This window comes from Erpetoichthys calabaricus, chromosome 1 (genome assembly GCF_900747795.2).
Source record: "Erpetoichthys calabaricus chromosome 1, fErpCal1.3, whole genome shotgun sequence".
Classification (NCBI taxonomy): domain Eukaryota; kingdom Metazoa; phylum Chordata; class Cladistia; order Polypteriformes; family Polypteridae; genus Erpetoichthys; species Erpetoichthys calabaricus.
This window is the reverse complement of record NC_041394.2, coordinates 1275653-1347392: the sequence shown is the minus strand read 5'-3', so window position 1 is coordinate 1347392 and position 71740 is coordinate 1275653. Positions and strand designations below refer to the sequence as shown.

Here is a 71740-nt window from a genome sequence, read left to right as displayed (position 1 = left end):
TGGCATTTCCTTTCATCCTACACTTACCTGTGTGGCAGGCAGCCGGGTCCCACAGTCTACAGCGTCCTATATCACACCCAGATCTTTGTAGACACGGAGCACACGTGAAGTGCATGTTTTCCAAATAACGATATTCTATATTATTGACCCTCTACAACACCAGGCACCTCACACACACATCAACACACTTGAGCTCAGAGAATCTTCTTTGCGACTTGAGCTCCATCGGGTGTAGGGGGGGAGGGGGGGGGTTTAGGGGTGGAATGGGACAGCAGGCTGCTTGTGCCGATTGACACATTTACAACACAAAAGACGCTGCTGGAGAGGTGTGAAGGGATTTAAGGAGGGCCGGGATTACGAGTTTTTTCGTAGGCTTTAGTAATTCTAGTGTTAAGGGATGAATTCTTTAAAACAGGGGTGCCCAACTCCAATCCTGCTGGGCCGCAGTGGCTGCAGTTTTTCATTCTAATCCTTTTCTTAATTAGTGACCTGTTTTTGCTGCTAATTAACTTCTTTTGAATTCATTTTAATTGACTTGCTCTTGAAGACTCAGACCCCTCAATTGTTTTGTTTTCCTTAATTAGCAGCCAAACAATAATAAGATACAAAATGAGCCAAAACAGGACCAGCAAACTGTGACCATCACACAGTATCTGAAAATAAAGAAAGGTGAAGGTCTCAGGAATGCTGATCTGCTCTTAGAAAAGAGAAAATCCACAATGTCTGCTATTGCACAATTAGAGCAGCAACAAGCCATGGAATTAAAGAACGGGTTTAATTAAAGACAAGACTCGGCCCCTCATTAAGGAACTGGTTGGAGTGAAATTGGTTGGAGTTTGAGGCCCTGACTTAATTGCTCTTCTGTTGGCTCACTCACTTCACACTTCACTTTTGTTTGGGTGCCATTTAAGGAAAGAAATGAAGCAATTCAGGGGAACATTTATCAAAAACCAAGTCAAGTAAAATTAATTCAAAAGAAGTCAATTAGCAGCAAAAACAGATCACTAATTAGGAGAAGGGTTAGAATGAAAACCTGCAGCCACAGCGGCCCTCCAGGACTGTGGTTGGGCACCCCTGCTTTAAAACTTCCTTTATAAGCCCTCCGTAGCTCTAAATCTGACATATCGTTTAAGACATCTGGTCTGTTCAGGGCAAAACTAATTTTTTCCAATAATGCTCAGAGAGAATGTCACTTTTTAATGACCATATCACAACTCCAGAGGGTGACAGGTTTTACATGCACTTTGTTAATTGGGCCTATAAACAGCTTGGAAGGTTCTAGAAAATGACGCCAAGCCTTTAGGTAATTCGACAATTAGCCTCAATGGAGTCAGCGTGTCAGAACGAGTCGCAGGGGACATCAGACTACACGACTGGGGGTCCCAGTTTTGGACTCGCTAAGAATTTATAAATAAAGTCCTAGCCTGAAAATCACTGTTAAAGTCGTGTAATGTGACAGGCCCTTAAGGCGGCGGTTTCTAAAAACAGCATCTAACTAAAGAATGAGATCAACTGGAGAGGAAATGGCTGACTGGGGGCCTAAAATATAACTGGGATTTCTAACATTCCTACTGTACAACGGGTCAGGATTTTGCTTTGCTTGCCACGTAAACAAACTCAGGCTGGCATCGTTCTGTCTGTTTGTTCCTCTGCACTGCTGGCAGATGTATTGAACATACGAGGGACAAAGCCTGGCACTGTGAGTGCCCCCTTGAGGACAGCCATGTAACCGGAGTACAAGAAGATGCCCAAAGAAATGCGGAAATTGAAAAAGGAGTTAAAAACAAAATACCAACGGTACTGACATGAATGAAACAAATGAGATACCAAATATGGCAGTGGTAGAGTCGGCAGGGGTGCCAACATGTGTTAACGTATGTTGAGATGTTTATTGCATTTTTCATATTTTTGTATGTTATTTCTGTCAGCTTTACTTATTACTGGTTATTTATGTTCTGCGCCTCTAATTTTCCTCGTTTTCTCAGTTCTTTGTGTGTGCAGCCGACTGCAGGGCAACATCTAACAGTAGATAACGGCGACTCCTGCAGCCCATCTAAGGACAGCGAGCCACCATAACAAGCCATGTGAAGATGAGGACCCGCTGGCACTGGGCACCAGAGTGGCACTTTAGTATTTTTCAGCATAGGCATCACGTGCACTGCACTTCCAACAAAACTCTCATAGAAGCGTGCATTGCAAAGTGTCTCCATTTTGTATCTGTGGAGTCCTGGATGATGGAGGACCTGCAGGGCAAACTGCAGTTTGTGAGGCTCAAGGGCTGCGTGGGCAGCACTGGACCACCACGAGGCACGGACCCCTCTGCTTGTCTCTGTCCTCCGACTAAAAAGAGAACAGCAGGTCATGTCAACTGCAGAAATTCTCTGATGATTCTACACTTGACAAGGGGGATGAGCCAAGGGGAAAACTTTGAGAATCGTCGGAAACCCAAAGAACTGCCCACTGACCTTCATCACATAAACAGCCCCTACAGTATGGTCCACTCCTGTAAGTACTCAAGGGGATCTACACTATGTTACTTTCTTGAAATAAAATTATGAAATATAATAAAAGTACTGGGGGGGTGAACATCAAATGGTCTGGTAACACAGAGGGACTTGGGAAGAAAGGGGAAAGCAGATTCTTCTTCCTTAGGAAGCTTTAATGTGGGAAGTGACGTCCATCACAATTCCTACAACACCAGCAACAAGCTAATCAGAAAGGCAGGCTCAGTTATGGGGTGCACACTGGACCCACTGGAGGAGCAAATTAAAACAAAGCTGAGCCTCATGCTGCATGTCCTCTCCATGACACAACACCACCACCACAGAGGACTTTCAGCCAACAAAAGGGTTGTGGGATTAGGGGGGCGTGTTTGGTATGGGGGCTTCATACCAACGGCAATATGCCTGTAGGGCACCTCAGTGCGACAGGCTCTGGAACTACCAAGTCAGAAGTTTTCATCCATCCATCCATTTTCCAACCCTCTGAATCCGAACACAGGGTCACGGGGGTCTGCAGGAGCCAATCCCAGCCAACACAGGGCACAAGATCAGGAACCAATCCTGGGCAGGGTGCCAACCTCAGAAGTTTTCTTTCTTTTTAAAGTTTCTTTCTTTTTAGTCATTCTGGTGAGTGTTCAGACTATAACGTGTGTGTTTATTTATCTATTTATTTATTTATTTATTTATTTATTTAATGAGCCTGTGTAAAACGCCAAATCTTCCCCCGGGGACAAAAAAAAGTTTCGTCTTATCCGTCTACAAAACTGTGAGCACGTGACCCTTACACGGCACAACTTTAAGTCAAAGCGTAGTGCCCACTTGTTAACCTGGGCACGAGGCGACACTGACAAACGCGCTGCAGAGTGCCAGCAGGGGCACGGGGTGGTTTTTAATGTCGCCGCCGCTGCAGCTGCTGATTCACCCGGAGTGTCGTCGTCGCGAGCGGCGTCGACATAAAAAGCCGTCCCATGCCTGTGCTAGCACTCCACAACGCGTACTGCAACTGAGACAAACGTTCTGGAGACGCGCTGCCTGGGCTCACTTCTCACAAGCCGCCCCCCAGGTTGCAGGCAGCAGCGGTGGGCTCGAGGCTTACAGACGTGAATCGGCGGTCCCGATCGCCGGTCCGTGACGTTTAACAACCCAAACGTAAACATTAGTCGCGCCGCCCTACGACTACAACCCTCGGGTCCGAACTTAGCTCGTCGAGCATTAGCCAAAGCGGTGGACTATTAATAATAAATGAGAGTCTAGGAAAAGCGTACCTCCGCGTCTCTCCTGCGCGCCTCTTCCGGGTTACGGACACCGCCGAGGGACAAACCTGCCAGAAGGACGCGCGACTTCGCGCTTTTGTCAGGGAGCGCGCATGGCAGTCGCGCTGCAGGCTTTCAGCCTGAGTCCTGAAAGGACGGAGCACAAAAGTTTGCATAAAGGAGTCTGCTGAGCATATAAGAAGACACGATGACTACTGGCATTTGTGCCATCACCCCGTATCATAACAAGAAAGAAAGAAAGAAAGAAAGAAAGAAAGAAAGAAAGAAAGAAAGAAAGAAAGAAAGAAAGAAAGAAAGAAAGAAAGAAAGAAAGAAAGACGGGAGGAGACTAGTCAGTCACATCAAACTCGTCTGATTAGCTAAAAGCTGAGTTGTACTAAAATTTCATTTTGGTATTTTTAAAGTTTATTAAGGTTTCCAAGGGATACAAAAAGTAATAAACTTGACTTCAGGTAAATATGTGGTTAAAAATAGTGGCCGTTGTGAAAACAGGAGCTTTTACGTGGACAGACCCATTGTTTGTATTCATATAAGCAAAATTCTAGCAAAAGGACTGGCAGTCAACTGCCTATTAAACTGTGTAAAGCATAATCTGCACAGTTATCTAATGGTAATAAGAGAAATAAACAGGACATTTGTAATTTCATGTTTTTACACATGAACTGTCATTTAAAATTATTAGTAATCTGCAAGCTACCAAACTGCAGTCTGGTATAATACTATCCATTATAACAGTTAGCCAATGTAATTATCAGTGTTTGAGCACTGCCATTCTAACAGAGCAGCGTTTCTCAACCTTTAAGTATTTGCGACCCAAGTTTTTATAACAGTTTTCATCGCGCCCCCCTAGCATTTTTTTGAAAGGAGCCCATTAATACCAATTTGTTTTTTTTAGTTAATGATATATCATAGATGCATATTTTATTATACCTACTTAACTTTTATTGACATTTAGGCCTATATAACTCTATATTTATTTTTCTAGTATCAGAATGCAGTTTAAGTTAATTTGTTTTGGTTTCAATAGATGTATTTTTCATATTTTTGATTCTTGTTTTCTTTTTTTCATATCTTCGCGCACCCCTTTTTGTTACTTCATGCCCCCTGCCCCACAGATTGAGAACCACTGTAGTAGAGGGTGCATCACAAGCACTGGTAGCAATAAAATGCATTGCATTTATTACTCCAACACATGGCCCATCACAAACATTAACTCTTCTTTTACAAACCCCATACCAAATGGCATATAACCAAGACATACACATTGCATGATGAACTTCAAACCGCAATGCTTAGATCTTCATTAATTACTTGCACTTCAACTTGTCTCAGAGTAGTAGTACAGCTACATTAGTTCCATTATATTATCTCTTTTCTATCCATCCACCCATCTTCCTAACTTGCATGTCCAGGGCAGGTTGTTGGGGAAGCTGGAGCCAGTCCTACAAGTAATAGGGCACAAGGCAGGAACAACACCTGGCCCATCATGGAGCAAATGCACATACACACACAAATACATTGGGGTCACCAATTCTACTAACCTGCATATCTTTAGACTGACAGAAGAAAGCCCCATGGACATGCGGAGAGCATACAAACTCCACACCAGATGTGACCCCCCCCCCCCCATCTCCTTATTGTGAGGCAGCACTGCACCACCGTGCCACCCTACTGTCTCTCTTTTGATTTCACGTTCTGTGGTATTTCCTGACATCCCTTCCTTTTCCATTGCATTAGCATTGCCGAGACCTGTTACCTGTTACCCCAGACAGTCTTAGGGTCCTTTAGTTGGCGCCTGGGTAAGCGGGATGTCCTCTCAACTGATATGCTGCTGTAGGTGCTGCTGGATTCCACAATTCACTCAGGATACACTTCCATCTTTGGTGATCAGTGTTGATGTTTCAGGCCGCAAACCCCAGACAGTAACAGACACCTCTGTATAAAATGTTGAGTTTCTTGGCAGTTTGTTACATGGAGTAGCCTTCATTCTAAAAAAATAAATAGTTTAAAAAAAGGGTTAGTCGGACATGTTTCTTGAGAAAGCAGTTTCATTTGGGTGATTTCTGAACCTCAAATTGAACTTCAGGAATGCCAGGACCTTGCAATGCAAGTGAAGAGAATGGCAGGTTTCTCTAATAACCAATGAACATGTAAAGAGGACTCATTAAGGACAAGCTAAGGTTTCCTCACACAGTCCAAAGACATGCAGGTTAGGTGGATTGGCGATTCTAAATTGTCTCTAGTGTGTGCTTGGTGTGTGTGTGCCCTGTGGTGGGCTGGCACCCTGCCTGGGATTTCTTCCTGCCTTGCACCCTGTGTTGGCTGGGATTGGCTCAAGCAGACCCCATGACCTTGTGTTAGGATATAGCGGGTTGGACAATGACTGACTGACAATATATGTCCACAAAGGGAGACAATGAGTCATGTATCTTAAAATTGTTTTTAGACAGACTAGGGGGCTTCACTCCCTGCTTGTCAACCTCTCAACGCCAGTGCTACACGGCTGCTTCTCTGAAACCCCTCTTAAACGGTGATACAATTGGAAACAAATCAAATGTAATACATAGGAGGGGGGGGGGGGTTGTAAGGGGGAGTGGATTAATAAGGTGGGATTCAGAGGGATTTTATTATTTGGATGTTCTACTTTTTAAGCTTGCATATGGTGGGTTCAAGTCCAAGTGTCTGTTAATGGCATTTTCATTTGACAGCCGTTACTCAGCCAGCTCTCTGCCACTTAATACTAAATAAGAGCAGCCCCAGGCCCCGTGCCTAAGGAGGCCCCACTTTTGAGGTCCGCGTGTCACCTTCAAGCAGATTTGTCAAGTTACATTCTCCAGTTTATCTATATATTTGAGATGCTTCTAAGAGGAACCCTTTTAAAATCCTTCTTCAAGGTCAAATTCTGTACATGTACATCCACCATCATCACCCAAAATAGGTCACCATTATAATCCTTCCTAAAACAGGACTAGTCCATATATATAACTAATGCATATATACAAATGTATACTATACATACTATATAAACGGCATGCATGGAATAGCGTCCCTGCTGGGAAAGGTTTCTGTCCATTACCTAGTCAGACGACCAGGGGGAAACAAAAAGCAGGAAAGATGCTAGATGGCAGCATTCCTGGGTTATGGAAACCCACATGGCATGCTGGGAATTGTAGTCCCAGGGCTGCTGGGGAGCTGCTGTTCACTATCTATCTATCTATCTATCTATCTATCTATCTATCTATCTATCTATCTATCTATCTATCTATCTATCTATCTATCTATCTATCTATCTATCTATCTATCTATGAGTTATATAGTGCCTTTCACATATCTATCTATCTATCTATCTATCTATCTATCTATCTATCTATCTATCTATCTATCTATCTATCTATCTATCTATCTATCTATCTATCTATCTATCTATCTATCTATTATATAGTGCCTTTCATATCTTTTACCAAGTAACAAGAGCGTAGTAACTTGATTTTCTATCACTGCTCTTCAGATTTACAAGCAGATAAACAAACTTAGCACACTTAAACAGACTGGGAGAGATTTTTATAGTCACTCTAGAAAAGAATAAAAATATATTCCTAATAAAAAAATATTGCAAAATACTTCAGAAAAGGTCTGACAGCAATGCATCCTCTTCTGCACAGAAAGTGCACATTGAGAGTAGAGTAATATTATTCTTTGGAATGCATTGATTAGTTAAAATGGGAAAAATGTAGTTTATGAGTCTGAAGTGGACTTGTTTAGCCTTATGTGGTATAACAATTGTACTGTGTATGGCACCGACCCTCGAGATTTTCCAAATTCTGTACCCTACTAGCAGTGCTACCCATCTAAGACAGGTTGAAATCTAACTCATTAACATTGACTTCATCATTAAGGTTTGCAGTGCACCATCTGTAGGAATGTATTTTGTAATCCATGTACTAATAAAATGCTTTGCATTTGTCATCCCAACAGATGGCACATCACAAACATTCCTATTAATAAAATGCATTACTACAAATGTTTGTGTGCGCCATCTGTTGGAATGACAAACGCAATACATCCATCCATCCATTATCCAACCTGCTATATCCTAACTACTGGAGCCAATCCCAGCCAACACAGGGCGCAAGGCAGGAAACAAACCTCAGACAGGGTGCCAGCCCACTGCAGGGCACCCACACCCACACACCAAGCACAATTTAGAATGGCCAATGCACCTAACCTGCATGTCCTTGGAGTGACTGTGGGAGGAAACCCATACAGACACAGGGAGAACATGCAAACTCCACGCAGGGAGGACCTGGGAAGTGAACCCGGGTCTCCTAACTGCGAGGCAACAGCGCTACCACTGCACCACCATGCCGCCCGAATGCAATACCTTTTATTATTAAATATACTTGTGATGCCCTGTAGGACAGACTGGCATTATCCATCCTGCCTCCTGGCTTAGCAAACTGCTGCCAAACTCTCTTACCAGCAGTTAAAAGTCTCAGTTTGTCTGGCTGGGCCTCCCTTTGGAACACAGTATCTGCAACCGTATGAGTGAAACAGAGATCCTACACTCCATTACCTGAATTCATTTGCTTTCCTGGGGTGGATGTCTAATTGATTATTAATCATCAAAAATCCTACAGAATTATCTGTTGGAGTGACAAGTGCAATGCACATGTTTCTGTTAGATAGATAGATAGATAGATAGATAGATAGATAGATAGATAGATAGATAGATAGATAGATAGATAGATAGATAGATACTTTATTAATCCCAAGGGGAAATTCACATACTCCAGCAGCAGCATACTGATATAAAAAAACAATATTAAAGAGTAATAAAAATGTAGGTAAAAACAGACAATAACTTTGGATAATGTTAACGTTAAACCCCCACCAAGAGTTTAGGATTCTTAAAAGCAGTGTTAATGTTTGTGATGCACCATTTGTTGGAATGACACATGCAACACATTTTATTACTAAATATGTTTGTGATGCCCTGTGGGACACACTAGGCATTATTCATTTTACCAAGCTGGAACTCGACACCAGGCTTAGCAAACTGCTGCCAGACATTCTTACCAGCAGTAAAAAGTCTCAGTTTACCTGACTGGGCATCCCTTTGAAATGCAGCATCTGCAGCCTTATCTGATCAGATGAGTGAAACAGAGATCCTACACCCTATTACCTGAATTAATTTGTCTTCCTGGGGAGAATTTCTAATTCATTATTAATTATCAAAAAATTCTAAAGCACCACCTGTTGGAATGACAAATGCAATGCAGATGTTTTTGTTATATACCACTTGGCATGGGATTCTTAAGCAGTGCTAATGTTTCTTATGCGCCATCTGTTGGAGTGGCAAATGCAATGCATTTTATTACTACAAATGCTTGTGATGTACAATTTGTTGGTATAACAAATGCAATACTTTCTACTCCTACAAATGTTTGTGATGCACCATATGTTAGAATGGAAAATGCAAAGCATATGTCTCTGTTATATCCCATTTGGCATGGGATTCTTAAAAACAGTGTCAATGTTTGTGATGCACCATTTGCTAAAATGACACATGCATGCATTTCATTACTAAATATGTTTGTAGGACAGACTGGCATGATCTATTTTACCAAAGCTGGATCCCACCTCCTGGCTTAGCAAACTGCTGTCATGCACTCTTACTAGCAGCACAAAGTCTCAGTTTGCCTGACTGGGCCTCCATTTGGAATGCAGTATCTGTAGTCTTATCTAATCAGATGAGTGCAACAGAAATCCTACACCCTATTACCTGAATTAATTTGTTTCCCAGGGGTGGGTGTCTAATTGATTATTAAACATCAAAATCCTACAGCATCACCTGTTGGAATAACAAATGCATTGCACATGTCTCTGTTATGTGCCTCTTGGTATGGAATTCTTAAAAGCAGTGTTAATGTTTTGTGATGCACCATCTGTTGGAATGCATTTTGTAATCCATGTACTAATAAAATGGTTTGTATTTGTCATTCCAACAGATGGCACATCACAAAATTTCTATTAATAAAATGTATTACTACAAACGTTTGTTTGCACCATCTGTTGGAATAACAAATACAATACATCCATCCATCCATTATCCACCCCACTATATCCTAACTACAGTGTCACGGGGGTCTGCTGGAGCCAATCCCAGCCAACACAGGGCACAAGGCAGGAAACAAACACAGGGCAGGGCGCCAGCCCACCGCAGGACACACATACACACCAAGCACACACTAGGGACAATTTAGAATCGCCAATCCACCTAACCTGCATGTCTTTGGACTGTGGGATGAAACCCACACAGACACGGGGAGAACATGCAAACTCCATGCAGGGAGGACTTGGGAAGCGAACCCAGATGGGTCTCCTTACTGTGAGGCAGCAGCGGTACCACTGTGCCACCGTGCCGCCCGAATGCAATACATTTTATCACTAAATATACTTGTGATGCCCTGTAGGACAGACTGGCATTATCCCTTTTGCCGGGCTGGATCCCACCTCCTGGCTTAGCAAACTTCTGCCAAACACTCTTACCAGCAGCAAAAAGTCTCAGTTTGTCTGGCTGGGCCTCCCTTTGGAACACAATATCTGCAACTGTATGAGTGAAACAGAGATCCTACACTCCATTACCTGAATTCATTTGCTTTCCAGGGGTGGGTGTCTAATTTATTATTAAACATCAAAAATCCTACAGCATCACCTGTTGGAATAACAAATGCATTGCACATGTCTCTGTTATGTGCCTCTTGGTATGGAATTCTTAAAAGCAGTGTTAATGTTTTGTGATGCACCATCTGTTGGAATGACAAATGCAATGCATTTCATTACTACAAATGTTTGGGATGCCTTGTAGAACAGACTGGCATTATCTATTTTACCAAAGCTGGATCCCACCTCCTGGCTTAGCAAACTGCTGTCAGGCACTCTTACTAGCAGCACAAAGTCTCAGTTTGCTTGACTGGGCCTCCATTTGGAATGCAGTATCTGTAGCCTTATCTAATCAGATGAGTGCAATAGAGATCCTACACCCTATTACCTGAATTAATTTGCTTTCCAGGGGTGGGTGTCTAATTGATTATTAAACATCAAAATCCTACAGCATCACCTGTTGGAATAACAAATGCATTGCACATGTCTCTGTTATGTGCCTCTTGGTATGGAATTCTTAAAAGCAGTGTTAATGTTTTGTGATGCACCATCTGTTGGAATGACAAATCCAATGCATTTTATTACCACAAATATTTACGATGCACCATTTGTTGGAACGACAGGGACACACCACCCAGATAGTCACACAGATATGTATCCTTTTTTAAGGCTGATTGGGGAATTCCATCTCATAGGAGCATTAGAGATGAAGTTATACGATATATGAATGTCAGTCCTGATTTGGATGTTGTTACTTTAATAGTCTGAAAATCAAAACATAATTTAATAAAAGGCTCAAATCTTTTTTTCAGCCTGACAATATAAGCAATGTGGTTTTATAAGTAATAAAATGACTTGGAAATGCATACATAACATTAACATATCCTTGTGCTTAACTACAGTATCATGATGGTGTAGAAATTCTTGGTTAAGAGTGTAAAACACAGTCCTTATTAAAATGGTCAGACGCAGAGTGAATGTCTTTAACTTGCCATTCTTGAATGAAAATGGATGTGTTCCCAGTTACAGTGTGGTGGTTATCCCAGATGAGGGCTGCCTGAGGCGAGACGTTGTGTTTTATGTCAGTATCCAAAGGTCAAGGGCTTCTTTGTGAAGAGGAGACAACACGATGGGTAATTTTCTGCACTTAAAAATCACAAGATAATAAGATGCCCGTGTCACCCCACTTCTTACAAAAAGAATTTTGGAATCCAAAACCACAGGACGCTCTCGTTAGAGACGCATTTCTTGATGCAGTTAATTGGATAAACAACATTATGTAACGGACAGCCGGGATTCTTACCTGGCTGGGACGCCTCCATAGCAGAAGTTGCAGGGGGAAGGAGCTTGCTTTTGGGGCTGGCTTGCTACAGGGCCACGAGTTTGGAGCATGGACGCTCAACCCTGCTGGGGCCTGTGGCCTTGCTACGGGGTGCATGAAGAATGGCTGAGCCTTCCTCTGCAGGGCTGCCATGTCACCCAGGAGTGTGGCTGGAGCACCTGGAGCACTCTATAAAGGGGGCCACCTCACTCCGTTCAGGGAGCCTGAGTCGGGAGGTGGAGGACAAAACTCTCCTTGATGGTGAAAAGGAGACAGAAGAGAGAGAAAGGAGGACAGCGATGTGTGTGTTAGGGATCTGTGACACAAAAGCGTCTCCCCACGGAAATAAACGTGTGCTGTGCTGAACTTGGGCTCTGCGTCTGGGGGGCCCTGCTGTTCACAATTAATACGTTTGGAAATTAAGAATGTTTAATCCCCCTCCTAAATGTGGTTTAATTCCTTTTTTTTTTTTGTATTTGGGCCTGTTTTTCTAAATCAACATTAATGGGGCTCAACTGAGGAATTTGCTAAATTTTGGGGCTGACAAAGAGAGACGGAGCTGGAGGAACAAGCGTGGCAATCTGCTCTGCTTCAGCGAGTAAACCATAAACATTTACGTCTCTTTGTGCTTAGCAATTAATATGTAAGCTTTCAGGGCAACTCGGGCCTTAGCCAATAAAAGGTGTCACTGTGCTTGACTTTTCATTACATCCATAATGGCTAACACAGTACAACACCCTACAGTAGTACTATTTAGCAAATATTTGCTATGTCCTGCATTTGATGTAAGAAATAAATAAATACGCCCTCACCTGCAGATTTACACACTCCAATGCCTAAATAACTGACAGAGTCTTTAACAGTAAATCCATAAATGTCAGCCTTTGTTATGTTGAAGATTGTTCAAATATGAACCTCATAACAGTATTTGGCACCTGATTTTCATTCTTAAGAAAAAAGATAGGCGTCCTCAACTAACTGACTTATAAGTGAACACCAGCTGTACTTCCCATCTAGACGGACTGAAGTCTAAGTAAGCGTGTAGTAATAAAACGCACTGCATTTGTCATTCCAACATATGGTGCATCACAAACATTTGTAGCAGTAACTGGATTCCTAGAAATGTATTTACTGCTCCATGTGTTTGTGATGCGACATCTGTTGGAATGACAGAGACAACTGGCTGGACACACAGACATTTGCCCTCCTATTAAGGTGAATATAATCTTCAAAGTGTAATTCCTTCAATGTCTATAAGACGGTCAGTGTCAGATTTGGAGATTTAATTAATCTGCTGAAAATAGAAGTTAAAGGGAAGATATTGGGCAGCCTTATCAAATACAAAATCTAGCGGAGATACCATGAGACAAAGCCCCACTGCTGTTAATTCCTTTTCCACAGAGTGCTGATATTTTTTTATAAAGTTTTCCTAAAGCCAAAATAAGACAACGCCTTACACAATAAAGGGAGCCCAGCCGTTTGAACAGTTTTGTAAAAATCTAACAACAAAATCAAATTTCCTTCATTAACAGACTGTTGATGATCTAACAAATCTAAAACGAGGTGAATATTATTTGACTTGGGCCTCATTTAACGGTAGTCGCGAAAGGCCCGTTTCGAGGTGACCGTATCGCCTCCTAATGCCCACGTCAGAGACTCGGCCTAATTGGATTAGCGCCACTTTCATTACGACGGTCTGCAGAATGTCAGGTTTATGACTGTAAGTTATTCTTTTCCTTCTTCATCTAAGAAGAAATAACGAAACAAAACAAAACAATCTCCCACCACCGATCGCTCACTTAACACGGCCAGCGCGACTTCAGCCTGACGGGTACGTGCTGTGCCTGTCACGTGACGCGACCACGTGCTTCACCCCCTGCACGTGGCTAACAAGCTGCTGTAGGATTGGCTGAGTGCTCTGAGCGGCGCTTCTACAAGCTTAATCAGTGCATCCCACGGACCGGTCAGGCGACGGCAGCATTCTCAACTCTTCTGTTCCGGTGCTTCTCAGGTATGCGTTCAGCTTTTATTATTAGGAGGGCCAATACCTTGTAAAAGAAATGACGAGAATGTACTTATTTCAACTTGTTACGCTGTCAGCTTGCGTATTATAGGTTGTCGGTCGCTGTTCTCATACGTGTGTTTGTAGGAAGTGTCATATGATCACGGCGGGGCAGATACCGAGACGGGGCGAGTCGGAGCTGCTGCTGAGTTATGAGCGCCCAGCCCTCCGCTACGATACGTTAACTTGCACTCGTCCCACTGCTTATCCGCGTTTTAGAGGGACATCACCAGCTCTTTTTTTCCCCACTTCCGAGTTGCTTCGTGAACTTTCCATTTCGTAAAGTTGTCTGATCACCGTTGCGCTTTACCGAGAAGCCTCGCCGCGCTGACTGCACTGGATCCGGCGGGCGGGAGGGACTCAGTCTGGGGTTTCGTAGTCGCTCGGCATGGACGCGAGATTGTATTTAACTTGACGATGCGTCGTCGGGTTTCAGTTGTCCCAGGAAGAGCATTCACTTTTAATTAGCCAGAGCGATTGTGATCATAAACACGCATGAAAAAGAGAGCAGAATAACACATTTGTAGAAAAACAAAACACTTTCAATTCCCAAGGAAACCTTAAATCCTGTGATAACGAAATTAAAATTGTGTGCCTGGGGCATTAAGTTTAGTTTTCACTTAATGTTGACACTCTGGGGGGCGGGGGCGGGATCTTAAGGCTGATTGGTTAAAGTTCAACTTCTTTGCTGTTCCAGGAAGAGCAGAAATCTGACAGCATCAGGGCAGCCAAAACTGAGCAGGTGTTCAGTCCCAAAATCCTTTCACTTTTTAATAGTATTTCTTAAAATTATTACTGCATTCTGAGGAACTAGTAAAGGGACAAACTCCGCTTGGAGTGAGCAGAAAGAAAGTGAATTTGCTTTGTAAAAGTGCACCACCCAAACCAGTGCAAATGAGGGTGTGAAGGTGTGTGGTGTAATGGTGGCCACAGGCTGAAGGCAGACGCTGAGTGGCCTTGAGGGGTGTTCAGTACAGTAGGGCTGGGCCGTAACGATTTAAAGCAACATTGTGGTTATTTTCACCCAAAATGTGATCTTCTCTAAACACATTAGATAGATAGATAGATATATACTTTATTAATCCCAATTTGATTACATCTTGCCTGAAGAAGGGGCCTGAGTTGCCTCGAAAGCTTGCATATTGTAATCTTTCTAGTTAGCCAATAAAAGGTGTCATTTTGCTTGGCTTTTCTCTTAATCCCAATGGGAAATTCACAAATTAAATTAAAGATTAGTTCTGTGTAGACACGTGTATGCACATTTTCTGTACAGGGTCTGAAGCCTGGTCTGTTTTCCCACAGTAATAATATGAAATATTAGGAAAGGAAACGGGTCCCCTTCAAAAAAAGTAGTAATTTTATTAATGTATCAATTTAGTTTTTCATCAAAGAAGCACCCAAATAACATGCTTTTTCTGAGCATTCTTGCTTTTTATTTCCTCCAAGTGTTTTTGAGTGTGCTTTATATGTATTACATTCTGTGGATGTCACAATGCCACAATTTTGAACTTCAATATGTTACTTGGAAAGATATTGAAATTTTCTCTACCCAATACAGTGTATATATTATGTAACTCATTAAAAAAATTGCAATTCTATATTCATTAAAATGTTTACATTGATGAAAACAAATAATAGAATTTGTCTTTAAATGCAATTACAGAAGATTGCACTACTTCAAGTATTTGCATTTAAAGACTTCAATTTCTATTTGTTTTCATCAATGTAAAAACATGGATTTAATCTTTATTTTTAATTCTTTACTAAATTTTTCCTTCTACTTGAAGTAGTGCAATCTTCTGTATAAGCTAAAAAAAATAGTAAAGAATAAAAAGTAAAGAAGTTTAATTTCTGAAAACATGTCTGCTTGATGAGGTAGAGAAACCTTGGGGGTTGGTGGCAGGATTGGCACTCAACCCAAGCGCTGTGCCAGTGTGGTTCTGAGGTGTCCCCCGCTGCACTGGGGTCCCAATCCAGGGGGCTGCAGTAATGCACTCTCAGCGCGTGTTCCCCAACAGGTCCATGAGGTTGGTACAAAGAAATGTTACAAATCTCATTAAATGTTAATTGCATTACGTATTCAGTCTTTTGCAAACTGGATACATAAAAACATTAAAGCAAACATTCCAGTTAAAAAGATCATTAATGTGGTCTTCTTTACATTGTTGTTAAGACAAGTGACACACACCGAGCTCCGGCACACCTTCAGGCTTTGTTTAAAGGCTGATGGTGCAATTGGTGTTTTTGTGTCAGGAAAATACGATGTCTTTGTACCTTCCAAATTTTGTACAAGGAGGACCACCAGCATATCAATGTGCTCTTCTTTCTGTGAGCTGGACATGTGCTCTGACCTACTAAATAAGCACACGGAGGAGCCGTTGCTGCCTGTCTAGCACAGTTTTAAGTTGAGGTAGTCAACATTAATGTTTGCAGTGTGCCATGTGATTCCCATGTCTCTGTTGTATGCCATTTGGTGTGTGATTTGTTTGTGATGCACCATCTTTTGGAACGACTGAGCCGTAGCAACCACACAGGGACACACACTTACCCTGTTATTAATATTTCAGATGTGTTGTGTGGTTTATGCAATTGAGCACCTTATATTATACAGCAAGTGTGATGAAATATAATTTTAAAATTGCTTGTGATAATATAATATATATTAAAAGGTGCTACAGCAGCAGACTTCATGGTGACAATTTAAAGATTGATGAGTCAATGGGGACTGTTGCCCCTGAATGAACACCACAGAGTAAATCTAACCCACAGGTAAAAGATGGCAGACCCCTGTCTTAATACGCTAAACATTTAACTGACTGAAGAAAGTGTTTTAACTTGTAGAAAAACTACATCACATACTTTAAATGCCACAGTCTACAGAATCATTCCTAATTGTAAACCTGTAATTTAGAAATAAGATCCATCCATCCATTTCCCAACCTTCTGAATCCAAACACAGGGTCACAGGGGGTCTGCTGGAGCCAACACAGGATGCAAGGCAGGAACCAATCCTGGTCAGGGTGCCAACCCACCGCAGGACACAGACGTGCCAAGCACACACTAGGGCCAATTTAGAATCGCCAATGAATCTCACCTGCATGTCTTTGGACTATGGGAGGAAACCCACACAGACACGGGGAGAACATACAAACTCCATGCAGGGAGGACCCAGGAAGTGAACCCACCTAACTGCAAGGCACCAGCGCTACCCACTGTGCCACCGTGCCTAGAAATAAGATCTCTCTCAGGATTCTTTTTATTGACTTGCTTGTTGGTCCTTTGAGGAGAGCCAGTCGGATTATTAGGTGACATAGGTGGCACTGTCCGATGCAATGGGTGCCCCCCCCCCCGTTTCTCATAGCTGTAATTGGTCACCAGGGGGCTCCAAAGCCATTGAGGTAGCAGCAATAACACCTCTGAGTGGGTGGAAATGGGACTGTAACTTTAGCCGTGGCGAGGCGGATGTGCACTCGCAATGCAGGCTGCAGAATCGACACCCTGAAACGGGAGGATTGAAGTCATTTTAAAATGTTAAGATCAATGCTTACTGATATTTCTGTACTGTTGATGATCCCATTACATTCCACACTCCTGCTGGTCTGGGTGTCCACCAGTCAGTAAACCTTTTCATTGATTTATTTGGGTGAGGTGACTTGAGACGTGTCTTGAGATGTTCATTGGTTTCATTTCTTTTTTTGTTTTTCCCCATTGGAGCACAAGGCAGGTGACACGAGTGGCTCGGGGTCACACGGTGTCAATAGCGGGGTTTAAAGTCCAAAGTCTGTCTGTCTGTCTTACGTGTACAGGTGCATCTCAATAAATTAGAGTATCATCAAAAAGTTAACTTATTTCAGTAATGCAATTCAAACAGTGAAGCTCCTACATTACACAGATTTATGACACGCTGAGTGATGCATTTCAAGAGTTTATTTCTTTTCATTTGGCTGATTATGGCTTACAGGCAATGAAAACTCTAAATCAGAATATCACATAAGACCAATCAAAAAATGAGTTTTAATACAGAAGTGTTGGCCTACTGAAAAGTCTGTCCATGTAGGCACTCGATACCTGGTCAGGGATCCTTCTGCGTGAATGTGGCGTGGCATGAAGGCGATGAGCCTGTGGCACTGCTGAGGTGTTCTGGAAGCCCAGGATGCTTTGATCGCGGCCTTCAGCTCGTCTGCATTGTTGGCTCTGCTGTCTCTCATCTTCCTCTTCAGATTCTCTGTGGGGTTCAGGTCAGGCAAGTTTGCTGGCCAGTCCAGCCCAGTGATACACACCACGGTCGTTAAACCAGCTATTGATACTTTTGGCAGTGTGGGCAGGCGCCAAGTCCTGCTGGAAAATGAAATCAGCATCTCCATAAGGCTTGTCAGCGGAGGGAAGCATGAAGTGACGGCTGGCCGCGCTGACTTTGGACTTGATCAATAAAACACAGTGGACCAACACCAGCAGATGACATGGCTCCCCAAATATTACACTGGACCTCAAGCAACTTGGACTCTGAGGATTCCTCTCTCCCTCCAGACTCTGGGATCTTGAATACCAAATGAAATGCAGAATTGACTTTCATCTGAAAGGAGGACTTTGGACCACTGAGCTGTTAACAGTCCAGTCCGCTTTCTCCTTAGCCCAGGTAAGGCGCTTCTGATGTTGTCTCTGGCTCAGGAGTGACTTGACACCAGGAATGCTGTGACAGTTGTGGCCCATGGTGTGTGGTGGTGGCTCTTGAAGCACTGACTTCAGCCGCAGTCCACTCCTTGGGAATCTCCCCCCAAATCTTCACAATCCCCTCCTGGCTGCGCTTATCCCTGTTGCTTGTGCACCTTTTTCTGCCCCATCTTCTCCTTCCACTCAACGTTTCCATTCATATTCTGGGATACAGCACTCTGTGAACCGCTAGCGGTGACCTTTTGTGGCTTACAATCCTTGTGGATGGTCTCAATGACCGCCTTCTGGACAACCGTCAAGTCAGCAGTCTGATGGTGTGGCCTACTGAACCAGACTGGGAGAACATTTAACGCAGGGGTCCTCAATCACGGTCCTGGAGGGCCGCAGTGGCTGCAGGTTTTTGTTCCCTAACTCTTTTAGGGTGGATGTCGACATTTGACGACAGGAGGGGTTGAGGGCGAATGTCGACAAAAGTCGACATCCAGGGGTTGAGGGTGACAATCAGCTGTTAGTGGCGACAAAACTCAGTGTCACGTCACAGGCATTCTCTCTCTGCTTGGAGGAATGTTAGACTTGTTGACTTGCCATCTAATCCTTGCGTGTGCGCGAGTTACGAAATGTAAGCAAATGTAAACCAAGGCAAGATGGCATCGACATGTCACAAGGGAGCGAAGCGAGTGCAGAAAAGAAAACACTCGGCAGACAATGTTTTGCACATTATCGCGGAGTCAGACTCTGATTTTTCAGAATCTGATTCTGTTGACAGTGATCAGGAGATCGAGCAGGAGAGTAAGGAACTGGCATCAGCTGATCAGACACCAGCCGATGCCGTGCCAGCTGATCCACTGCCAGCTGAGCACATTCGTGCAGCCGATGTATCTATGGCAAGGTTCACATGGGAGGAATACACAGACATTGATCCGTGGGAGCCGATCTGGCTACCGGACTTCACAAGACGGCACGGCTTGCTGTTGGACACGACGGATCACCAGCCGCTGGACTACTTCAGGCTGCTCTCTCCTGATGCTGCTTTTCAGCTACTGTCAGATGAGACAAACAGGTAGGCAGAGACATTTTTTGAATCGTGGGCTGCGCTTGCATCGCATTCTCGTTTTTCAGAGTGGAAACCCACAACAAAAGACGAGATGAAGCGCGCTGTGGCATTACAAATAGAGATGGGACAGAACTGGTGATATAACTTCAGGGAGCATTGGTCCAGACGTGCTTTGTCCCCTGGTGGCTTTGGACAGGTTATACCGCTTGATAATAGGTACGTGATGCCGCAAAGTTTTATTCCCTTCTTTAATAACCAGAAGCAAATCCCGTGGGGTGAGCCAGGCTATAACGCCATGTATAAAGTTCAGCCCCTGCTTGACATTGTGGAACCAACAGAGAAACAATTTTATCAACCTGCCTGTGATTTGTCTGTGCATGAATTTATGATAAAATACAAGGGACACCTTTTTTTCTGCCAATATATGCCAGACAAGCCCACAGAGTATGGCATAAAGGATTTTGTACTGGTAGAAGCAAACACTGGTTTCTGCCTGAAAGTAATCACATATACAGGAAAAAAGAGAGGACTGTCCCTGGACAAGTCAGGTTGTGCTTCAGGGCTATGAACATTTGGGTCATTTATAGAAATTGTCCAAATGTACACAACATCACCAGAATTGTTCACGGAGCTACAGAGCAGAGGACTTTGAGCTTGTGGCACAGAGAGGGTGAACAGGAGACACAGACCTTCACAGGCTGAAGATGAAAAGAGGTGACAATACGGTTTTCATGTGGGCAGAAAACTTGGTGGCAGTGGCATGGCACGATGGCAAATGGGTGACTTGTCTCTCTACAGTACACACTAACAATATATGTGAGAGTGCAGCAACAGACAATTGAAAAGTAGGCACCAAAGCAACACGTATTGTCAGGAGTGCAATGTGACAATGACTGAAATTGGCTGCTTTGAGTGACATCAGACTGAGCAGGACTTTGCTGTGTAAAATGTATGTGATATGTATGTGATATCATAGAGTATGCAGGCTCATACAACATGCAAGACAGTAACATTTGCCAAAAGGAAATATTTTTTGTTGATTTGACATGTTAAACAATAGCTTTGTGTTCTTTTTTTAAAAAAATGTTAGTTTTGGGAGCCCTGGGAGTAAAGAAACAAACAAAAAAATTAGCCCTAAAAGAGTTAATAAGAAGCCCTTATGGCTCCAGTGACACTTCTGCTTCACTTTAGTTGTCTCGCTTGTTAAGATTTTGAACCCTTACTGCTTATTTGAGTCTTAAACAGCCGTATTCTTGGTATTTTAATTTGCTCCTAATTAGCAATGACATGCAAATGACAAAAGAGACCAGCATTCCTCCATGTAGCGTGTTACCATCGACACCTCTGCGTATTTATCACACACTATTGGGTTTAATGAAATACTTAGAAGAAAAGTGAAAAGGAAATCAGTGAAGGACTGAGAATTCCTCCTCCATTTTGGCCTTCAGATCATTTGGAGGAGATCCTTAGAAAGGGGAAGAACATCCAGCATATGAGAAATGAGCTGACATAGCAGAGTTAAAGCACCAACAAGCCGTGAAATGAAATTATTGGCAGGAATTGCTTTCTAATTAAACTACCGGGTGTCTGTCTGTCCATCCGCTTTTCTCGAGAAGACTACTTAACGGATTTAGATCGGGGTTTTTTTCCTAGAATTTGCTTGAACATTCTGGTTGATTATGTGACTTCTCTCATCATGTTAAGTATCATTGTTCACTTGCAGCAATTCAAGAGAGGGGCCAAGTTGGGACATGAGGAGTAGGGAGCTGGACGGTGCCATCCTCACTCGTGCGCCAGCCTCTCAGCTGTGTGTTTATTTTTTAGAGGGTAGCTGGCAGAGATATTAAGGGCAACGTGCTCTTCTTCCCACATAGGGGATGCTCTCCTGTCGCGATCAATGCCAACGCTTGGCCAGAGATCCCTTCCCAACTTTTTACATTTTTTGGCAAAGAGATCACCGCTCCATTCTCACCTCTGATAGCAAAACCAAAAAATATTGGATAGCAAGATGCCCTCAGATGTGAAAGCTATGAATAGAAATTCTTCTCCATACAAATTGTTAAAGTTTGTCCTGTTTCACTAATACATGTGTGGAGCCGGGGTGGAACAGCTAATAATTACTGAAGCTACAACTGAAATATAAAAACAAAACTAAATTAAAACTAAAAATACACGATGAAGGAAAACTAAACTGAATTTCCAAGTAAGGTCACAAAAAACATAAAAAGGCAAAGCTTTGCTGAGCATCCATATCAACCTCCACATGCACTCATCTCTTCATGTGTGCAGTCTGTCTTTGTGGGGACCTACTGGGTTTTCCATTAAAGAAAGTCGAGGTGTTTTATGTTGTCCAGTTGACCGCGAACTTGGGGGGGGGGGTGAAGAAAGGCACATCATGGGGGGCTTTAGTGAGTGTGAAGAGGAACTGGGCTTGTGTTTGGTGCAGCGCCGCCGCTCCCCTTCAGTGCAATTTTATATATATATATATATATATATATATATATATATTATATATTACACGTCTGGTTCAGGTGGATAACCCGGTGAAGGCTAAGGGCTGCGTTTACCTACAGAAGTTATCTCGAACATCATTAAACGTCCTCACCAAGCACTGGAATCTGAACACTAGCACGACGTGGTGTGCCAGTGCTAATGGTGTCTGGTGGTTTTTCTAAACCTCTTTAGTCAGCTTGACTCTATTTGTAGGTTTCTGTCTTTTCTGCTCTCTCTTGTCTGCTTGATTGTGTGATTGAGCCCCGCAGAGGACCAGCATACCTGCACATGCACTTCTGGCTTTACACCCAGTGCTGCTGGAAGAAGAAGAAGAAGAAGAACAGCAGTGCATGTGGTTACACTTCAGTAAGATAAGATCTGCATTGGGTCACTTAAAAAGTTACTGGACTACTTAACACACACTAACCTTTGATGCTCTCCTGACTGTGTTGCTGAGTTTATCACTGTATGTTCAGCTCCTCGGCAGAAGTTTAGCAATTACTGAAATATGGAGACGGATTATTTCAGTCAGGAGAAAGAATGATACAGTCCCCAAAAAGTCTGCCTCCGGACCTGTGGCTGCTGATTGACGGTGTGTGTGCAAAACAAACACATGTGAAGAGAGAGACAGAGTGCGGCGGACGTGCGTAGAATAGCAAATCCTCAAGAGTGACTCGGTTTACGTGACCACCTAGTCGGGTTTGTTATGGTGAAGTCTACCTCCGTTAATCCAATTTCTCGAATGGAGTAAGGGGTTTACATGGCATTTTAGAAATCCAGTTTCTGTGAATGGCTGATTGGGTTATTGAAGCTCACGCAGACGCACCAACTGTGAATTAGGAAAGGATCAGACGACGAAGAGTTGGCCGTCACTGCTTAGCAAAGGGTAGGTCTGTTGGCTTAAGAGCCAAGTGTGTGTGTGTGTGTGTGTGTGTGTCAACTTGTCAAGTGTGTTTGCTTTGTGTCCTCCTCATAAACACCTTCAACACTCTGTTAGAATTGCAGCTTGTCATTATGGCAGGCACTCTCTTTTCTTTTATGGCATTATAAGAAAATATTTTGTGTAGTCTTTTTTTTTTTTTTTATTAAAAATGTAGGATTTTTAAAAAATACGTTTTAGGATTTTTATAATTAAAATTTTTTAGGATTTTTAAATTTAAAAAAATTAGGATTTTAATTTTTTTTAGGATTTTTTTTAGTTAAATTTTTTAGGATTTCTTTAAAATTAGGATTTTTTTTAAATTAGGATTTTTTAAAACAATTAGGATAAAAAAAAAGATTTTTTTAATTTAAAATAGAATTTGTACAAAAAAATTAGGATTTTTTTAATTAAAATTTTTTAGGATTTTTTAATTAAAAAAAATTAGGACTTTTTTAATTGAACAATTATTTTAGGATTTTTTTAAATTTAAAAATTAGGAATTTTTCTGGTCACTAAATTGAATTGAACTTTGTTAATAAAGCGGGTAAACCTGTGGTGTGCAGTTTCTTATAAAAAATACTAAGCTTACCACTTGAATATACAGTGGAGAGAACAGGATTGAACGTGTCAATATTTTTTTTCAGTAAATCTGTTTCTAATGGGGCACAAAATTTTGACCAGATGCCGGTAACAACCTTTCTATATAATACACTACCGTGGCTGTCCATTTGTCTGTCCAGGGTTTTAAATCACCTGTCACTCACAAACCGTTTGACCTGAAATTTTGTACACATACACTACTTGACGTCTATTATCTGTTTTCGGGGTGATGATTCACCTCCTAAGTGGTTCCTCTTTTTTTTTTTTTTTTTTTTTTTTTTTTTTTTAAATTTTATTGTAGAATCAACTCTCGGCAGTGTTCTCATTCCCTATCACCTTCGCGGTCACTTCCCCTACCTCTTCATATCTTATGCCTTCAATATACCTCAAGAATGATTTAAGTGCCAGTTTAACTGAAAAATTAAGACGTACAAAGTAATTGCAACACAAACACTGACTTAATCAGTTTAAAAGAAAAGAAAAGATGCCAAAGACACAGAAGAAGTGGGCTGATAGGGTGGAGAAGAGAAGAGCTGCTCAGGAAGAATGCTAAACGTACAGAGAAAGAAAGAGTCTGTAAACTAGGAATACTCAAGTCAAGTGGATTCACTGCATGTTACTGTTGCAGCAGTGCGCCATTTGTTACTGGTCTGATAATTAAGTGGAATGAGACAGGGAATAAAGTATTGAACATGCTTCCTGAGATATATTGAATATTTAGTTGTAAAGGTTGGCTTTGTTTTTTTTTAATTCAGTTTTATTCTCTCAGTCGTGTTCACGCTCCCCCTGATCTGACACTGCTGTTTCCACATAAAGACGCGCTATAACAGAGGTGAACTCAGATAATGACATCGGAGAAAGAATGCAAGCTGCACTTTATATATGTACACTGGAAGCTCTGCAGTCTACTTGTGACTTTATGCTGTAGGAAGGAAGTAAGTAAATAAATCAAAATAAATAACATTTGATCTGACTTGTATGTAAGTAACATATAAATGTTAATGTTTTGGGCACAAGCACCGGCCAGATCTAGACTGCAGAGCTTCCTGTGTTTGATCAACATGGGCATGCTCAAGAAATACACGTGTAATACCACAAAAAGGGCACGCTGACACTTCAGTTCACAATCAATGGTGCGAGAATGCAGTTGCACTTCTTTTTTGGGCACATACACCATCCAGATCTAAACACTAATGTGGAGAGTCACTTGCGTACTGAAGAGTCTATAGCTGAAGCTGCCATTGCTGTACTTTGTATATAAGAGCCAGATCGAATGTTATTTACTTATGTACCTTTATTTATTTACTTACTTCCTACAGCGTAAAGTCACAAGTAGACCACAGAGCTTCACGTGTACATATACAAAGTGCAGCAACGGCAAAAGTGTGGCTTGCATTCTTTCTCCGATGTCATCATCTGAGTTCACCTCTGTTATAGTGCGTCTTTAATTGAAAAGAGCAGTGTCAGATCAGGGGGATCGTGAACGCGACTGAGAGAATAAAACTGAATAAAAAAAACAAAGCTAACCTTTACAAGTATCATACATTTGATTTCAGTCTGTAACAGCTGCTGTAAATGTATGTTTTTATTCTAAAATAGTAAGAATAAGAACAGCTCACTTCTCAAAACGGACTCATCCGGATCGAACCCATGAAGTTTTGATTACCAGCAAACAGTTGATACCATCGTGCCACTGAAACAGTCGTATCAAATGCGTGTGAATGTTGAACCCTAACCCAATTTCTTTTTCTGCAGTTATTTTCTTGAATAGAAGCGCACTTGTTCTATTTGTACCTTTTGTGAAAGTGTTTCTTTGATTTTTGGACTTCAGGTTTCACACATTATGCACTTCATGTCTGCATTTTGTCAATTATTACTAAGGCATAAAAAACGTTTCTGTTTTAACGATGTGTTTACATAGAGTGTTGTAGACACGGAACACGCGTGAAATCCAAGTGTTCCAAATAGCCATCTAGTATTTATAAAAGGTGTCATTTTGCTTGACTTCTCACTCTACAGTATACAACTCCAAGCTACTGACACGCAGGTAAACAGACTTGAGCTGAGAAAACTGTGATAGCAGGCTGCTTGCTGCTTATCCACACATTTACAGGACAACAGACGCTGACGGAGAGGTGCGAAGAGGTTTAAGGTGGGACGGATCTGCGAGTTTTTTTTGTAGGCTCTGGTAATTCTAGTGTTAAAATGAAATCAAAAGAAGTTACTTAGCAGCACAAACAGATCACTAATTAAGAAAAGGGTTAGAATGACAACCTTGGCCGCTGCTGCCCTCCAGGATCCTGCCGTATTTCATTGTCTCATCCAAATGTGGTGCAGCAAACTTTCAATGTCCTTTTTCTTCAGCGCCGTGAGCGTTGTGCACAGAGGCCATGGCGGTTGATGGAGTGCATGACTTATTGAATATGCAGGTCTTTGTGAAGCTCTCGCCGAGTGGTCTTTGGCTCTTTTGATTAAATCTTTTGAGTTGCGAGGAGCACCTGGTCATGGCCGGTTTACGGTGACGTGATGTTGTTTCCATTTCCACATTTACGGCCCCAACGGCGCTCACTGGAAGTTTAGAAAGACATCCATGACCAACGGCATCGGTGTGTTTTATGAAGGTCTTGAGAGAGCTTTCACCCATCGTGAGGTGCTTCTCATGTGACCCCCTGGTGATGAGAAACCTTTTTATAGGCCGTCGGTTAGAACTAAAGCGGCTGATTTTCATTTGCACTGAGAGGGGGCTATCAGGGTTTCTTGGCTTTCCATGTGCACCTCCTTTTCTTCATGTGTTCAATATTTTATTCCCTGCGTCATTCCACTTTATTACACAGAACTTCTTTGTTTTGTAGATTACTCGGGTCGTTACCGACATCTGGTGAAAAGTTCAAGTCAATAGCCCCATTAGAAATAATCCAACTTGACGTGTTCAATGCTTATTTTCCCCACTGTACACAATATGATGCACTTGTAGCCCAAACTCACACAAGGAGGGCCACAATGAGCTTTAACAGGCCCTCCCTCTTGACAGCCCCCCAGCCTTGACCCTCTAAGAAGACCCTCTAAGAGTACAAGTAATTAGTTCTGTGGCTTAGTGTAAACATTTTACAAGTACAACATTCAAGTGATCAGTTATTCTTATAAAACCCTGGAGTGTTTGTACTCCTCTCCGGGGGGCTGCTAGTTGTGCCTCTAAACTGACCAAGACCCCCTTATTGTTGTCTTTGGTTGTTCACCACCGTCCAGCTAGCTGACGGTCCTCCATAACCCAGATAGCCAGATGTTGTGTCTCTGCCAGGGCGAGGGGTCCGGTGTCACAAAAGGCCAAACCCCGTGATTCTTCGTCGTTGAATATCCGCTGACAGAAAGTCAGTTATGTGGGTGTTGAAAGGCTGAAGGTGTCCAGGAATCTGAATTTTTTTTATTTTTTTTTTGTTCTTTATTTCACCTTATACGATTTCTCACAATAGGAATTTGTTAGTTTTTGCATACCCCTTGGGGTCAGAGCACAGGGTCAGCCATCGTATAGTCAGCACCCCTGGAGCAATGACAGGTTAAGGGTCTCGCTCAAGGGCCCAGCAAAGTAGGATCTCTTTTGGCAGTGACGGGGATTCAAACCGGCAACCTTCTGGATGCCAGCTCAGATCCTTAGCCTCAGAGCCACCACTCCACCCCTAAAATGTAGACAGTTGTATCCCTGAATGTAGGCAGTTAAAGGGGGGCACTGTGCCAAGGTGGTCCAACTGCAACCCCCAGCCCTCCTTGCTTCCATTTTTTTGTTTTTTCTGAGCGGCGTTGCAGTTGATGCCACTGATGCGTCTCTTTGCTTCTGCCCACACACGGCGGGCGGTTGGTGAGGCGGCATTGTTGCCTCTGACCCTGGGTGTCGTGGGCTCTGCCCAGCAATGAAGCTAGCTAGCGGTCTGGAGTTTGATTTTGCCGGTCTGTATGTGGCACTCTCTCTTAATGCCCGACCTGAAAATGAAATGATGACAAGCACCAAGAAATGGTTCCCCTTCATTCCAGCCGGCCCCTTTTGTAATTCTCTGCTGCTTTTTTACTTTTTCCAGACGATGGCTAGTCTGAATTACCAGACGGTAGTGCAGGGGGAGGCCTCAGAAACGGACTCGGATGAAGAGCTCGGGCCCACGGCTGCCGCAGCAGCACCTCTGGCGTGTGGTGTGAAGGTGCCTGGGGAGGCCTCGGAAACGGAGAGCGAGGAAGAGGAGCAGGAGGAGGCAGAAGATCAGCCGGTACACGGGGACCTGCCCCCTCTAATTGTTATCCGAAACCCGGCTGACCATCTCCCATCGGCTATGGAGGAGAAGCCGGTGTTCAGAGGGGATCCCGAAGGCCGCTGTAGCACCCTGCTGCAGCAGAAACTGCAGGAAAGCAATGGCCGTCTGTACTGCGATGTCGGCGGCCTGGTCCGGCAGGTGTACCAGAACGCCGCCAAGGACATCCGTGCCGCCACCGTCCACCTCAACAACTCACAGAATGGCATCATCGGCGCGTCCCACAGCATACGCCTCATCCTGGAAGACCTCAAGAGCATCTCGGAGAAGATGGACATCATCACCAGCTGCAACCTGCTGCCAGACATTCGCATTTAGATGACAGCTCTGCTTTGGAGGGAGATGAGGCCAAGCAAATGCAGTTGTGTGACCGAGAGGTCCAAGAGTGGCCATTTGTGGTGTTTTAAACTTTAAATGTCTACTCCTTCACAGTCAACTTGATGGTTTGCATAGACATCTGTGCACAAGTAGGTGCAGAAATCTCATTTTTAGACCAGTGAGTGGACCTCATTGAAAGGCAGAGGTGGCCAATGGAAAAGGAAAAGTGTTTGAAAGGGTCTGAGGAGACATTGGGGTGGACTAGCAACTTAGTTACGACCTGAAGAGACGGGCAGAGTGCCCTCTGAACTGGATGAAAAAACATCCTTTAGCTTCGGGCAGAAGGGGCATGCCAAACACTGGAGTCCCTGGCCGTGCCAACAAACGAGCCTCCATTAGTAGGCCCAGTATATTGGTGCACTTGTGGGCTGGGAGTGGGCAGTCAACTTCATTTTAAACATTGTTGCAGCATTGGGACTGACACTCTGATCATCATGGGTAGTGCTGCTGCCTGACCACTGTGCCCGATTTTGTGTTGGATGAATTGGTGATTCTAAAGTACGTGGGCCCTGTGATGGACTTGACCAGGGTCCCATCCTGCTTGGCATTCAGTGTTGCACACATGGTCTTTACCCCAAACCCCCCCCCCACCTGCTACTTTGTTTGTTTTAAAGTGGTTGAAGTCTGTTGCTATATAATTAAAATGGCTCCACTACCTTTTAGATTGCATTGCTGTTTGTGACCACTAGATGGGGGAAAAGTGCAGGAGACTGGTGAGGACACAGCAGAGATGGATTTTGGGGATTCTGTGGCTGTGAACGGAGGGTCCGGTGCACAGAAGGGCTGCGGCTTTTGTCTTCTTGCACATCCATTCATAATACTTGACGTTCTGAGATAGACGGCACTCAAAGCTGTAAATGAAGCCTGCCTGTTGGAAGGCTTTAAATGAGCGTCTTGTGTTTTTTTATGGCTGCTTTGATGGGGGGGCTACTGTATATACAATAAACCTCAATTGGCTGCTGCTCTTTATGTCAGTCCATGTCAGTGTTAGCCGTCATTGGTCAACTAAAGGATTGGTTCTGTAGAAGTCGTCTGCATTCGTCCATTCACTGCTAAAACCTGCTTTTCCACTCAATCTTTTATTCTGTTCAAAGAGGGCAACATTTTTGGTTTTTAAACTTTTAAAATGTCTACTCTTTCACAGTCTACTTGATGGTTACATAGACGTGCGTGCACAAGCAGTCGATAAAATCAGATGAAGTAGGTGCAGAAATCTCAGTTTTAGACAAGTAAATGGACCTCATTAAATGGCAGAGTTCAGAGACGCTGTGGCCAATGGAAAAGGAAAAGTGTTTGAAAGGGTCTGAGGGGACGTTGGGGTGGACTGGCAACTTAGTAACGACCTGAAGAGACGGGCAGCATGCAGAGTGCCCTCTGAACCGGATGAGAGATCATCCTTCACCTTCAGGCAGAAGGGGCAAGCCAAACACTGGAGTCCCTGGCCGTGCCAACAAATGAGCCTCCTTTAGTGGACCCAGTATATCGGTGCCCTTGTGGGCAGGAGTGGGCAGTCAACTCCATTTTATACATTGTGGCCCTGAGTGGTAAAGTTGCAGCATTGGGACTGGCACTCTGATCATAATGGGTAGTGCTGAAGCCTGCCCACTGTGTCCCGTTGTTGGCTCTGAGGATTTGATTTATTTATTATTATTATTATTCCATCCCCTAAAACCTGTGTGATTCTAAAGTGTACGGGCCCTGCGATGGAGTTGTCCAGGGCCCCATCCTGCTTGGCATTCAATGCTGTTCAGAGTTATCATCCCCCAAAAAACCCCCAACCCCAACCCCCCCCAAAAAAACATTTCTTTGTGGTTAGGCTGGTTGGGATCTCTTGCTGTACTGTTAGAATGGCTGCATTGCCATCTGTGACCACTAGATGGGGGAATTGTGCAAATGACTGGGGATTCTGTGGCTGTGAACGGAGGGTCCGGTGCACAGAAGGGCTGCGGCTTTTGTCTTCTTGCACATCCATTCATAATACTTGACATTCTGAGATAGACGGCACTCAAAGCTGTAAGTGAAGCCTACCTTTTGGAAGGCTTTAAATGAGCGTCTTGTGTATTGTATGGCTGCTTTGATGGGGGCTGGTTGGTGAAGGTGTTAGATATCTGTCTATCTATCTATCTTTGATATAGTGCCTTCCCTATCTATCTATCTATCTATCTATCTATCTATCTATCTATCTATCTATCTATCTATCTATCTATCTATCTATCTATCTATCTATCTATCTATCTATCTATCTATCTATCTATCTATCTATCTATCTATCTATGAATGATATAGTGCCTTCCCTATCTCTCTCTCTCTCTCTCTCTCTCTCTCTCTCGGGTGGGCCACATCTAACTATGCAATTATTGCATTGCATTAAAAGTTGCATAGTTAGATCTGGACCACCCTGTATATCTATATCTCCCCATATAAAAGCCAAATACCAGTGACTCACTCATCATGAAACCTCCTGCACCATGAGCACTTGGGATTTGGAATGTAGGTTACCCTTGGCCCATGAGGGCTTGCTTAGAAACGGTTTTAAAATTTCCATGGTCCCAGCGCATTCTGTCTGTATGTCTGTCCACATTTTTAATGGATTTAGATCAGTTTGTTTTCTATAATTTGTTTGAACTTCCCGGTTGATTTTTCGACTTCTCTCAGTACCAAAGTTCGCTTGTGGTACTGATGTATTTATGCAAAGCTAACAGACAACCGGGGGGCTTGGGGATAGGGGGCTTTCTCATTCACTTGCCAGCCTCTATTTGAGTCGGTCTACGTCTCGCCACATGTTGGAGTGCACCTCACCTCCGCTTAACTAGTGGTGCCTGTTTGTTCAATAGACATCATCATCTACAGATTGTTAAGGATTAACGTTTGACGTTTTTGAGAGATCAGAGCTCCGTGTGTTTTAGAGGGAACCTGCTGATTTGCAGAGACATCACGGTCGTGTGCTTTTCTCCCCACGTAGGGAATGCTCTCCTGTCGGAGCTGAACACGATCAGATACAGTGCCAACGTCTATTGATTTTTAAAGTTTGTCCAGTTTCATTACTATATGGGCACAGCCACGGGCTACAGCTACTTATCTTATATATAAAGCAGAATGTAACAATCGTGTGTGTTATCATCCAGTGGACGCTTAGTAACTACAAGGGGGCGCCAGAGACAGCAGTACAGTCCACAATATAAGAGTAGAAATACAATAAACTGTTTGTATTACCACAAAGCACCTCCCAATAAACACGTCTCCAGCAATTAGCCACAATCTTCTATATAAAGCGAACTGTGACAATCTTGTATGTCTGCTATCATCCAGTTGATGCACGAAAAATCCGTAGTGTTTGTTTTTTGTTAACTATATTTTCATCTTGCATTATTCTTATTGTAACAATGTTGTTGTAGTCATAATAGAATTAAATCAACCTAATATTAATTTAATTTAATTTTTTTTTTGTTGTCTATAATTCTGCATGTAAAAATTTATTACTACACCACAAAACAAAAATTAATCTGTCCTGTTGCTTTCTTTTATTATTATTATTTTTTTATCCTCCACTTGACACTCGTAACGTTTCTGATTTGCTCCGTAATTCTATTTATCTCAGAACAATTTAAATAAATAAATAAATAATTTTGCTCCCGTGCACTGCTGGGTACTTCAGCTCGTCCGTGTGTGTGTGTGTGTGTGTGTGTGTGTGTGTATAAATATAATGAACATCAATTGGCGGCTGCTCGTCACGTCAGTCGGTCTCAGTCTCGGCTGTTTATGACATTTGTTCAACTAACAGATTGGTTCTGCAGGAGTCTCCATTCATCCATTCACTGCTGCTCTTCTTCATCAAGGCTTTTCTTTTCCAAGAGGGCAACATTAAAGGAAAGCAGTCAAGAAGAGGAAATGGAAAGGGATGAGCAGGGGGCTTACAAATAAGCCTTTTGTCTCGCTGGCACCGACTCTTCTGAGGCGTGTAGAGTGACGCCTGGATGGCTGCCTTTCTGTTGTCTGGGCTTTACTTTTGCTGCTTCTTCATTTTTGAATGTTTTAACCAGTTGCTGCTCCTTTGGTTGTTTTGAAGTGGAGCTTCTGTGATGAAATGTAAGCCAATGCAGGGCCGGCTGAGGAAAGCAGAAGATCCGTACTGCAGTTCGGGGGGCCATCTTTGAAGTCCTGTAGGTGTGAGCAGGTGAAGAGCTCGTGTGGATGGCTGTTTGGATCCTTCGTGGGGGTTAGGGTTAGGGTTAGGGTTAGGGTTAGTGCCCCCAGCACCAATCACCCTCTCCACACGTCTCTTTTCTAAATGTCTGTGGGCCACCTTTCCTCTCCTCACGGGAGCTTCGTCCTGCTCCCCCCGACTCCAGCTCCCCGATTTGGAGAGAGGCGGCCCCATTTATTCTCACCCAGATGTGCTCCAGGTGCCTGATGTCTTTCTTCCGGCAGCACTTCCTGATGTGGTGGAAGCGCTGCCCTTGCACCCAGAAGCACTCTTGGCATCCCTGGGAGGATCTTCCTCCATCATCCTAGGTGTGGCGGAAGTGCCTGAGCTCCATGAGGCTCGGTTGCGCCCCCTGGTGGTGGCCACGGGCCTCAATTGGCTTGAGCCTCATTGCTCCTTTCCCGTGGTCTCCTCAAGCTCCAGGGCGGTTGCCCCCTTGTGGCCCGGGGGACATATAAGCCACCTCCCAGTCTTTTCAGGCGTCCCAGCTGGGTCTGTCTTGTGACACAATGGACTTGTTACTTAACATTAGAATTACCAAAGCTTATGAAAAACTCGTAAACCCGGCCCACCTTAAATCTGCGCGCACCTCTCCATCAGCCTCTTTAGTTTTGTGCCAATCAGCCTGCTATCCCATCACCAAACCGCTGCAGAAACGGCAAACAGCTCGCCCATCTCAGGCCTTGTCTGTCTGTTAGTGAGGCACCGGGAGCTGTAGATCTCGTAATTTGGAACAGACGCATTTCACGTGTGCGCCGTGTCTACAAAGATCTGTGTAAGTGTAGGATGACAGAAACTGTTGAACACGTAGCTAAAAGACAAACTTTTTTCATGTTTTAGTACTAAAGACAACATTTTGACAGGACGTGTGTAATGTGTGAAGGCCAAATATCAAATACACTTTCACAAAAGGTACAAATATAATAGAACAAGTGCGCTTTAATTCAAGAATACAGTTAGGTCCATCAATATTTGGACAGAGACTACTCTTTTCTCATTTTGGTTCTGACATTACCACAGTGAGTTTGAAATGAAACAACTCCGATGCAGTTGAAGTGCAGACTTTCACCTTTAATTCAGTGGGTGAACAAAACGATTACATAAAAATGTGAGGCAACTAAAGCATTTTTTGAACACAATCCCTTCATTTCAGGGGCTCAAAAGTAATTGGACAAATTAAATAACTGGAAATCAAATGTTCATTTCTAATACTTGGTTGAAAACCCTTAGCTGGCAATGACAGCCTGAAGTCTTGAACTCCTGGACATCATCAGATGTTGGGTTTCCTCCTTTTGAATGCTCTGCCAGGCCTTTACTTTCAGTTGCTGTTTGTTTGTGGGCCTTTCTGTCTGAAGTTTAGTCTTCAACAAGTGAAATGCCTGCTCAGTTGGGTGAAGATCAGGTGACTGACTTGGCCATTCAAGAATTTTCCACTTCTTTACTTTAATAAACTCCTGGATTGCTTTGGCTGTGTGTTTTGGGTCATTGTCCATCTGTGTCATGAATCAATTTGACTGCTGTATTTAGCTGGATTTGAGCAGACAGTATGTCTCTGAACACCTCAGAATTCATTTGGCTGCTTCTGTCCTGTGTCACATCATCAATAAACACTAGTGTCCCAGTGCCACTGGCAGCCATCACACTGCCTCCCTCCACCATGTGTTACAGATGATGTGATATGCTTTGGATAATGAGCTGTTCCATGCCTTCTCCATACTTTGTTCTTGCCATCATTCTGGTAGAGGTTGATCTTGGTTTCATCTGTCCAAAGAATGTTTTTCCAGAACTGTGCTGGCTTTTTTAGATGTTCTTTAGCAAAGTCCAATCTAGGCTTTCTATTCTTGAGGCTTATGAGTGGCTTGTACCTTGCAGTGCACCCTCTGTATTTACTTTCATGCAGTCTTCTCTTTCTGGTAGACTTCAATATCGATACGCCTAACCCTGGAGAGTGTTGTTCACTTGGTTGGCTGTTGTGAAGGGGTTTCTCTTCACCATGGAAATGATTCTGCGATCATCCACCACTGTTGTCTTCCGTGGACGTTCAGGTCTTTTTGCGTTGCTGAGTTCACCAGTGCTTGCTTTCTTTCTCAGGATGTACCAAACTGGAGATTTTGCCCCTCATAATATTGTAGCATTGTCTCCGATGGTTTTTTTTCTGTTTTCGCAGCTTAAGGATGGCTTCTTTCACCTGCATGGAGAGCTCCTTTGACCGCATGTTGTCTGTTCACAGCAAAATCTTCCACATGCAAGCACCACACCTCAAATCAACTCCAGGCCTTTTATCTGCTTAATTGATAAGGACATAACGACAGACTTGCCCACACCTGCCCATGAAATAGCCTTTGAGTCAATTGTCCAATTACTTTTGAGGCCCTGAAATGAAGGGATTGTGTTAATAAAATGCTTTAGTTGCCTCACATTTTTATGCAATCGTTTTGTTCACCCCACTGAATTAAAGCTGAAAGTCTGCACTTCAACTGCATCGGAGTTGTTTCATTTAAATTTCATTGTGGTCATGTACAGAACCGAAATTAGACAAAGGTCGTCGCTGTCCAAATATTTATGGACCTAACTGTACAACCGAAGAACATGAAATGGGTTCGTGCGGCTTGTTGTCGAGACGTGTCTGGTTGTACAGCGGTAAGAACTGCTTCCTCCTCTTCAACGGGTCGAGGGTTCGAGTCTCTCTGTGTCACACCGTAGTGAGCTGCTCTTCTTGTTGCTGCTATACGATAAAAACATCCTTTTGATTTGCGTCTGTAGCGGCCGTGTAGATGTACGGCACTTGTAAAGGTTAATGTTTTCGTTTTTATTCAGTTTTATTCTCTCAGTCACGTTCACGTCTCTCTCTGTTATTACTTTGCCGTTGTCACTTATGGAGATGAAGTGGTTGCCCTCTCTGATTTAACACAAGGGAGTGTAAGCCGACATGACACACGCGGAGATTGAGGTCTTCACCCTAACCCTCAACTATCTATCAATAAATGTGACCACATTTTTGCTAAAGAAGCTTAATGTTGTAAAAATAACCCCCCCCCCCCCCCCCCCCCCCCCCCCCCAATAAGTGTACGATTTCAATAACCCAGGAGGGTTTACTGTTTCTGTAATCTCCTTCAAGCTCGTTACACTGAGCGTCTGTTTAAGGAGCTAATCTAAATGCACGCTCTTATTAAATAATATTTCAGTCACCCAGAAATTGCCTTCTTAAAGTTTGCTGACTTAATGGCATTGCACATATTTAAGGAGTGATTGGTGGGCACTGTGCCTGGCAGCAGACCTCAGGTGGCAGACCCCTCTGTTAGTGCTACAGCTTCAGGACCCCATATCATGTCAGTAATAATTCATATTTGAGAAGTTTTTCGATTATTGAATTGTGGAAGCCTGCAGATTTCCATGAAGATGGGCGGGGCTTGATGCATGATTGACAGCGCAGTCTTGGGAACATCCACAGAGCATCCTACAGAAGTTTGAGAGGACCCTGCATCAGTAGACCGGACCTGCTGCCCAAGACCCAAAGTGGCTGCAGGATTTTGTTGCGACCAACATCTCTTTTGATTGGAATCCCAGCCTAATTAAGAAGGTGCTTGTTTGGCAGTTTCTGTATAGAAATGTCAAAAAAAGTAAGTCTGGTAAACGTTTGTGCAAAGCGTTTAGGTGTGTGACATGGGAATAGTTTGGTGAGAATTTTTTTTGTTTTTAACTTTGTAAGATTTTGATCCTCATCCTAGTTTTCCTTTGGCTTTTCCAGGTGTTCTGCTTATTTAACACTTGAATACCTGAAGCCAATGAAAAAACTCGTAATCCCGGCCCACCTTAAATCCCTTCGCCCCTCTCCATCGGCGTCTTTTGTGTTGTAAATGTGTCAGTCGGCACAAGCAGCAAGCAGCCTGCTCTCCCATCAACCTCACCAACACAACTGAAGTTCTCCCAGCTTGAGTCTGGAATGGTAGAGGGTCAACAATACAGTACATCGTTATTTGGAATCCATGCATTTCATGAGTGTTGTGTGTCCATAACAATTTTTATGTGCTGCTCCCACGTTAACCCTTAAACTGCCACATCAACCCCTAAGTTCATGCTGGATGCCTTTGCTGCACATTTTAAGTAAACGTCACAATTCACAAAAACAGGTGATCCATTAAAATGTCACTTTATTTTATTCATGCAAAGAGCATCACAATTACTGCAACACTCATTATTTTACAAACTGGCCATTCCAAGCTGAGTCTGCCAACCTGATGAAAGGACCCCTCTACCTAATGATTCCTGTGATCCTCCATCAGAGATGACTTTACCTTAGGCAGGTAGAACATCTTGCCAGGTGGGCGGTGGCACCAAGTGGCACATTTGAGTACCGAGAAGACAAACAAAATAGGATAGGAGGGACAGTACCAAATTCTATAAATTATGTTTTAGTGCTAATGACAGTCTGTACTGCTAATCAGCAGCTCTAGTCAGGGTGTGCTAAACTGAAGCTGTGAGTCTTTGAAAGCTGAGACCGAAGGGGCATCTCTTATAGTAGCAGGCAGACCACTCCACAGTGTAGGGTGTCCTGTAACTAAAAGTTCAACCTCCCGCTGTTATTTTATTAATCCTTGGAATCATAAGCAGACCGGCATATTGAGATTTTAATGTATGTTCTGCTTTGTAAGTCATGATAAGTTCAGACAAGTAAGACGGACCTCGGCTATTTAATGCTTTATATGTTAAAAGGAGGATTTTGAAATCTGCCCTAAACTTAACCGGGAGCCAGTGTTAGGACGTGAAGACTGGGGTTATGTGTCACAAGGAGACTGTTTTTGAGGGGAGAAGGGACTAGAAGGGAATTGCTCAAAGTTTTGTTATAATAATGCAATTTATTATTATTGTTAACGTCTTGTGTCCTGCGGTGGGTTGGCACCCTGCCCGGGATTGGTTCCTGCCTTGTGCCCTGTGTTGGCTGGAATTGGCTCCAGCGGACCCCCGTGACCCTGTGTTCGGATTCAGCGGGTTGGAAAATGGATAGATGGATGGATGTTAACATCTTGTTAGGGTCTGTCTTATGAGATATTCCATGTGGCCTTAACAACAACAACACCACCATTTCTTTCTGTTGCACATTTTTATACAAATGACGCAGCTCAAAGTTCTTTACAAGGTGAAGAAAGACAAATATAAAAATAAGATTCGGTGATGCTAAGTCACAAAGGATAAAGTGATCTCCGATGGCCGGGAAGGACAAAAAAAAAAAAAAAACACAAACAAACAAGATAAATCTGCAGGGGTTCCAAGGCCATGAGACCACCCAGCCCTCACTGGGCAATTCAGTACAAGAGTTCTTAGAAAGCCCACAGACCACTTTTCAAGTGCTTAAGGACCACCCTTTAGGTTCCACTGCTCTGTTGTAGTCCTGACGAGACCCTGAAGGTCACATTCTCCAGGTGGTCTCGCCCCAAGTCTTTTAGTTTCAGGTTCCTTAATGACATCACAGAGTCCTGTGGCTGGGGGTCTCTCATGTCTTGACTCACATCGGCTGAATGTTTGTGTCAAGACTGAGGATGAGCAGCAGAGTTTTTGTCTTCACTTTTACCCCTATGGGTGGGGAGCTCCCTTTCTAAATCGGCTGATTCATTTGGTGGGCCTCTCTTGAGGGTTTGCCACCAGGCCAGCACACCACAATGACAAGGCTCAGATGTCTAGACCATGTAAAGGATGTCAGAGTTTGCTCAGCCCTTTGTTTTATATAACGCCTGTGCTACAAGGCCAATCCAGCCCACCATTGATATGGACCCCCAAGTACGTGTAGTGGTACATAACCTCGACATCCACTCCTTGAATGGTGACCAGGGGCCTCATGTGTAACGCCGTGCGTAGAACTCGCACTATAACATGGCGTAAGCACAAAAGCGAGAATGTGTGTACGCACAGAAAAATCCAGATGCAGGAATCTGTGCGTATGCAAACTTTCACTTTCTACCACTACATAAATCCCAATCAGCGTGAAAAGTCCATGGCTGATCAGTTGGATCAAACAAAGTCAGAGTGCTGGGCACTTCGGCCCACTGGCTGTCTGCCCGCCCCCCTCCTGGTCATTGGACAGTAGTGGATCTTCAGATCTGTTGATTGTATCTGAGCTGGGCAGGAGGACGGCTTGGCACAGCAAGACACGAAGACGCCAGGCTCCATTAGAGTGACATTCATTCTAATGGCTCACAAACAGAAGCTGATTCCACTCTCTGTGTCTGCAGTGGTCCGGGTGGTCTTTCACAAGAGGACTCGTATAGCACAGCCTCTCAACATATGGGCCTCTGGGCTGTAGTCATTCGGTGACAAAGCACACACTTAGTGACCAACTGACTAGATGGCAGGCCTTAAGTCCTCAGAGACCTCCTCACCTGCTCATCAGTCCTGGGCTGGTCAGAGCTGGACCGGTTACTGGCCATACAAGCTGGGCTGGTAGGAAGGAAATCGAGTTGAGGGGGTGTGGGGCGACTGACCGGTGGGACGGAAAGTCTTTTATGAAATGTAGGGTTCAATGAAGGGGAAGCTGATGAGTCCGTGAGGGCACAAGTATCAAAGTCAAGGTGGTGGCAGTGTGCTGAATGTGGGGGACCGCTTCACAGGGTGCTGTACATGTGACCAAATAAACCTACCAGGGGGTCTGCTCATTCAAAGTGCGACCCCCCTAATGGCTGTGGCATTGATGTGTAAGGTGCTAACTCTGTGAGCAATGGGACACAGGCCAAGCCACGTAGCTGAATTTACTGAAGGTGGCGCCAGAGAGTGGCCAGCTGGTGCACGTTAATCAGCAGAGGCAAGAAGAAAGTTCATTACATGTTACACCAATGATGCTGTTAATCGATTATATAGCGCCTTTTGTATCCATCTGTCACTCATGAGGGCAGTGGATGTGTGTGGCATGATGATTAGAACATGCAGATAGACATTTCACTGAGTCATGTACGCGCTACACTAAGGACCCTGTAAGTTATATAGTGCCTTTCATGTCTGCCTGTCATAAATAAAGGTTACTCTAAGGACTCCATAAGTTATGTAGCACCTGTCATATCTGGTTATTATTAATGAGTGTCACACCATATAAATTATATAGCACCTTTGATGTCTGTCATTAGTGAAGGTTGCGCTAATGATTCCATAAGTTATATAGCGCATTTCACATGCATCTATCATTAATGAGGGGCACACTAATGACTCTATAAATTATATAGTTCCTTTCATATCCATCTGTCATTAATATGTGATACACTACTGTAATGACCATATAAGTTATATAGCGCCTTTCATGCCTGCCTGTCAAAAATGAATGTTACTCTAAGGACCCCATAAGTTATATAGCACATTTCATATGCATCTATCATTAATGAGGGGCACACTAATGACTATATAAATTAAATAGTTCCTTTCATGTCTGTCATTAATGAGTGTTACACCAATGACCCCATAAGTTATATAGCGCCTTTCATGTCTGCCTGTCATAAATGAAGGTTACAGTAAGGACCCCATAAGTTATGTAGCATCTGTCATATCTGTTTGTCATTAATGAGTGTTACACTAATGGCCCCATAAGTTATATAGCGCCTTTCATGTCTGTCTCTCTGCAGCACTGGAGTGTGGCGTGTTGATTTTCAAATTCAAACAGACATTTCTTTGGACTCTGTACGTGTGGCACTATTAGCCTATAAGTTATCATCTAGCACCTTTCCTGCCTGCCTATCACTAATCATGGTGCCGGAGAGTGGCAGGGTGGTGCATGTTGATCAGCACAAGCATGAAGGAGTTTCCTTGAGCTCTGTACACTACTGACTGTATATTTTGTATTATATGGTGCCTTTCATATCCTCCTGTCACTTAGGAGGGTTCCAGAGAGTGGCAGTGTGGTGGATGTTGATGTGCACACACAAGCAGTGATTTCAGTGGACATGTGACACTAATTAGCCCTATAAATCATTTGTACTGCGTCTTTATCTGTCTATCAATAAGCCCAATGACAGGGCATGGCATGTCGATCAGGACCTGCACGTTGGAATCTCCCAGCAGCCATAGCGACCCCAGAAGCCCGTGTTCTGACATCGTCCAGATTTCGGTACAGTGACTTCATCAAGTCAGGCGAGCGCCTCCAGGTGTGCCAACACGCCAGTTCTTCTCCAGATGGCGCCTCCTCTTTAATTTTTATGAACTTTAGTCTCGGCCACCTGAGCCCAATTGAAGGTGTGCCCTTAAGCCTACGTTGCCATCTCGTCCCCCCAACGAGTTTGACTTGTGCCAGTTAAACCACCTCAGGTGGTGATGCCAACATGCACTCGTAGATCAGCTGAGATCGGTGTGCGTCCTGCACAGCTGTCATCTGTTTGTCGCCGTCAGCCTTTGATCAGAAATGGAGACCCCGCCTCCGTGAAGCACGTCACCTTCGTTCTGTTAGCCTTTGTTCTGTGAAAAGTTTGACGGCCGTGAAGGTGAATCGGCGAGGAGTTGCGACGGGATTGTTCAAGTGAAAGGCTCATGAAAAATGGATGAAGGATCAGAGCACATTAAGAAGGCGTACTCGGGCAAAGTCCTGAATTATTTACCAGTTGCCTTTCTGGATCCGTTAACGAACACGGCTAAACGATGGACCGCCGAATGGGCGTGAAATATGTATGAGGCACTCGTAACGGAGCGTAAACAAGGCGGTTTATAAATCACGCATGCCACTGTGCCATCCTACAGGTATCTGAACACAGCATGTGACAACTGATCATATGGGGTTCAGCAGTGACCCCTGGTCACTCACGGGGTCCAGGTTGGCATGTGAAGTGGAGGTGGCACAAAGCCATAACATGGCAAGAGAGCTGGATGGTCTGTGGTGTTCTGGGTGACCTCAAACCTACATGGGAGGGCCGCACTACCAGCCTTTGTTATTGTATGTGGGGGGCCTTTTCATGCAAACTCCCTGCCCTGCGATTATTTGAATTCTATTTCTTCTTTTTGTTAGTTTTTATGTTTTCTTTAATTCTGCACATTTTGTGAAGGTTTACTTTCTTTGTATTTTGTGTTGTTGTCCTTTGTTCCTTTAGCTGTGTGGGTGCCACGCTGATGTCACTGCTGAAGGACCTCTCACGGTCCAGTGGGTGGGGTCACGATGATGTCACTGCTGAAAGACCACCCTCAGCTTAAGAGGTGGGGCCATCATGATGATATTGCTGAAGGACCTCCCACAGTCAAGTGGGTGGGCCATAATAATAATAATAATAATTCATTACATTTATATAGCGCTTTTCTCAGTACTCAAAGCGCTATCCACACAGGGAGGAACCGGGAAGCGAACCCACAATCTTCCACAGTCTCCTTACTGCAAAGCAGCAGCACTACCACTGCGCCACCTGTGAGGACACTAATGATGTCACTGCCTAAAGATCACCCTCAGCTCAAGTGGGTGGGCCATGATGATGCCACTGCTGAAAGACCACCTGCAGCTCAAGTTGGAGGGGACATCATGATATCACTGCTGAAGGACCTCCTACAGTTAAGTGGGTGGGTCATGATGATGTCATTGCTGCAGGGCCATCCTCCCTTTGATAAGCAGGTCCATTTTGGAGAGTGTATTTCTATCCAGAGTTTTGTCCTCCTAGATATTTGACTTCTGTTTTTTTGTTTTTTCAGATTTCGTGTTGGCATTGCGACGGGTAGCCGTTTAAGTCAAATTCGTTTTTTCTCCATTAAATATCTTGGTGTTGGACGTGTCTCCCTTTTTCTGTAGGACATTTAAGATGTGATCTGAACTGTGAAAGCCCCTTTAGGCCTGTGCAGCTTGCAGCTTGCCTGTGGTAGTTGGGGGGCTGACTGCCAGGGGTAAGGCCCTAACTGGGCAGCTTGGTGATTCTCCTGTCCATTTTGCCCATTGAAGGCCTCACTCGGTAATAGTGACGGGAGGTGACATCAGTGATTTTGGATGTAAACCTTTCTTGTGTTTTGCTCCTGGTGACTTTGCCTTTAGGGTTGTTGGCAGTTGGGTTCGGAGTTTTGCTCACCAAACTTTTCCTGACATTTTTCATAAACTTGCGCCTCTTCTCTGTTTTTTTGGCAGAATAGAAATCCTAGATATTCTAGGATCAATGGATTAATAGGATTGAAGAGGTTTTAACATTTTGATTGATTTATTTCTTTTTTTAAGTTTATTTTTTTTGTGTTGAAGCTCCGTCAGATTTAGAAGTCAACTGATTTGGTTAAAATGAGGGCATCATAGCAGGTGTGACATGCGTCCCCTTGTCATTCCTTGTCACCTAATTGAGTCGAGATGTGAATCCCATCAAAGACGTCCCCCTGTCCCCTTCCCTCCTCAGTCACGTCTCTCTTTTTCGGTTTCAGTGAATTCCTGCTAAGGGGCTCAGTGTCGTACCCCACAGGCGGCCTGCAGTTCCACCAGCTGCCAGCAGAGGCTGCTGTGTTCATTTCAGGGTCTCCTCCAGTAGGGAATGCAGTGCAAGGTGTGGACTTGTTGCCATGGCGACCAGAAGCTGTCATCATTGGAGAGACGCGCACTCGACTCACACGGAGCGGCTCATGGGGGGGCACGATGCCACTTAACTCGCCGTCGCCGGCTGAACAGACGGGCTGATGAATGAGATGCCGGCCAGTTAGGGGCTGTCAGCCGTTTTCCTTCTCGATTCATTAAAGCCACTCCACGGTAAACTGTTCAAGACAACCCGGCTGCAAATGGCTGCTTCTTCTTTTAAGTTTCCAGGCGTGGACCTGCCGCCGTCGACGGGGTTTCTGTTCCCCCCGTTTTGAGTGGCAGGCTGCTGAAGGTTAAATGCGTCCCGACCAGAGGAACGGCAGGGAGAGTCCTGAATGTCTGGATAGTCGAGACGAGCAAACGGCACACGGCAGCCGTTGGACTCTTTAGGACCCCTTTGACTTAAACGCTTTGATGGCTCTTCAGAGTTGGCACTTTTATCATGCGATGAGACTCTGGTGTGCCCCACAACTGCTGTTTTACAATTGGTGGTCTCTTATCTCATGTGGTGGAGCTCAGAGGTGAAGGCGCTATATGAAACACCTTTGAGGGGCTGTGTGGAGACCCCTGTGTGCCGGCATGTAGTATGAATGATTATGAGACCTCCTTTGTATCACTTTGGAAAATAACTAAGGAACAAAGAAAGACCCCAGCATGCCTGAAGTAACGTGGAGCTGTCTGTGCACATCTTGTGGGGGTCCAGCTTCAGGTGTCCCCTAAGGGTGCTTTCTATACTAAACCTTTATAAGAGAAGCTTTTCACACTTCCCATGATGCCCTCCTCTGACCAACAGGGAGCAACCATGGGATGACCCTCAGCCCAGAATGAAACCAGTAAAGGCAGATAGTAGAACCAGTGCATACAAGTCAGGGGAGGTGACACTCAACAAAATGATTACAAAATCAAAATGGATCACTCCCCTGAAATTCTGTCCAATGCTAACAACATCTGTGAAACCCCCTCACTTGTGTAAAGACCACCATTTGGTACGTGTTAGTAAAAAAAAAACAAAAAAAAAAACCTCCCCAAGACCACCGTATAGCAACACTTGAGTTAGTAGCCCCCCATTTAGAAAATTGAGGTTTTCAGGATTCAAACAACACCGGAACTGCAGGTGACTGGATAGCAGCACTGAGCTGGTGGCACATGAAAGCTTCACTGTGGGGCACCACCTAAGAAACAATTCTGGACCTCAAGTGCACCACAATGGATGCCCACCTTAACACAAAAGGCCATCTGGCCATTTCCAGGCATTTCACAATTTCAAGAACTGCTGCACGTCGCGTCATCACAAAGTACAAGATTGAAAGAGAGGAAGGAAAAATGTGTTTAGATGGATAGATAGACATACACCGTGGATGCCAGATGGGCTGGATGGGCATCCTGACCAGAAGTTGGGGATGGTTCCTTACCTGGAGGGGAGGCTCCTAACAAGCAAATAGGCATCCCGGCTGGGGAGAAGAAAGGGATCAGACCTGGTAGAAAGAATCAGAAGGGATGGATGGATGTCCCCCAGCACGCTAGACGGAAGACGGATTCAGTCTGGCACAGCAGTCCTGCTGGGATCACTGAGTGCCACAAGAGGGCGCTAAAGGAAGACAAGCTCCCTGTTATAATGGACTTTCATGTGACCCAGAAGTGTTTCCAACAGGCAGTGGCCCTGGCACCGGAAAGTACACCCGAGTTCTTAAAAAAAGGGTCCGCAATCCCTTACCCAGGCGATTCAGAGCTGGGAGGATGTGGAGCAAAACTCCACTGAAGGAGGACAAAATCTGTGTTTGTGTAACAGGGAAGGCATTGGGGTGAATAAGGACCACCCTTTACTTGAACCTGGGACTCTTGGTGTGTTTGTGTTAGGAGTTTAGGCCGTTGACACCCTAGTTTACCTTTACAACACACACACACACACCAGAAAGACAAAATAGAAGAAAATTTAAAAAAGAAAGGAATCTATTAGATAGATAGATAAAAGGCTCTATCTATCTATCTATCTATCTATCTATCTATCTATCTATCTATCTATCTATCTATCTATCTATCTATCTATCTATCTATCTATCTATCTATCTATCTATCTATCATATAGTGCCTTTCACATCTGTCTGTCTGTCTGTCTGTTTCTGAAGGTGTGTATTTCATGTTTTTACAACAGCACCACCTGCTGGCAGAGGAGGGCGTATCCCCCCAGATATCACCGCTCTTTCCGTGATCTCTGAAGGTGCATTGGCCGTGTCGGTGGTCTCCAGCCATCCAGCTCGCCCCCCTTGTTTGGGCCGCTGGTCAATTTTGTTCCTTTGCTGCTCGTCTTCTCTTCGCTGGCGGTTTATTAATATCGTGTCTTTCTTCTCTGCCAGCACAAACGGTGAATTCCCATCCAGCCCAGGGGTTTTGTTCGTCTCTCCAGCACATCCGCCTCTTTGCTTTTTCAAATTCCTTAAATATGAAGTTTTTCTTTTTTTTTCCTTTTTTCTTCTGCCCTGGGCGCTCCACGTATTGATTCTTTTGTGAATTCTGGCTCCCCGTATTTATCTCATTCATTTGCTCGTTGCTGTTCATTGTTGTGCATCTCTGTGGACTTTTAAATAGTAATTTTTGCCTTATTTATTTATTTATTTTTCTTAGTCATGCCATCAGAAGTTTGGACTCGCCCACTAATGTCGATGTTTGCATATCACAATTGTTTTGTTTTCCTAGTGTTTTCGATGGCACTTTGATCAGTTTGTTTGAAACGCTGAACATTTCTGTGTGATTCCAAACTTTAGGCAGGCAGAGGAAACACAAAGTGAGCCAGAAACTCGAATCAAAACCACAAACCGCACCCCAGTAAATCGTAGTGAATCGAAGCTGGGCATTCTAGAACGCTCCAAATGTCACACAGACACACACGGAGAATTGTGAATTTCCCCTTGGGATTAATAAAGTGTCTGTCTGTCTATCTATCTATCTAAAGAGAGGATTTTATTGGAAAATCCACAAACTCGGATGACAGCAAATCTGAGGTGCTGACCTTTGTAGCGTCTGTAAATATGGGACCAAAGAAACGTTATAGAAAAGGAGGGTTTGGGGGTACCAGCTGGTTACCCCGTTTAATGGCAGAGTGAAAAACGAGGATGCTAGAAAAGAAAAGCCGTGCTGAGGATCGCCGAGAGCTCCTGGCCGCCCCAGTCACTGGTCCAAACTGAGTGGCGCTCCGTTCGTTGTTTACATATCGGTGTCCCAGAAGGGGCGGGGCTTCAGGGTGGCAAGAGAGGGTCCGAAATCCTCCACTGCGTGACCCCCAGCTCTGCAGGCAGCACAGGAGAGGTGGTTCGTGACAGCGCCCCCTCACTACTCGGTGTGGTACTGCCGCCTTCCTGGGAGCCTTTAAGATTTCCCTAAAACACACGTGCAGGAGATGTGACACCAGTGGCATCGCATGTGTGACTTCTGGGGTCGCGCACCAATAGGAACAGAGGTTGTATTGTGACAATGGTGATTCAAAAAAAATTAATAAATGGGGACACCGATGATCCATCTTACCAACCGAAGGTTGTAAACCAGATATGGACGCAGGGCGCTGGGCACATCGAGGCGCACACACATTGCCACACTGCAGCGCATCACACGACGTAAACTGGATATGGACGCAGGGCGCAGGGCTGAACTTGCTGTGCTCCACTCTGCCAGCGGTCGGTGTCAGCGAAGGCAACGGAATCACATCTCCACAAAACGAGACCGCTTTACTACAGATATGCGTATGTAATTAAATGACATGTCCACAGACGCACCCACCCTCCATGATATGTCATCCGTCCAGATATCGGACGGAACAAAAACTGATTGCCATTCTTGGCTATCCGATTCACTGGTGAATCGCCGGCTTACTAATGTCAAATAACTGAAAACAGTTTCTGAAATAAAACTTAAAGGAGAAATTGGATTCAAATAAATCATAACGGGGAATAACAATTAATAAAGGAACTTGATACCCACCTTCAAAAACATGGCAAACCTTCAGATATCATCACAGCACCTCTCCAAATCCTTGTCATGGGGGCCAAACCCTGACAGACCTGAGTGGGATGCCAGTCCTTCAGAGGACCCCTCACACAATTGTATGTTGAGGAACAATAAAGAACATTAAAGAATGAGGGGGGACTCCAAGTGATGATGTAATACGTGACAAAGTAGGGATGTGAGACCTCCAAAATGACTGACAAAGGACGTTCTCAGAAAGAGGCTGTCCCCACACTGCCACCTGCAGGCTGCGGCCTACACAGGCCGTACAATGGGAAGCTCTCTCTTAAAGTTGAAAATATAACAAACGGGGAGAGAAACCTGTCAAAGATCTGGCTTGTGACCAAAAAGGAGAATCTTTATAAGAATAATTCATGTATCAAAAAGAGAAAAATATATGAAAGAATTGTCTGAAAATGGCAGTGCACAGTAGACGAGTCCCTTGGCACATTCAGGCAAACAGAAATCAAGAATACAAGAAACCAAAACCAAGAATCCTCCTCATGGTGAACCTTATAAGGGGAGGAGGAGGGACCAGGAGCTGTGATGTCAGAGTGGCCCCACCTCCTGGGGCTCCACCCACAAAGTACTTGGAAGGGGCAGCCCACTCAGTAAATCTGTGCATAATTAAAGAACAATAAAGAAAGGACACAAAGGCATTCAACTGAACCGGCGAATCAGCACAAGGCAGGTGGTCACCTGTCACCTGCCGGAAGTGATGTGCTTGTGGGGAGGACAGCTGGTCCAAGTAATAAAATCTTCCATGTGTGAAGGTGAAGGTCGGCTTGGGGGGGTTGGGGGGGGTCCGGTGTTTCCAGAGACCCCAGTTTAACAGGTTCCCTTGATAAGTTCTCTCCGAGGGTCTTCAGTTTGGTCGTATTCCCACTTGGTCCACCGACCCCACTCTGTCCCTGATTTCATAAGGACGTCTGCCAGTGGGCCCACAATTTAGAGTACCAGGTGGGATAAAAGGTCTTCACCCACTGCCCCCAGATTGAGCTGCACTGTGGTCATACAGCCGCCCCCACCGTCTTCTGAACTTTCTCCTCTGTTCAAGATGGCTGCAGATCTGGATGACGTTATGCAAAATCTTAGTTTGGGGATCGGACAGCAAGTGGAGGACCCCCGTGGGTGAAATGTGACAAGCCCATGGACACCTACAATACCTCATGATACGCAACATGGACAAGAGAGGGTAGGTGGGCTCCTGAGCATTCAGCCAGACCACCGCTCTTCAGACACTTGACGTCCACTCATTTGTCTGCTTGTTTGAACGTCTGTGAAGTATAAGGGGGTCCATCAAGATGCCAACTCACGTGGAGACCCCTCCATTTGTGCTCACATTGGCCTTCCTCACTGAGGTGGCCTCTCGATGTCCTTCACTGCTTCATTAATGGTTTGGTGATGATTGCGTGCCTGCTTTGTGATTTGTTGCCTTCTTTCTTATTTTTTGGCTCTTTGATTATCGAGATTACGTTTGGGATTTGTCTGTTTATCCAAACCCTTTTCTGCTTCTGTTTGTCGCTCTTCTGTTAACGATGAATCCACATTTTAATTTCATTTATAAAAACTGGGTGTTTGGACTCGTCTCTCAAGCCAGTGGTTTTTACGCTTCCTCTCCCTTGTCAGGTGTTTATGAGTATTTTTAGTATGCGGAAAACGCAAAATAACTGAGCCGACGTTGAAGATTAAATTCAAACATGGCCGCCCTGTATAGGTGGACCCCCCCGTGTGGCAGACTGGAGAACTCAAACAGTAATCAGCTGGACTCATTTACATAACACATTTAAATATATTTAAATTTCCACCAATCACCTTGTACTCCAGAAACACACCTCTGAGTCGAGTTTGAAGTGAAGCCCTCACAAGTTAAACAAATAAATCAATGATAGTCCTCGGTACTAACAGGTAAACTGCTCTCCGAGTTAAATGCTTAATGTCGTCGTCTCCATTTCTAATGTAAAATGAAGGCGGCACTTCTGAGTGTTTTGTTTCTCTTCCCTTGTGGCATTTCAAGTAGCGTTTTGAATTTTTGATGCCAAGTCCCCTTTTGGGCCTGTCTGCGTAGGCCAAAGCCTGCCTGTCTGTAGAGTTTGGGGTCAGGCTGTCTGGGGTGACAGGCCATTGAAGATTGGGGGGGGGGGGGCGGCGCCTGCTGCGTGGGTCTTACCAGCGTACACTGAGCTTTTTTTTTTCCACTATTAAATGAACCAACATGACTTTGCCACATTAGTCAAATTGAACACATGCCTTTCACTATCCGCCATTTTATTTTGCAGGTCAGCCTTGGCTCTGGAGGAAACCAGAAACATCCAGAGACATCCATGCACCTGCTTCACCTGCCCGACGAGGTGCTGCGTTTGATCTTCAGCCATGTGCCCGCCTCCGCCCTGCTCACAAGATGCCAGTACGTCTGCAAGCGGTGGCACGACATTCTGAGCAGCCAGGCATTTTGGAAATTCAAGTATATGGAAGACTGGCCACACTTTGGGTCCCATAAAATGGCCATCTCAACAGTCTGCAACTGGAAGAAGATTTGTCTTAAGGATCCCTTCAGGAGGAACCTCATCAAAAATCCCTGTGGAGAAGGTAAAGCTGACTCAGTCAAGGAAGTGAATGATGAAAGTGGACTGTAGCTTGGCCCTCAGTCCACCCTGGGATGAGTTTGTCTGTTACGTCTAAGGCACGTTTGATGTTCTGCCCACTTAGACCATCCTTTATGACTATGATGGGCCAGCCTTGTACCCCTTAGTCTGCCCTTTATATCTTGGATGGGCCAGACCTCCATCCTCAGTCTGCCCTTCATATCCAAGAAGAGTTGATGCTCTACCACCATTTACATCGGAGTTATGCTGTTTCTTCACCCCTTAGACCACTCTTTAAATCTGCAATGAGACGGATCTCCACCCCTGTAAGCCCTTAACATCTGAGGTAGGCTGGTTCTCTGCCCAAAGTCAACCTTTCTTGTCTGGTATGGGCTGACCCTCTACACCCCCCCCCCCCCCCCTCGGCCCACCAGTTCATTGTCCTCATTATAGTTGACCCTTTACCCCTGTGAATGTGAGACCTCCCCCCCAGTGTGCCCTTTTATATCTGAGTTGGACTGTCGCGTCACCCCATTAGCCTTCTCTTTACGTCTGTTACTGTCACATCTGGGATGGACTGGGGCTCCGCCCATACACTGTGTTTTACATCTGATATGGACTGTTGCTCCTCCCTCTAGACCGCCCTTTTTGGCTCTGATTGGTTAGTTCTCTGCCCTCCAGTTCACCCTCAGCACCTGCGATGAGTCAGACGTCCACCCCTTAGTGTGCCCTTTACAATCTGGGATGGGCTGAGGCTCCGCCCACTGTCTGTGTTTTACATCTGACATAGACTGTTGCTCCTCCCTCTAGACTGGCCTTTTTAAGCCTGATTGGTTGGTTTTCTGCCCTCCAGTTCAGTCAGACGCCTGCCCTTTACAATCTGGGATGGGCTGAGGCTCCGCCCACACACTCTGTGTTTTACATCGAACATAGACTGTTGCTCCTCCCTCTAGACCACCATTTTTAGCTCTGATTGGTTAGTTCTCTGTCCTCCAGTTCACCCTCAGTAACGGCGATGAGTCAGACGTCCACCCCTTTGTGTGCCCTTTATATCTGGGAAGGGGCTGAGGCTCCGCCCACTGTCTGTGTTTTACATCTGACATGGACTGTTGCTCCTCCCTCTAGACCGCCCTTTTTAACTCTGATTGGTTGGTTCTCTGCCCTCACTAGACGTCCACCCCTTAGCCTGCCCTTTATATCTGGGGTGGGCTGGGGAGCTGCCCACACTCTACCTTTAACATGCCACCTTTCTGGCCAGTCTTTAGCTCTGAGATCTGGTGGACCTCTTTGTTCTGACCCAAGGCTACTTAATGGAAGTTTTAAGGACAGGGAGGTGTGGTCAGTCAAAACTCAGGCTGAGGGCAAAATTCTGAGGATTCAAAGCAACTGGTTCACCAAACTCAAAACACTCCTCCAAAGTCAAAGTACACCTGAAACTTTTCCACAAGTCCACCATGTTGGACACTTTAGACTGTGCAGTGCTGGCTAATCAATCATCAAGACAAGAAAATCATGTGATGTGCCACTGAGTCATAGCAACGGGTGACACAAGCTGGAGGTGACCACAGAAAGTCAAAAGGGTGCCTTGGAAAAAGAAATCAACACATAATGTTAAAATAGAAATACGTGATGTTAACAATAAATCAGGATTACCTGCTGATGTTAACAAACCTTGGAAATCATTGATTTAGAGCAGAAACGATGAAAAGTAATCAGCAAATCGCGATGCCCTCTACGTCTGGGATGGCGTGAGGCTCCACCCCTTTCTGTTGTCACTTTGCCCACCCCAGTCTGCTCTTTATGTCTGTCATGGGCTTCAGCTCCACTCCTTACATCTGTGATGAGTTGTTGCTCCGCCTCCTAGCCTGCCCATCACACCTGGGATGGATTTAAGCTCCACCCACAGTCTACCCTTTACACTGGGAATGAAGTGAGGCTCCTCCCCCTTTTTCCACTCCTTAACTCTGGGATGAGGTGTTGTCCCGCCCCTAGCCTGTATGTGGGCGGGTCATAAGTGCCCTTATCCAATGGGACTCCTAGAGTTACGCCTGTGGCTCAGAGTTGTTTGGTTTTTGTTTTTTTAATTCACATATAATGTTTCATGTTATGTTATTAATTCTGTGCTTGGTGTTGTTTCGTCCTCATATTTATATAATATGCTTTTTATTATGTCTTGTCATGGCTGGCACCCCAGTGAGTTTTTAATCTTCGTCATTGTCCGAAGGTGGGTTGTGTTTTATGAATCATTCTTCCGTTTTTGAATGTTGGGTTGCATTTCTGGCTTTTTGATTTTAGGTGCCATCTCCGTTTTCCGCGTTTCAATTTGTTTGCTTTCAGTTTTTGAGTTTTTTTATTTTTTTTTATCAAAACCTGTTTTTGCTCCTTCATCGTTAAAGAAATTCTTACAGAACATCTATCCATCCATCCATTATCCAACGCACTATATCCTAACTACAGGGTCACGGGGGTCTGCTGGAGCCAATCCCAGCCAACACAGGGCGCAAGGCAGGAAACAAACCCCGGGCAGGGCGCCAGCCCACCACATACAGAACATTCAAGTACTTAGTTTTGCTGGCCGGCAAGTTTCTTTCTTTGTTTTCCTTTCTGCCCTTTTGGATGTTGTGGACATTTAAAGTCCGTGTTTTGAACCTGAGGTCATTTTAGGCCGGGGTAGGCCGCAGAAGCCTGCCTGCGCTTGGGTTGAGGCCCATCTTTAGGCCCTGGGGGACTCTTTGTAGCCCCTTCTCACTATTTTAGGTGCTTATTGGCTTATCTGTGTGGTGCCCATTTTGGTTACCAGGCTGCCATGCCGTCTTGACAAAGTCAGATGGGACATGCAATGTAACGTGACCAGAGGATCAGTCATAGTCAAAAAATCGACGACCTAAATCAGATGTGATTGTCACCGTCATCTGACGTGGCAATGCAGAGGGTCTCATTGGCAAACTCAGGTGGCCTAGGAAGGCGCAGGTGACCTTTATGCAGACGCACTGATGACATCACCCACCGTATACGTGCAGCTGATTGTGCCTGGCAGTGCAAAATAAACAAAGATGACTTTGCATGAAGACGTGACAGTAATGCCAATGCCTTTATGTCGTCTTCTTCCAATACACTTTTGAATAACAAAAACAAAATCTCCACAAACAAACCCTAGGAATAAAACTAAAGCCGAGTCGGCTCCGAACAGACAGAATCCTTAACATTTTCTGCCACCCCGGACTCAACACGCCCTTAAATAATTCATTTTGAATTTTAAGAAATCACCGAGTGAGGTTGGACCACAGACACGAACCTCAGTGTGACATTTGGTACGACCTGAAGCCCACCATACAGGCACTGGCCCCCCTTGCCTGTGTGTTTTTACAGAGAGGCCTGTTACACGGTGGACTCCCCTTGAGTTTCAAGGTCAGGCAGTTCTCCTCACCAGTCAGAGACGTGTGGCATTTTGATTGGTGCATTCCAGTAATGTGTCCCTGGACACTTCCCTCCCAGAGCTGTCCAGATTAATACCCACATGTGGATGGGTGCCACCTTTCGAATGTCTGAATCATAAACTGACACCTCGGCGGGCAGCACCAGCGTCTCTCTGCTACCCGCTCTCGATGATATTGAAGAATTCTGACCGGATGTCTGTGCCCCTCACTCTGCAGAGCCTTGACGTGACTGAGCCACCAGGCAGATGTTCTTCTACTGTACTTAAGGCTCAGGTGGCATTTCATTTTGATTGGCAGCACATGCAAGTCAGGGTGTCACAGCATACAGGACCCTCTAAACCCATAAGTGGGTCTCTCCTCATTTCACACTGCTGCCCCCCTTACTGGACAGGACAATTAACTGTAAGCTACTAACTCATTAGGCTGTGAGGCCCTCTAGTGGTGAAGCCATCGGGTTTTAAACTTCTGAGCCAACAAGGAACCCCTCATGTGTTTATTAGTTGGCAGCGTGCCCCCCCCCAGTGCCCAAAGCATTGACTTGTAGTTGGTTGTTGTTCTCACTAATGATGAGTGGTGACCCGTGTCATGTCAAGAAGGACCCCCTGATGACCCTACAAACATATTAATCTGGCCAGGTGTTTCTTTCTGTCCATCATCTGCCGGCAGCCCCCAGAAGTCCCCCAAAATGTCAAATGCCACGTGGCACTGGGGTACTTTCTCCCTTCTTGCCTTGTCAGATTCGTTTTATCATCATTTTTTTTACATGGCACAGGACGTCCTTATTATGTCTAATGGACAGTTTTCCACCAAGCCGGGGTCTTCAGGTTTTTGTGCAGCTCATCAGTGCTGACCACCGTGTGTTTGATTCTGTTTCGTTGTTCCTTCAGATTCCTGGAACAGCTGGAGGGTACACAATGGAGGAGACGGCTGGTCATTCATCAGATTCACATCAGAGGACCTGCCGCATGTCTGCTCCGCGTTTGGGTCATCATTTCAGTAAGGACCCCCTCTTTGATTTTACTGGGTTTTAAATTGGTAATAGAGGGGCATTGTGCCCAGGTGCTTGTTTGGGTCTCGTGCTTTATGACTCCACACAGAACTCCACAACAGGCTTTACCTCCATGGTGCCAATGCACCCTAGAGACCATGTGGTGGGCCTGAGACCCCCCCCCCCCAAGTGAGAGTGGGCTGCACAAACAAAAGAAGCCAAGGGGCAGGGGGGATTCTTAATGATAAGGAGTTTATTTTAGCAAAATTAACTAAAGCGGGCACAGCAGTAGACCAAAACTAAACCCAAGCCAAGTCCGTCACCCAGTAACAAAAACCAGTAAGGAGAGAAGCTCCACCATCAGGATGAGTCTCTGAGCAACTGACACCTTGGCACTTCATTGGCACCTCCAGGCTGTGAGCTTCATGGAGTCAATGGGGGCTCTGAGTGAGGGGTCTGAGGGTCTGGGCTTGCGAGTGTCCTGATAAAAACCAACATGACCTCTTGGGCACAGCAGTGTGTCTGTCTGAGTGTCCACCTCGTCGAGGGGCTTACTGACCTCAGCAGTGACATTCATGTGACTCTGGTGACTCTTCCTATGAAGTCAGGAGATGGATTGGGAGACCGTGGGGGGTCATGAGGTCACTGGAAAGGGGGAGGTGTGGCGCTCGGCAGAAGGGCGAATGTCCAAGTCTTTAGAGTCCTGGTGCCCCCTGTTTGTGAGACAGTGACCTGAGATGAAGACTGGAATCCTTCATGTGTGTCTCTTCGGAGGGTCCTTGGGGGCTGCTGGTTTGATTTTGTGTTGCTCATGGGGTCCCAAATGAGCCACTTGACCCGCATTGTGAGGGAGCTTCAGTTACTGCACTACAGCCATGTGACGCCATTACCTGAGGCCGATCCAGCTCATTGTTGAGGACCTGAGCAGCTGGACCAGGCTAAGTGGATGCCCATGTAACACCTGGCAGTGGCAGATAGATGGTGTGAACACACACACATCCCAGGCTGCAGTGGGGTTTTGAAAGTCACTCTGATGTGCATTGATTGGAGTCCAAGAGTGAACTAACTATGATGGAAGGTGACAGGTCCAAAAGTGATGTCATCGGAGTCCAGAACCAGAAACGACCTCATTCTTGGGGGTGGAGCCAAAGTGACGTCATCCTTGGGCCCGGAAGTGGTGTTGTTAGGGTTGAATTTCCCATATTTGGTCTGCAGAAACCAAACAGAGGAAAGTTTAGTGCACTCTGCCACCCCTTGGCCTGGCGCGGAATTATCTTCATTTGGTGCATTCAGCTTCCTCCCATGAGCATGTGTGTCACAATTGTCATTTCTGGAGGGTGGGACTGGACCGCGTGTCTGCCTTTCGAGCTGTTTTGTCATGTGGTGGGTGCGGTGACACTCTGTACCAGTGCAGCCAACCTGACCTGACCTGACCTGATCTGACCTGGCTTTGTCAGGGTGGGCCCACCTCCTTAGGTTCAACATACGGTAACCGAAGAACATCCTAATCAACAGATTATGTGTGGCATGTAAGAATACCGCTATATAGCGCCCGACCCGAGATAGATTGGACACAAAAGGCACATGTAAAATTAAATAAACTTATTTTTTTTCTGGAGGGCATGTCTTCCCATGAACCCCCAGCCACAACACAGTCCCACAAGCACTTAATATACACAGCACACTCTCTTCTTCGTCCTCCACCACTCCTCACCAAGCTTTGTCCTCCTCCCATGCGATTGGCAGTTTGTTCTCTCTGCACCACCAGACCAAGTCCTCCATGACCTTCCAGCACTCTCACTCTCCTCCATTATTAATGCAGCCTATGATGGGCGAGTCATCTGAACATTTCTGCAGATGGCACACGTTGGCATCATGCTGGAAATCTGTTGCGTGGAGTGTGAAGAGGAAGGGAGACGAGACAGTTCTCTGAGGGGCTCCAAGATGACAAACCACCTTTACTGACACACAGTCCCTCAGCCTCACACACTGCTGAAGTTAGTCAGGTGGTCTATGATCCAGGAGATTGTGGGGGCATCAGGATTCAAAGCTTTGAACTTTTATTCCCAGTTGATGAGGCACAATTGTGTTAAAGGCACTGGAAAAGTGAAAAAACACAAGCCTGACTGTGGTGCCAGCTTTGTCCAAGTGGGAGTAGGCACTGTGGAACATGGAGATGAGAGCATTCACCACACCAACACGTGTCTGATAGGCAAACTGCACAGGATCCAGACATTCTGAAACCAGGGGTCACAGCTGTGTTAGGAACACCTTCTCAGTGGTCTTCATGATGTATGAAATAAGAGCAACTGGTCCTTGACATCACTGGAATGTCTTTCTTTGGCACTGGGACCACCTAGGAAGTTTTCCACAAGTGGAGAACCTTCTGAAAATTCAGGAAAAGGGAGGACAGGTGTTGAAGGAGCCCGCAGAGCTGACTGGCACATGTTTTCAGTACCCTGGGGTAGATTCTACCCGGCCCCAAAGCCATTGTTTGTGCAGAGTGTGCCCAGCTCTCTCCTTGCTTGATCAGCAGAGACACAGTCCAGGGAGTGGAGGGGACTGGAGATCACAGGTGTGATGTCATTGTACGGGAAGGTCACGTCGGGCGGAGATGGCAGTTGGGATTCCAGAACCTTCACAGCTTGTACAACGAGGTAGCATCTTTAGGGGAGGCGCTGCCCTGACAGCTGAGTCAAACCTGATGAAGAACTCAGTCAGTTCATTAGCTCTGCTCTTGTTCCCTTCCTCTCCGAGGTCACATCCACTGATAGTCCTCATCCCATCCACACTTCCTTCATCTTGGTTTGCTGTAACTTGTGCTCGTTTGTCTCTGTGGTGGGCTTTCCCTGCAGGAGCTGCTTCTTCAGTGCTGATTGCACCTGCTTCATGTCCTCCTTTTCTCCAGACTTGAAGCTGCTGCTTCTTCTTCTTTTTATTTCATACATATATTTTGTCTTTCCCTGTTTTAACTGAATGTGGACCACCCTCTGAACCCCCCAAAAACCATTGAGCGTGTTTTTGTCCACCCCCCTCCATTACTACCTCACCAGAATTCAATAAATCATTAATGGAGGACGTGTTTGTCTATCTGTCTGCTCCACAAGGCTGGCAGCACTGTGAGGGTTTGGTTGTTTGATTTCTCCAGTGACCATCCAGCCATCCCTGTTAAGGGGTCAATTCAGAGATCTGCAGGCAGATGAGCCTATAATGTCCAAGATAATGGTCAATCTACCAAGCACACCACAGTTTGTGAGACCTTTGGACTGTGTGACCAACACTGGAACAGGCCTGTCACCTCTCTTCACCTTGTACACCTCAGACTAGAGATATAACAGCAGGTCGGGGCACCTGAGGAAATTCTCAGATGATTCTCGAGTAACGGGGTCTATCAATAAGGGGGATGAGACAGAGGAGAGGAGTCAGGGGGGAGAGCTTTGAGAATTGCCTTCACCTCGACATCAGCAAAACCAAGGAACTGATTATGGACTTTCATGGCACCGAGGACCCTCCATGTCCAACCACTATTCCGGGAGTGGGTGGTGCGCTGATACAAAAACTTGGTGGTCCACACCATCGACAGGTTACACTGGTCTCGTAACATCATACTCACAGTACCAAGAGACAGCCCTGTGAAGATGCCCAGTGCCCACCTTCAGCCCCCAAGAAGGCCAATCCCAAACCACTCCCCGGAAGGTGGAGGCTCCTGCTGATGAGATCTTTGCTTCCTGGCACTCGGTCAGACTGGCACAGAGCTGTTTTAGGTGGCATGAGCAAGTTTCTTTTTTTTTTTGCTTTCATTTGGTGGCTTGCAGATTAAAGTGGATAACCTGCTTGGTGCTCCATCTTTCCCTCCTGTCCCACACACAAGCTCTTTGGTGTTTTTGGTGATTTTTGCTACCAGGCCGTATCTGAAGCCTTGTGGCCTAGTTCTCAGGGTAAGCCTGGGGCCTGAGTTTGGTGAAGCTCAGCAGTCTCATCACAGGTGTCCTCCCAGCAGCCCTTGGCTGGCCTTCCTCTCTTTTCTCAAAACTGCTCCAGGAATGGGAGAACCTGAGCGGCCTGCTCTGGAGTAGCCATCACTGGGTAGGCAGGCACTCTCACTTCAGCAGGGGCACATGCCAACCACAACAGCCTGGTGAAAGGAGCCAGAAAGTCGTCTTCTTCTTCACCTTCACCTTCACTTTCAGTTCTTTTGTGATCCACAGTTTGCTGCTCCACATGTTTGAAATTGCGCACTCTTGTACTCCATAATTTGGGTCCTAATCTTTATGGAAACCCAAACAGGACTTATAAAATATACAAACATAGAAATGTCCATCACGCCAGCGCACAACTGAAATGACAAAGTGAGACGTCAGAAACAGGATTCCCGGAGCTAAACGTTCCTTCAGAAGACGTCGTGTAAGTCACCGGTTTAAGGCCGCTGTGCGCCTCCATCCTATATAGGACTTAACCGCACAGGAGGAAGTGCAGAGCGAGGCTGGATTTGGGTTCCAGAACTTGAGAGGGAAAACAGAAGGAGAAAACGGGGAGGGAGAGAAGTCTGAAATGATGGCTGCCATCAGGCCCCCTGTTAGGAAGTCATTGGGGGGACCAGACGGGTGAAGTGGGATCGACGAGCTCACACTTCTTCCTAAACTCTGCGTTTATGATAATGCTGTCTTATTTATAGAAGACGGGCACACACTTGGAATATGAAAGGACTCGACGCAGCCTTTGAAGGTTTGTTTTGCTCAGAGTCATGTGGTTTGTGTATGAGGGGCTCGGAGAATCACTGAGAAGAAACAAAAATAAATACAAACAAACAGAATGCCTTCAAGGCTGAGCGTGTGAGTCGAGTGCGCCGCTTCACATTGTTGTTGTCATCGTGCATCAAAGCAGCTCGGCTGGCTCTCCATCTGTTGAACCCGCGCAGCGTCTGACGCGTCGGCCTGAACGCTAGCGAGATGAGCCGCTCCTGGCCTGCGGCATTTGTGTTTCATCACACTGTTGGTACGTCTTGCATGTCTCTCAAGATTTAAAAACAGGCTTTGTTCAAGAAGAAAAGCCCCAAGGCTCAAGTGATGCTAAGGACCAAACACAAGAAGCAGGCTTCATGGCCCACACCAGTCCTGATACACCCCAATTGTACAGGAGAAGCGTCACATGTCATTCAGCCACTTGTCTGTATAATTGCTAATGTCACCACCAGAGGGCTCCTAACTGCACAGAAATGACTCAAAATGCCACCTAGAGGGGGAAAGCCGTCAAACCCCAGATAGAAATGACAGAGCAGGCACAGGACCTTCATAAACTGCAGACTTACTTCACATTAAAAGCTCTTCTTATACAGGGAGCTCCACGGAGCAAAAGAGGCGAAGCGGGAATTGTCTGAAGTCCAAAGGGAACAGTCCAAAAAAAAAGAGCAGGGGTTCAAAGTCCAGTTAAATACACAGAGGCACGATACATCACTCACTAAATCCACCCAGCGCAGTCTGTGATGGGCAGGTGGCCCACAAAACACAAGGAACAAAACAGAACAGAAACCAAAGGAATAAGAAACATGCGTCACGCATGCTCATCAGGGGGTCTCCTTCCAGGCTCGTCTGAGGTAAGAGATGCAGTACTACTCCAGGGCACAAGGGGGTGCTGCCACTAGTTGTATCGTCTCTTTCTCCATCCACAGCTCCTTGAAGCCACCTAATGAGGCAAACTGACTCCACCCCTAAAACCGAGGCACTCCCAGAAGGTGGGGTCACATTTTAGAAGGGTGGAGCCGGACCCCCAAAAGGACTGGCCCACCGAGCTAATCTGTTACCTTGAAGGCAAAGCCACCTATGACTTTTGGGTGCCGTCGAGCACCATTGTCTGCCTGTTTATGATGCCTTATTAAAAGGGGTGACCCGGTTGGCACCCCAACATTTTTTGGACTCCACCACACACAGAAGGACTAAGAGCGGAGACCACGATTAACATCAACAAAAGAATCCGAAATGCGACTGATCAAGGAATCTGAACACCCCTGACACATAGTCAACGTTGTCCCCCGATGTCAGAACCCACCTCAGGGATATTAAAGCTGGGGTGGCAGAGTCCTCCTGTATCTTTGTCATTTCCTTCACTGGTGCCAGGTTTCAGTATCATGATGGGCAGGTTCTGCGCCTCGTTGGAACGGCTTGAGATTTTCCTCCAAAGCAAAGCCGGCGATGTGCGGCCGAGATACGCCTGGCAGTCGTGTGACGGCGTCAGGCTGCCATCTTTGTGTCTAAATGGAAAAACGATTGGAGTCAAGTGGAGAACAAGACAAGCCCCCTAAGTAGAATGCAGCAGCTGTCGGTGTCCCTGCCAGGGGACATCAGGTGGAAGTCACTTAAGCCTTCTGCTCTGGTGGTCCAGAATAGCACCACGGGGATGGGGACGGGGGGCATCGATTGTGTGGTTCAGCACTGACGTTCGGTCCTCTCATGTGCGAGAAACTAAACAAACCTACAGAAAGCCTTTTGACGAGTGCCTGCTCTGTTTCAGCCAGGGTTCTTCCTCGGGCTCGGGTTCAAATAGTCGCTAATACGTCCGTCAGTCTTCAATTTTGATTGTGTGTGTGTGTGTGTGTGTGTGTGTGTGTGTGTGTGTGAGCTGACCTTCGTATCTTCTGTGTCCTGTGGGCGAGGCCACCTGCCCATCAACCCCAGATTCTGACTGTCGTCCTCCCAATAAGGCTGGAGGGTCTCCCACAGGTCCTGGTGGTCCATTGGGAATGCACTCTGCAGTTGCTGACTTCTGGGGTCTTTTGCTGTACTGAATTTTTTTTTTGGATTTTGAGCCATTGTTGTGCATTTTGACTCTTCTTGGGGTCTTTGATGGTGTAAAGAAGGCAGAAAAAGGTTTGGGGAACCCCCCCCCCCCATATTGTACAGCATACAAAGTAAAACAACTCAAAGTTTCAATAAATGGCTCCAGAGCAACGTGTCCAATAAAAGGGACAACTAAACACAAAAGGAGTTGGGCTTTTATAAAAGCCAGAGGTGGGGGTCCAATAATTGGGACCTCGGTGGGAGGCGGAGTTAGGCAAGGGAAACAGGAAGTGTTCTGTGTTGGCTTCCCTTCTGTAGGAGAAGGAGAGGAACGGTTGGCACACTCCCTTGGCTAAGCCCTTCGCCCGCCTCCCAAGCACACGTGGGTGACAATGGCCTTGGACTGCCTTGCTGTTTAACGGATCCTTTGAAAGTAAACCTTTTATTTTATGGACACCCGACGTGACCCTCTGTTGTGTATCTTGCCAGGGTTTTTGATGAAATTTTCCCCCTCTAGCGGTCACTTTGTGAAGTGCGTTTGGGACTCCCAGTCATTGCAGTTTTTGTTGTGTTGGTGACTCTTTCCAGACATGTCACACTAAGGACGTGTACCACATCTGCATCAGTACGGACGTGGACACCAGACACGCCTTTCCTGCCGCGTTTGTGCTGCCGTTTCGGTATTTTCATGTTTCTGTTACACGTGGTAACGTTTTTTTCTTGATGAAATAATTCACCATTTTTGACTCATTTTTCAGGTAGTACACAAAACACTAAAGGGGCTCCACCAAAATCACACTTCTAACGCAACTGGTCCTTCTAGTGGAGGATTATAAATGACGTCTAAACTCGGACGAGATCCACCTAATGGCTCCGACTATCCACTGAGGTCAAGTCTGGAGGCAGCACTTCAGATTTTGGACTCAGTTTGCTGTCGTTTAACTGCACACGTCGGCGGTCACACAACGGCAGTTTGTCAGTTCCAAACGTTGGCTATGAGTTGTCACTTCCACTCTCATCTCCTGCTCTCATTTTTTCAGTAAGCCATCGTGACCTGTAGGGGGTGCCACAGAGCCCCAGACATTTATTACACACACAATTAGAGTTTCTTCCTTTTCCCCCACTTCTCCCAGGTGACCTTTGTCCTCTTCCACCCGATGCCATCTTGCTTGGGTGAAGCAGTGTGCACCCCCTCTTTAGAAATGACCTGGGAGTACTTCTGATGCCAGGAGTTTGTCTGCAGGAAGCAGTTCTGGGTCACATGGAAGCCCCACAAAGTAAAGGTCATCACTCTCTGCAGCACCCACAGAAGCCATCAGGGCTTCCCCACTGGACTACAGTTCCCAGCATGCCCTGTGGGTGTCCTTTCGTGTACTGAGGCCCAGGGATGCTACCGCCTAGTGTGTTGGGGGAGCAAGTGGTCCTGACAGGTTGTCTCCTTTCCTGTCCTTCCATTATGCTGCTCTTCAATACGCACTTCTGGATTGTCACCTCCCGCCAGCCTGCAATGTGCTGCCAGTCTTCTTGGCCTCTCAGTAGCTTTTCCCCCTTGCCAAGTAAAGGGATGCCAGCCCATGCCCGTTGTCCATCACATCATCCACACAAGACAGTTGGCAGCTACCCAACAAGCACATCCTGCCCTCGATTAATGGATCCTCTTCTCATTCTAGCTGGAGCGTCAAGTCTCAGACCATCGACCTGATCGAGGAGGGCCTGTGCAAGAAAGTCCTGGATGAATACCAGCCGGAGATCGCCATTTCTGACTGGTAAGTTCTCACTCTCCCTTTGCATGTCTTTTGTCCTGATCTGGGCGCTGACCATCACGTCTAAGGCTGAGGAGTCCGAGTGACCTCTTCACTATGCCACGTGCTGCCCACGAAGGTCTCTGAGACGAAAGCACAGTTTTAGCATTTAAATGACAGCGAGAAATGCTTTAAATCAGCGCACTGAGGTGTTAGTGAACCTGACTGGCACTTCTGCAGTTGGCATCCCGACTTGCTGATCAGTTGAATGGATGAGCCCGAGTTGCCCTCACTAGGATTATCAAATGCACAGCGGCCGCTCTTTACGTCCCACCTTCCCATTTTTTTTTAACATCATTTGCTGTCAGGTCCGCTGCCCTCTGCCTCCAGTCCTCACCATCTGACATGCCACCCTGTTACGGGTTTAGCCTTTCTGTGCCCGCTTTTATCTTTATTTTTGTCATTTTTTTCCTTGCTCCCATTTTAATGTTTTCCTTTATTTATTTCCATTTTCACCCAATCCCTGACACTTTGTCATGTCCCTTGTCCTTCTAAATGGTTGACAGCCCTCGGGTGCTGCAGTTACTTGTGGGCTGCTTAATTCACAGGCTGTCGTGGCTTGTAGAACAAAGGAACGAATGAACAAAGAAAAGAAAGGAAATCCAGAATGTGGTCCTTGTTGTCCTGCACACCGAGTTCAGCGAATGTTTTACTTGTGTGTGCCAATCAACGTGCCATGATTGCCAAGCAGAATGACTTTCTTCTACCTTATTGCTCATTGAGTCAGTAGTGTACAGTTCAACGCCTTGGCCACTAGGGGGCCACTCTGCCCTCTGACCTTGTCCCTCATTGGCTCAGTAAATTCAAACTGAATGTCTTGACCACTAGAGGGCCTTACAGCCCAGTGAGTCAGCAGTTTAAAATTCCCTGACTTGGCCACTAGGGGGTCTCATTGTGAAAAGAGAAGACCCACTTATGGGTTTAATGGGGTCTTGTGTGCGGAATGTGCTAATGAACACGGAACACGTCACCACGTCTCCTCTCTTATGGCGTGACGCATGTGATGTCAACACCACCGACGTCATTTCAGATTTCTTCACCAATTCTGATTCAGGTAATGTGAACGTGGCGCTGGTGCTGCCCACTGGCTTCATGCTTTACACTCACTGAGGTTGAAGCCCTCCCAAGGCAGGCGGCCATTAAGCTGGACGTGTCTTGATTTTGACTCTCGTAACTCGGGACAGGGAAGAGTCCACAGGCTCGTTGAAAACAGCTGGCACATACCACACTGTGACGTGCAGGTGAAGCTTCTCATGGTGTCCACTAAATGAAATCAAACCATCCTCTCGCCAAACTAGAAATGTGAAACGGGAAATCGGAATCGTAAGCTGGGAAGTTACGGTCAGAGCACCAAAAATGAAAATACCGATAGGCACACGTTAAGTCGTTTAGTTTTATCCAAACACACACATCAAAATGGCGCATAATACGACCCTTTATGACGTCACGTGACCACACGCCCAGGGAATTCTGGGAGATTGTAACGTAAAATTCACAAAGATGGCACCGCCTGTCAATATACAAAACGGCAACACGATAAGTAAAAATGGATCTTAATCTAAGATTGGACAAAATGAATGTTTGATTCGTATTCTTCAACCTCAGAGACCCCATAATAGCCACCAAAGGGGGTCCCAAATATTCCCTTGGGAAAGCACAAGTAAAAGTTAACAAACAACACCAAGCCCAATACTCAAGGTTTTTAAAATCGGGGGGACAAGGCTGAAAATAAAAAATCTGAAAAGTCAATGAGGAGCCCCCCCTGTGCCAGCCTCCTGCCGAGACCACCGCCATCATTCCTTCGGCCTGTTCTGTACGTGCAGATAGGTGCTGGTGACCGGTCACTGATTTCTGCTCCGTATTTTACGTTGTCATTTTTTAGCGTCTCGCCGATGACGCCATTTTGAGCCCCGCCTCTTTCTTTTCTTGTTACCCATGATGCTTGTTGCTGGCCACTGTTATGATCCGTTTTGTTTCGTAGCCGCCCTTTACATCTTTTGTAATTATTGTTCGTCCCATTTGGGCTTTTTAAATACGAGGATTTCCAGTTTCTACTCCGTTTTTGCAAATAAAGTTTATTTCACGTTGTTGAAATATTTTCAGCCTCCTCCCGTAAAGCCGTAAATATTTTATTTTTCATGGGCTCTGCCATTTTATCCCTGTCATCACAGCGTAAGAAAAGAAAACTCAGGACGTGTGAGGTGTGAGGCGTATAAAGGTCAGGTCAAGATCAAGATTGAAGATAAACCTCTAAAAGTCGTGAGCGCCATTCTTGTCTTCTTACGCTGTGGCGTGACTGAAGGTGGCACTGTGTGCGATGCCCTAACCGCATAACTTTTAAAGATGACGTCTCGCTAACATTGGCGTCCTCATTGGCTATTTAGGGAAAGTCGAGAAGTGCAGCGGATTAGCAAGGAGGAAGTGAGGACAGCGATAAAGAGGATGAGGAATGGGAAGGCCGTTGGTCCAGATGACGTACCTGTGAAGCGTGGAGGTGTTTAGGTGAGACGGCACTGGAGTTTTTAATGGAATCTTGGAAAGTGAGAGGAGGCCTGAGGAGTGGAGAAGAAGTGGACTGGTGGACCGATATTTAAGAATAAGGGGGATGTGCAGGACTGCAGTAACTACAGGAGGATAAAAGTGATGAGCCACAGCATGAAGTTATAGGAAAGAGTAGTGGAAGAAGTGAGGTGATGATCAGTGAGCAGCAGGATGGTTTCATGCCAAGAAAGACCACCACAGATGAGATGTTTGCTCTGAGGATGTTGATGGAGAAGTTTAGAGAAGACCAGAAGGAGTCGCATTGCGTCTTTGAGGACCTGAGAAAGCAGATGACAGGGTGACTGAGAGGAGCTGTGGTGTTGGATGAGGAAGTCAAGAGTGACAGAGAAGTACGTGAGAGTTGTACAGGATATGTACGAGAGAAGTGTGACCGTGGTGAGGTCTGCGGTGGGAGTGACGGAGGTGGGATGACATCAGGGATCGGCTCTGAGCCCTTTCTTATTGGCAATGGTGATGGACAGACGAGATTAGACAGGAGTCCCCATGGACTGTGATGTTTGCTGATGACATTGTGATCTGCAGGTTGAGGAGACCCTGGAGAGGTGGAGATATGAGAGGAGAGGAATGAAGGTCAGTAGGACCACCAAGACAGAATCCATGTGTGTGAATGAGAGGGAGGTCAGTGGAATGGTGAGGATGAGGGAGTAGAGTTGGCGAACGTGGAGGACTTTAAATACTTGGGATCAACAGTACAGAGTAATGGGGATTGTGAAAGAGAGGTGAAGAAGAGAGTGCAGGCAGGGTGGAGTGGGTGAAGAAGAGTGTCAGGAGTGATTTGCGACAGACGGGTATCAGCAAAAGTAAAAGGGTAGGTCTACAGGACGGTAGTGAGACCAGCTATGTTATATGGGCTGGAGACGGTGGCACAGGAGACAGAGCTGGAGGTGGCAGAGTTAAAGATGCCAAGATTTGCATTGAGTGTGACGAGGATGGACAGGATTAGAAGTGAGGACATTAGAGGGTCAGCTCAGGTGGGATTGCGTTGCGTTGGTTTGGAGCTGTGCAGGGGAGAAGGGTTCTAAGGATAGAGCTGCCAGGCAAGAGGAGAAGAGGAAGACCTAAGAGGAGGTCTATGGATGTGCCGAGAGGGGACATGCAGGTGGTGGGTGTGACAGAAGAAGCTGTTACAGGACAGGAAGAGATGGGCACTGATGATCCACTGCGCTGACCCCAAATAATAAAGAAGTTTGAAGGCTGAGACTTTCAATCCATGGGTTTTGATTACCGAGTTGTGCTTTTCAGGTTTGCTGGTTTTGACCTCGGGGTCCCTCTTGGTGTCTTCTCATCCCGGTCCATGCTGTGTGACCCTCATCTGCTTACTCTCGTCACATCTGGACCCCCCATCCAGGATTTTCATGAGAGTCTCATGCCACAATCCAGACTCTCAAGGGGTCTGTGAATTGAGAGAGTGCCCTGAGGTGGGCTGGCCTCCTCCTGCAGCCTCATGCCCATTCCTGACCAGCGGCTTTAGATGGCCCGATGCTGACCACTGTGCGCCCCCCCCCCCATGCTGTGTTGTTCTGTCTTTCAGGTACTCAGCATACATTCCGTGGGGAGGAGAGTACAAAATGACGGCGAAGCTCCTGGGCCACAACCAGCGGCAAGTCATTCAGGAGTTCCACACGGAAGGCCTAATTCCAGGAAACCAGCCTGAGCAGTGCTGGGTACAGGTGGGGGTCCATCACGCCTGGCTCCACTCTGCCAAGGGGTCTTTCTCTCGCTTCACTGCTTCTGTTTTTGAGTGATGTGTTGAATTTCTCAATTCTCTGCTCGGCGGTCCTGCTTGTGTGCCGTGGATTAGACGGATTCTGGAATTCTCTTTTATTGATGGTCGCCATGTGGGCAGGAATTACAGAATTGGTGGTCTGTCTGGACATCCACAGCGTTTGTGGTTATTACATCCATTTTCATATTTATGTTGGGTTGAGTGCGCTGTTAACGTTTACCGTTATGTGGCGATGCCATCTTAGTTTTATTTTAGAGTCCAGATGCCTGGTGTCATCTCGGTGGTCTATCCTAGAATTCCTTGGAATATGCAATGTCTGCTAGGATAAGATGTCACCCCTGACCATCCCATGACTATCTGAGATGGAGGGACATCATTGGCTAGTTGTCGTTGTATTCCTGGTTGAAATTAAAATGGCTCCTGAGCTCTGCTTGGCCATTCTGTAAGTGACGACAGCTCAGGGTGACTTTCTAGAACTTTCCGCACCACTCAGAACGCAGACAGGAGGAGAAGCCACTTCAGACACCACCAATGTGTAGCACCCACCTGGGTGATGCCAATGGCAGCCATTTTGTGCCAGTGGCTCTTAAGGCTGATTTATACTTCTGCGTGGCACCATGCTGTGGGCACACGCCTGGCCAGTAGGTGGCGATGTTTGTAGCACACAAGACAAGCGAATGATCCGCATTTTCAGAAAGTGCACAGTTAACCAAACTGACCAATCAGAGTCAAGGGGTGTGCGGAGGGTCCGCATTGATGTGTCACAGTTTAGAGGAGGTGCGTGCCAGGCTGTGCCACAGCTTTATGGTGGTGAAGTCATAAGAGAGAATTAGCCAATAAGGGACAGGGGGTCAGACTGGACAGGGTCATGGTGGGCAGTGTAGCCAGGGTGTCTCTTTTTGAAGGTTGCCCAGGGAGCTTTTATGATTACAGAGAGTCAGGACTTTGGTTTTATGTCTCATCTGAAGGATGGCGCCAGTTTTACAGCGCTGGGGCATTGAGGAGGGTCCACACACAGACCACAGGGTACCCAGCGAAGGATGCCGTACATCAATCACCTAAATATGTGGGTGGACATTTTGTGAACACACAGACCTGAGTGGGTTTAATGGAGGACTGCATTTGTGGTCATGCCCGTTTGTGCCAACATGGTACTCACAGGGTCTCACAGTGACTCGTGTCCGTCCCCACGGGCCTCACTTTCTGGTGGCTGTCCTCCTCCCTGTGTTTCTGATTGTGACTTTATTTGTCTTGCAGGTCCAACACGTGTTCACCGACTATGGCACCGGAGTGCGCTACGTCAAGTTTCAACACATGGCAAAGGACATCCTGTACTGGAAAGGTCACTATGGGGCTTGGGTCACTAACTCCTCCGTGACAGTGCGCTTGAGGACGGCCCCCCAGAAGTAAAGGAGTCGCTTGTCGGCCTCAGTGCCCTTGGCGGGGCTCTCTGTACGCGCTGAGTCTGCTTCTGCATGGGGGCGCTGGGCATCTTATCAGGTGTTAGTCAGCGTGGTGCCAAGGGAGAGCAATTGGGGTGCTGAGCACATTAAACTCTTCCTGCTTGAGCTCTTGACATTTAACAAAGCGGGCATGGCAGAGAGAAGCTGCAACTGACTGTCCGACGGGAGGCTGTGCCCACCGCCCTCACTGACCCTGAGTTTGCCCAGCTTATGAGGGGTAGCTGCTTGACTGCTTTGTGCTTGCACTGGGGATCTCGTGTCCCTCTAAAGGGCAGACTTAGGCCCAGACTTAACAGGGCAGGGGAGTGCCAACTTACTGCATGCGATGCCCTTCTTATGATTCCTGCTTCTCTTCCTTCTCTTTGATTTTTCTGTTTTCTTTTTTTATTAAATATTTTATGATTTTCAATGCAAAACATCTTTTTCATCTTTTTTCTTTTTCAGTTCTTGTGTTTTTCTCATTTATGATCTTGATATTTATTGGTCAGTTTGTTGTTTACCTTTTGGTTTCTGAGCTGTGAGGCCTAGGGCCGCTGCAGGGCCAATGGCTCCCCTCGCCCTCACCAGGTGGTCCCCCCGCCGTTTCATTTTGGGTTTCTTGGTTTTCATGCCACTTCTTTTCAGGTTTTGATTTTGCCGTTTGATGCCAACTTGGCTTTGGTTTGCTTTGACGTTCTCTTTGTGTATCTCTCTATTATAAAAATAAAATCCTGAGAGGGAGACTAGGGAGACGAGACGTGATCTTCTCGGAAGACAATTTGACGTCCCGCGAGAGACCAGGCAGTGAGACCGCGTTTAAAACAAGTTCACGGACATCTAAGCCAGCAGTTGTTGGAATGGCTTTGGCAGAGACGCTTCATGTGCTGCCAGCTGTTAAAACAACGACAAGCAGAACACGCAGCTTGCCAGCAGCGACAAGCCAGCAGCTGATCCGATGGCATCTCCTTAGCGTGCGTTCCGCCCCCCCTTTCATTTATTAAAATTTGACTTTGTATTCTGGGGCCAGGGGTTTTAAGAGCCCCCCCCCCCCACAAGTCAGATCAAGTCAAACCACCCCCCCCCCCCGGGGTGTTGTCAGTTGTCTTCATTACAGTGAACAATAGGGACCTGCCAACCTGGGCATGATGTGCAACGTCTGCATTGTGACCTGTAGGGGGCGTCTTAGGTCCCCAAACCCCCACACAACTTCACCACAGCAGTCAGGGGTTCAAATAAACTCACTTTAGGAAAAACAAAATGCCATCTCAGAGGCTTCTTTACATTAAATGCCCCCATCTTCCTCCTCCTCTCCCTCTTACTTTATTCCTTCTTTCTTTTCTCCTCCACTCACCCAGGTGAGGCGGTGGGCTGCCTTTAACCCGGACCTGGGAGTACTTTAAGTGAGGAAGCACATTTGACCCTCCGTCTGACAGGTGATCCTCCGCCCCACGTCACCCTCTCGTATTCCCCCCTTAAGGACCCCACCAGGGCTGCCCTCCAGAACTCCCATACAGCCAGGTGGGGGTCCAAACTGAAGAGATGTCAAGGGGATTCTGCCACCCAGTGAGAACACCCGTCCTTCCATTCTATCTTCCCAACTGGGAATGGGGACACCAACTGTCCCAGCTGGCACTCCCATCCACTGGTGTTGTCTGTCCTGATCCCCCATGCCAGCTGGAATGTCAGTCCATCATTACCCGCCATCACAATACACACACACACACTCTATAGACAGCACTTTATTAGGTACACCCTGCTAGTCCCCGGTTGGACCCCCTTTTGTCTTCAGAATTGCCATAATTCTTCATGGCGTAGATTCACCAAGGTGCTGGAAGCATTCCTCAGGGATTTTGGCCCACATTGACATGATGGCATCACACAGGTGCTGCAGATTAGTTGGCCGCACATCCATGATGTGAATCTCCCGTCCCAGCACATCCCAAAGGTGCTCTACTGGACTGAGATCATGCTGACCATGGATGCCATTGGAGTCCAGTGAGCTCATCGTCACTTTCAAGAGACCAGTTGGAGATGATCTGAGCTTTGTGACACGGCGCGTCATCCTGCTGGAAGTGGCCATCAGAAGATGGCAGTCATAAAGGGATAGAACCATTCTCAGGTAGGCTGTGGCATTTAAATGATGCTCAGTGGGTACTAAGGGACCGAAAGTGTGCTAAGAAAATACCCCCCCACACACACCATCCCACCACCAGCAGCAGCACCAGGCTGCACCACTGATACGAGGTGGGACTGAGCCCTGCTTTTCACCATCCGAATGTCGTAGCAGAAATTGCGACTCCTCAGACCAGGTGACGTTTTTCCGAACTTCTATTGGCCAATTCTGGTGACTCCATGTGACTTGTAGCCTCGGCTGACTGTTCTTAGCTGTCAGGAGTGGCGCCCTGGGTGGTCTCCTCCTGCTGTAGCCCTCCTGCTGCTTTGAGGTTCGACGTGTTGTGTGTTCAGAGCTGCTCTTCTGCACACCTCAGTTGTAACAAGTGCTCCTCTGAGTTCCTGTCACCTTTCTGTCAGCTCACACCAGTCCACCCATTCACCTCTGACCTCTGGCATCAACAAGGAACTGCCACCCACTGGACATTTTCCCTTTTTTGGACCACCCTCTGCAAATCCTACAGAAGGTTTTGTGCATGAAAATCCCAGTAGGTCAGCAGTTTGTGAAATCCTCCGACCAGCCTGTCTGGCCCTAACAACTATGTCACCACATTCAGAGTCACTTCGGTCCCCTGTCCTCCCCATTCTGATGCTCGTTCTGCACTTCAACAGGTGGTCTTGACATGGTCTCCAGGCCCAAATGCATTGAGTTACTGCCCTGTGATTGGCTGATTAGATATTTGTGTTAAGAAGCAGTTGAACAGGTGTACCTAATAAAGTGGCCGGTGAGTGCGTATACTGTGCAATATAATGGGGGGGACAACATTAAAGTATGGGGGTCCGTTGAATATCCCTGTTTAATGGCAATCCAAAATAAGTCAAAGTACAAGGAGCACATGTTCTGAGTTGTGGCCTGTCAAACCCAAGTTTCTACTGCGACGGTCTGCCACCATCACAGGTGGGTTCAGTGGCGAATGGCGACCTCCGTTTGGGGCCTGGAGTGGAAGGGGCGGGGCTTCTAGAGCAGGCGTGGATGTGATGTCACGGGTCCTCCCACTGACTCTCCGCCCACACACTTCCCGCCTGTTTGAAGCCATCAAGATGCTCCACCAGGTGTGTGTGTGCCTAGCAAAATGTCTACAGGTAAATGTATAGCGCCTTTACTTTATACACCGATCGCATCACCAAAGCCCAACTGACCAATCAGGTTGCTCCAAGGGTCTGGACACACACCGACCATAGCGTTTTATTACATAGAAGATTAAAGCACTGATAGAAGTGTTGAGACCCTCTACTTAGAGCTCAGGCTGAAGCCCCAAGGCCTGCCATTCCAGCTGGGAGTCTTCTTGGGGCCAACCTGGCAAATGCCACCCACATGGATTTGAGG

The 71740-nt window shown here is 45.8% G+C and overlaps 3 protein-coding genes across 5 annotated transcripts in view; 2 read left to right on the top strand and 1 right to left on the bottom strand.

Annotated features, from left to right (window-relative positions):
• The window catches only part of trappc6bl (trafficking protein particle complex subunit 6B, like), a 36635-nt gene extending 32731 nt beyond the window's left edge, over window positions 1-3904 (bottom strand). Inside the window, exon 1 of one of the 2 annotated variants that reach the window (XM_028795413.2) lies at window positions 3767-3904. The gene's annotated coding sequence lies outside the window, so the exon portion shown is untranslated. The remainder of the gene's footprint in view (window positions 1-3766) is intronic. The other variant, XM_028795405.2, reaches the window with a different exon arrangement.
• Window positions 3905-13702: 9798 nt separating this feature from the next.
• LOC114646950 (F-box only protein 2-like) lies at window positions 13703-68678 on the top strand. Its single transcript, XM_028795381.2, has 6 exons — window positions 13703-13770; window positions 49206-49515; window positions 53836-53944; window positions 62380-62475; window positions 66605-66743; window positions 68057-68678. Exons 2-6 carry the CDS (start codon window positions 49251-49253, stop codon window positions 68207-68209), a joined length of 762 nt encoding a protein of 253 aa, XP_028651214.1. The 5' UTR covers window positions 13703-13770; window positions 49206-49250; the 3' UTR covers window positions 68210-68678.
• bloc1s3 (biogenesis of lysosomal organelles complex-1, subunit 3) lies at window positions 27592-29886 on the top strand. 2 transcript variants are annotated; one of them, XR_007934084.1, is made up of 2 exons: window positions 27592-28327; window positions 29417-29886. XR_007934084.1 is itself a non-coding variant. In XM_028795393.2 (1 exon), the coding sequence occupies exon 1, from the start codon at window positions 27635-27637 to the stop codon at window positions 28172-28174; it is 540 nt and encodes a 179-aa protein (XP_028651226.1). In that variant the 5' UTR covers window positions 27592-27634; the 3' UTR covers window positions 28175-28366. The 2 variants fall into 2 exon arrangements, 1 of the variants encoding a protein (XP_028651226.1); XM_028795393.2 differs by lacking the exon at window positions 29417-29886 and having other exon boundaries at window positions 27592-28366.
• Window positions 68679-71740: the final 3062 nt, after the last annotated feature.

Excerpts from the sequence above, each read along its gene's own strand:
- bloc1s3 (XM_028795393.2), top strand. The coding sequence starts at position 27,635 with ATGGCTAGTCTGAATTACCAGACGGTAGTGCAGGGGGAGGCCTCAGAA.
- LOC114646950 (XM_028795381.2), top strand. The coding sequence starts at position 49,251 with ATGCACCTGCTTCACCTGCCCGACGAGGTGCTGCGTTTGATCTTCAGC. Across the intron at positions 53,945-62,379 it reads GCGTTTGGGTCATCATTTCA|CTGGAGCGTCAAGTCTCAGA; the intron begins GTAAGGACCCCC and ends TTCTCATTCTAG. Across the intron at positions 62,476-66,604 it reads GAGATCGCCATTTCTGACTG|GTACTCAGCATACATTCCGT; the intron begins GTAAGTTCTCAC and ends TCTGTCTTTCAG.